The sequence below is a fragment of the Salvelinus alpinus genome, chromosome 12, assembly GCF_045679555.1.
Source record: "Salvelinus alpinus chromosome 12, SLU_Salpinus.1, whole genome shotgun sequence".
Classification (NCBI taxonomy): Eukaryota; Metazoa; Chordata; class Actinopteri; order Salmoniformes; family Salmonidae; genus Salvelinus; species Salvelinus alpinus.
Window position 1 is genome coordinate 43,894,301 of NC_092097.1, and position 72,089 is coordinate 43,966,389.

The following is a 72,089-nucleotide window of genomic DNA, read 5'->3' on the forward strand; positions in this document are numbered from 1 at the left end:
TGTAGAAGTTTGTGAGTGATTTTGGTGACAAGCCGAATTTCTTCAGCCTCCTGAGGTTGAAGAGGCGCTGCTGCGCCTTCTTCACAACGCTGTCTGTGTGGGAGGACCAATTCAGTTTGTCCGTGATGTGTACACCGAGAAACTTAAAACTTACTACCCACTCCACTACTGTCCCGTCGATGTGGATAGGGGGGTGCTCCCTCTGCTGTTTCCTGAAGTCCACAATCATCTCCTTTGTTTTGTTGACGTTGAGTGTGAGGTTATTTTCCTGACACCACACTCCGAGGGCCCTCACCTCCTCCCTGTAGGCCGTCTCGTCGTTGTTGGTAATCAAGCCTACCACTGTAGTGTCGTCCGCAAACTTGATGATTGAGTTGGAGGCGTGCACGGCCACGCAGTCGTGGGTGAACAGAGAGTACAGGAGAGGGCTCAGAACGCACCCTTGTGGGGCCCCAGTGTTGAGGATCAGCGGGGTGGAGATGTTGTTACCTACCCTCACCACCTGGGGGCGGCCCGTCAGGAAGTCCAGTACCCAGTTGCACAGGGCGGGGTCGAGACCCAGAGTCTCGAGCTTGATGACGAGTTTGGATGGTACTATGGTGTTAAATGCTGAGCTGTAGTCGATGAACAGCATTCTCACATAGGTATTCGTCTTGTCCAGATGGGTTAGGGCAGTGTGCAGTGTGGTTGCGATTGCGTCGTCTCTGGACCTATTGAGTCGGTAAGCAAATTGGAGTGGGTCTAGGGTGTCAGGTAGGGTGGAGGTGATATGGTCCTTGACTAGTCTCTCAAAGCACTTCATGATGACGGAAGTGAGTGCTACGGGGCGGTAGTCGTTTAGCTCAGTTACCTTAGCTTTCTTGGGAACAGGAACAATGGTGGCCCTCTTGAAGCATGTGGGAACAGCAGACTGGGAAAAGGATTGATTGAATATGTCCGTAAACACACCAGCCAGCTGGTCTGCGCATGCTCTGAGGACGCGGCTGGGAATGCCGTCTGGGCCTGCAGCCTTGCAAGGGTTAACACGTTTAAATGTTTTACTCACCTCGGCTGCAGTGAAGGAGAGCCTGCAGGTTTTGGTAGCGGGCCGTGTCAGTGGCACTGTATTGTCCTCAAAGCGAGCAAAAAAGTTATTTAGTCTGTCTGGGAGCAAGACATCCTGGTCCGCGACGGGGCTGGTTTTCTTTTTGTAATCCGTGATTGACTGTAGACCCTGCCACATACCTCTTGTGTCTGAGCTGTTGAATTGCGACTCTACTTTGTCTCTATACTGGCACTTAGCTTGTTTGATTGCCTTGCGGAGGGAATAGCTACACTGTTTGTATTCGGTCATGTTATGGTGTGAGGAGGTGGCCCTGCCTCAGACACCTAGATGAACAGCAGTTGAAGATCTTCAGAGACATGGTGGTCAGACAGAGGTACGTGCTGAATTTATTATAATTTTTTTAAATGTAACTAGACAAATCAGTTAAGAACAAATTATTATTTACAATGACGGCGTACCCTGGCGACGCTGGGCCAACCTTGCGCCGCCCTATGAGACTCCCAATCACAGCCAGATGTGATACAGCCTGGATTTGAACAAGGGACTGTAGTTTGAAACTGAGATGCATTGTCTTAGACCACTGCACCACTCGGGAGCCCACGGGTGAACCAGGGAGCCACATCAATCCATGCTTTTGCCTGGCAGGTGTGCCAAAGTATATAATAGAATATTCATCATTGACAACTTAATAGATTTAATACAATATGTTTAAGTGTGTTTAATGTGCATAATATGATTCAGTGTCTTTGAAATCAATGACAAGATATGCATTTGGACATATTGACTATTCTGAATATCACTATTTTGTTCTGTTCTATTCTGTCTTAGCCACGAGGGGATGTTGATCGAGAAGAAACAGTAACTACTGCTGGCTGCGGTGCAGAGGCACTTTTTGGCCAGACACTTCAGCCTGGGGATCCTGAAGGAGATGAGGCTGTCCAAGCTCAAGGTGCTGTCTCAGAATGACTTCAGGTCCCTGCTGGCTCTAGTGAACCAGATCCAGGCAACAGTCAGCCCAACAAAGACCAAAGCTCAGAATCAGGTCCAGTAACACTTCCACTTACAATTACAACAATAATAAACTATACTGAACAAAAATATAAATAAAAATGTAAATTGTTGGTTCCATTTTCCATATGCGTATTTCTCTCAAAGTTTCTGCACAAATTTGTCTACATCCCTTTTAGTGAGTATTTCTCCTTTGCCAAGATAATCCATCCACCTGACAGGTCTGGCATATCAAGAAGCTGATTAAACAGCATGATCATTACACAGGTGCTAGGGACAATAAAATGGCCACTCTAAAATGTGCAGTTTTGTTACACAACACAATGCCAATGCCACAGATGTCTCAAGTTTTGAGGGAATGTGCAATTGGCATGCTGACTGTAGGAATGTCAACCTGAGCTGTTGCCAGAGAATTGAATGTTCATTTCCCTACCATAAGCTGCCTCCAACGTTGTTTTAGAGAATTTGGCAGGTTGTCCAACCATCCTCACATCCACAGACCACTTGTAACCACACCATCCCAGGACCTCCACATCTGGCTTCTTCACCTGCGGGATCGTCTGAGACAAGCCACCCTGCCAGCTGATGAAACTGAGGAGTATTTCTGTCTGCATTAAAAACGTACTGATTGGCTGGGCCTGGTTCCCCAGTGAGTTGGCTCCACAGGCCCACCCATGGCTGCGCCCCTGCCTAGTCATGTGATATCCATAGATTAGGGCCTTTTGCATTTATTTCAATTGACTGATTTCCTTATAAGAACTGTAACTTAGTAAAATCGTTGAAATTATTCCATCTTGCGTTTACATTTTTGTTCCGTTTATTTCTTACAACAATACGGCCTACAAAAGCATAAGGAGATGAAGACATTAGTCCATCCTAGCGCAAACATGTCTAATTGTCTAGCCCTTGATTAGTTGAATCAGGTGTGTTAGTGGACACTCTAAGACCCCCCCCCCTAGGAATTAATTGACAAACTGCTTTAGAGGCATTCACTGAGTATACAAAACATTAAGAACACCTGCTCTTTCCATGACATAGATTGACCAGGTGAATCCAGGTGAAAGCTATGACTCTATATTGATATCACTTGTTAAATCCACTTCAATCAGTGTAAATGAAGGGAAGGAGACATGTTAAATAAGGTTTTTTATGCCTTGAGACAATTGAAACATGGATTGTGTATGTGTCCTGTTCAGGGCGTGAATGGGCAAGACAAAATATTTAAGTGCTTTTGAACAGGGTATGGTAGTAGGTGCCAGGCGCACCAATTTGTGTCAAGAACTGCAACACTGCTCGGTTTTTCACGCTCAACTGTTTCCTGTGTGTATCAAGAATGGTCCAACACCCAAAGGACATCCAGCCAAGTAGACACAACTGTGCGAAGCATTGGCATTACCATGGACCAGCATCCTACTGGAATGCTTTCGACACCTTGTAGACACCATGCCTCGACTAACTGAGTCTCTTCTGAGGGCAAAAGGGGGGGTGCAACTCAATATTAGGAAGATGTTTCTAATGTTCGCTATACTCCATCCAACTATGGCTCTGTTTGAGACTGTCAAGATGTCCCTGTCACCTTGTCACTGTGGTCTGTCACTCACCTCCCTATGTCTCCATCTCCCTCCAACCAGATCTCAGTGCCAGAATCGCCAAGGCGCACCTGGGACCGGAGACGCAGCTGATTGGCCACAGTTTCCAGTAGGAAACTAGAGACGGGGGCGGAGCTCCTGCAGGCCAACGCCCAGCTGCTGGTGGGACACGCCCTCAGCCAGAGCCTCTGGCAGCAGATGGATCAGGCCCCTCCCAGGTCTGCGCCCCAACCTGACCACAGCAGGAAGGTACCAGATCCTCTGGCCTCATCCAGAAACAACCCCTCGGCCACTGTTTACTAAACTCGGTCCTGGGGACCCCAAGGTGTGCACGTTTAGTTTTTTGCCCTAGCACTACATAACTGATTCAAATAATCAAAGTTTGATGATGAGATGATGATGTGCGTCTATATCTCGCTGGGTTTTTGTAGAAGCACTTTGTGACATCTGCTGATGTAAAAAGGGCTTTATAAAATACATTTGATAGATTAATTTAGTTAATTATTTGAATCAGCTGTGTAGTATTAGGGCAAAAAACTAAATGCATACCCCTTAGGGTCCCTAGAGCCGAGTTTGGGAAATGCTGCCCTAGTCCCTACCCCCTAGGCCAGACATGGGAAAACTACGGCCCATGTGATCATTTTGGATTAAAGTTGAATGACTAAAACCAGATAGAAATGAGAAGGGACCTATATGTGTTTTAATAACCACCCATTTTGTCATAGATGGGATATGTGATCTATTCTCACTGTTTATGCTTTGTGTATGTGTAGAGCCATCTGACTGTGGTAGCCTCGGAGTGTATATGTGACCAGGGATTCGCTTAGTGCTCTGGTCACCAGTTACTACTCTCAGATCCAAGACATCACCAAGGGCCTTCAGCAGCAGCACTCTAACAGGGCCAAAGATGAGATCTAGATTATATTATAAACTGGGTGGTTCAAGCCCTGAAGGCTGATTGGCTGATAGCCATGGTATGTCAGACCGTAAACCACTGTATTTTTACTGCTCTAATTACGTTGGTAACCAGTTTATAATAGCAATAATGCACTTCGGGGGTTTGTGGTATTTACACGGCTAAGGGCTACACACAATACCCCATAATGACAAAGTAAAAACAGTTATTTTGAATTTTTTGCAAATTTATAAAAAAATAAAATAATAATATTACATTTACATAAGTATTCTGACCCTTTACCCAGTACTTTGTTGAAGCACCTTTGGCAGCGATTACAGCCTCGAGTCTTCTTGGGCTTGACGGCTGTATTTGGGGAGTTTCTCCCAATCTTCTCTGCAGATCCTCTCAAGCTCTGTCAGGTTGGATGGGGAGTGTCCCTGCACAGCTATTTTCAGGTCTCTCCGGGGATGTTTGATCGGGTTCAAGTCCAGGCTCTGGCTGGGCCACTCAAGGACATTCAAAGACTTGTCCCGAAGCCACTCCTGCGTTGTCTTGGCTGTGGGCTTAGGGTCGTTGTCCAGTAGAAAGGAGAACTTTCGCCCCAGTCTGAGGTCGCTCAGGAGCAGATTTTCATCAACGATCTCTCTGTACTTTGCTCCATTCATCTTTGTCTCGATCCTGACTAGTCTCCCAGTCTCTGCCGCTGAAAAACATCCCCACAGCATGATGCTGCCACCACCATACTTCACCTTAGGAATTGTGCCAGATTTCCTCCAGACCTGACACTTGGCATTCAGGCCAAAGAGATCAATCTTGGTTTCATCAGACCAGAGAATCTTGTTTCTCAAGGTCTGAGTGACTTTAGGTGCCTTTTGGCAAAATCCAGGCAGGCTGTCATGTACCTTTTACTGAGGAGTGTCTCCTGTCTGGCCACTCTACCATAAAGGCCTGATTGGTGGAGTGCTGCAGAGATGGTTGTCCTTCTGGAAGGTTCTCCCATCTCCACAGAGGAACTCTGGAGCTCTGTCAGAGTGACCATCGGGTTCTTGGTCACCTCTCTGACAACCCCCTTCTCCACCAACAGCTCAGTTTGGCCGGGGCGGCCAGCTCTAGGAAGAGTCTTGGTGGTTGCAAACTTCTTCCATTTAAGAATGATGGAGGACACTGTGTTCTTGGGGACCTTCAATGATGCAGGCATTTTTTGGTCCCTTCCCCAGATCTGTGCCTTGACACAATCCTGTCTCAGAGCTCTACGGACATTCCCTTCGACCTCATGGCTTGGTTTTTGCTCTGACATGCACTGTCAACTGTGGGACCTTATATAGACAGGTGTGTGCCTTTCCAAATCATGTCCAATCAGTTGATTTTACCACAGGTGGACTTCAAGTTGTTGAAACATCTCAAGGATGATCAATGGAAACAGGATGTTCCTGAGCTCAATTTCGAAGTCTCATAGCAAAGGGTCTGAATACTTACAGTATGTAAATCAGGTATTTCTGTTTAGATTTTTTTTATAAATTTGCAAACATTTCTAAAAACCTGTTTTCGCTTTGTCATTAAGGGGTATTATGTGTAGATTCCTGAGGATTTTTTTTTATTTAATCCATTTTAGACTAAGGCTGTAATGTAACAAAATGTGGAAAAAGTCAAGGTGTCTGAATACTTTCCGAATGCACTGTATACCACACCCTGTCGGATCTTATTGCTTAATTCTACTCTACTCTATTTGAGTTGAATGGGGGCGTTTCATGCAGACAGAATAAGCGCACTGTCTGTAAGGGCTAAATCTTAACTAGAGATACTATGGCCTTTTCTCAATTGCATAATCCTTGCGTCCTTTCTCCTTGTTGCCTTCTCAAAACTCAATGGATGAAAAGCCAGAGGTCCCTCCCCTCTGACCGTCTCTTACAATCGGTTTTGAGAAGGAGACGAGGAGAGAGGAAGCAAGGAGTTTGCAATTGAGAAAAGGCTACTGTATGTGTAACTCAAAATTTCATGTAACTCACGCCTCTTCGATTGATTGAATTTGGGCCTAAATTAATACGGCTGTCACTGTCACAGAGGGGTGGGAACGACGAGAGGACAGCTCTCAGATTAACAAGGCCCTGCTGAAGGAGCTGGTCAACAGGGGGAGAAAGCCCATGTTCATTGAGTTTCACCAGAGGTACTGTTTCTCTACTAATCAATTGCTGTTAACATATTTTTCTCTTATGTCTTGGCATGCCAACAAACAAATACGAGCTGGCTACATTTTAAGCATGTGCTGATTAAATACTGTATGTACAGACCTGGATTCAAATAGTATTTGTTAAATACTCTGAGTGTTTGTTTGATTGAGCCTGCCTGGGGTGGGCAGGGTTTGTACTTTTCGGAGTATTCCCATTGGTTCCATTGCAGCCAGGCAACCTCAATCAAGTGCAGCTAAAGTTCACATAAAAAAGCTAAATAAAACAAATATTACTTGAATCCAGGTCTGATACTATGAATATATTATAGAGAGAAAGGCTCACTCTTTTTCATTGTACACTACAAGCAATACTTATATAGAGTTGAACTGCAGAAGAAGAGGATGTTGGAACAGTATGACTTGGAGCTGGAAGTTGCGTGTGGAACTTTGAGAGTAGGAAGTTATCCCAGCAAAAAAACATGGAGAAATTCAAAGGACAGTTACAGGTAAGAACCACTCTATACAACCTGAATGACATTGTGGTTCTTGATTATGATCATTTAGATGTGAAAGCAGAGAATGTTCATAAGAGTTGGCAAACATTTTATTTGAAGAATGATATATAGTTTACTAATGGTTAACAAACTACTTATGAAAAAAAAGTAAATTAGCAGCCTTAACAACATTTGCATAATGCATTTTTGTGTTTGCTCCATCAGGAGGCAGAAGAGGCCTTCATAGCTAAACTGTCTGCCTTAGCCCGGATCCCACTATCCTGCAAAGAGCTTGACACTGAGGATGACATCATAGGCAAGGACTTACAGCATGCTATACTACAATATACTACACTATACTACACTACACTGCACTATAAAAGTAGAACCTACCACACAGTTTTCTTCTTTATTTTATGATACTGTTTGAGAGTACTAATTGCATTATCAATGTCACATTTTCACAGAGGAGGAGAGTCCGACATTGTATCCAACATCCTGGAAGAGGCGGGAGCGTGAAACTCTGCTCACCAATCCAACACTAGACAATTGGAACACAACAATGTTTAATTAATACCTGAAAGTGTAGCTCTGTGATGGGGGGGTGGTACTGGGCATTTTAGCTGTTTTCACATGTAATATAACCCTTTTTAAACCTCTTTATGTAAATTCTAGTTTTTTTATATATACAACAATCAAAATGACTAATCTCTAACATCCCAAATGTAATGCTGCCATTTTCTGGTGCATGTAAATAAAACTGAAAAAAAGAACTGTATATTACTTGATCTGTATCACTGCATATACACTGAACACAAATATAAATGCCAAATGTAAAGTGTTGGTCCAATGTTTCATGAGCTGAAATAAAAAATCCCAGATATATTCCATATGCACAAAAAGCTTATTTCTCTCAAATGTGTGCACAAATGTATTTACACCCGTTAGTGAGCATTTTTCCTTTGCAAAGATAATCCATCCGTCTGACAGGTGTGGCATATCAATAAGCTGATTAAACAGCATGATCACTAGACAGGTGCACCTTGTGCTGGGGGCAATAAAAGGCCACTCTAAAAGGTGCAGTTTTGTCACACAACACAATGCCACAAAAGTTTTGAAGGAGCTTGCAACTGGCATGCTGACTGCAGAAATGTCCACCAGAGCTGTTGCCAGAGAATTGGATGTTAATTTCTCTACCATAAGCCACCTCCAACTTCGTTTTAGAGAATTTGGCAGTATGTCCAACGGGCCTCACAACCTTAGACCACATATAACCATGCCAGCCCAGGACCTCCACATCCGGCTTCTTCACCTGTGGGATCAATCTGAGACCAGTGGGCAAATTCTCCCTTTCAATGACCAATGGCACACTGGAGAATTGTGCACTTCAATGAAGAATCCTATTTTCAACTGTACCAGGCAGATGGCAGATAGCGTGTATGGTGTCGTGTGGGCGAGCGGTTTGCTGATGTCAACGTTGTGAACAGAGTGGCCCATGATGGCGGTAGGGTTATGGTATGGGCATGCATAAACTACGGACAACGAACCCAAGTCCATTTTATTGATGGCAATTTGAAAGCACAGAGATACCGTGACGAGATCCTGACGCACATTGTCGTGCCATTCATCACCTCATGTTTCAGCGTGTTAATGCACGGCCCCATGTCGCAAGGATCTGTATACAATTTCTGGAAGCGGAAAATGTTCCAGTGTTTCCATGGTATGCATACTCACCAGACATGTCACCCATTGAGCATGTTTGGGATGCTCTGGATCGACGAGTACGACAGAGTTCTCCAGGTCCCGCCAATATCCAGCAACTTCGTACAGCCATTGAAGAGGAGTGGAACAACATTTCACAGGACACAATCAACATCCTTATCTATGCGATGGAGATATGTCATGCTGCATGAGGCAAATGGTGGTCACACCAGATACTGACTGGTTTTCTGATTTTTTGAATTTGTGCAGATGGTTAGTCTCTTTATAGTGGTCTAGGGGTTAGTAAGACTGAAATATACACTTTTTCATAATCAACCAACCTATTTAATAATCAACCATCAAGTGCTTACTTTGACATAGGTGACCAAAATACAATGAGAGCAGTCAACTGCAATCTAAAGTGACTTCACAGTTACTTCACACGAATTAACTCTGTGCATGCGCTATAGTCACAGCACCACTAAGGGATCCAGAGTGTCAAAGTCACGAGGACAGACGTCTAATAGTAGTATGTCTATGCATTTCACTGGTTACATTTCTTCAGCCCCATCCCAAAACAATCAAATTACAGACTGCCCCTTTAAGTTTAGTTCTGTACTATTGAGGGTGTTGTAACATTATTACCCAGTATCTACACTGAAGACAAAATCACTTGAATAAATAGGTCTACTGGAAAACATAATAAAGCATCACGATTGCATGGGGATTGTCACTACTATCATAGGTTACAAAGCTCAGCAGTAGTGTTGCTTTCAAAAAGCCTGAACCCAGGATAAAGGGACTGAGTGAATGTGGTCTGGACTCTGGAGGAGGGTCATTGTTTCAGAGACACTGTAGAAGGACAGAGTAGGACAGGGTTGACTGGCCTCTAGTCACTAGTAGGCTCAGTCACTGGTATACTTTTATTTACAAAGCCATTTTGGGTTTACTACCTTTTTATTTGGGCATTTTTATTGTTCAGAAATGTGGTGGGTACACTCTTCGTTCGCTAGACTTTATCCTGCTAACTGTTCCAAATGTCCGAACTGAATTTGGTAAAAGGGCTTTTATTTTACTCTGCGCCATCGTCTTGGAACGCCTTACAAAATACTTTTAAACTGGAAGAACTTGTCTCGATTGGTATTTTTAAATCACTGATGAATGATCTTGAGACTGATTCCCTGACCTGTCAATGTTTTTAATTTGCTGTTTTTGATTTTGTTATACTCTTGTGAATTATATGGTTTTTACTAGATTACTTGTAGTTTTTCATGTTGTTTGTCTGTAATTTTTGTAATGACTTGGTGCTGCCTATCTTGGCCAGGAGCTTCTGGAAAAATAGATTTTAAATCTCAATGAGCCCTTCCTGGTTAAATAAAGGTTTAATAATAATAATAAAAAATACCTGCCTTGTAATTCAGGTACACTCCTACTCTGGAGAACTGAGGGCCTGAGTTTTTAGTCACAACATTATTGTGTCTGAAACTATAACTACCACTAGAGTAATATAAGGATCCAGGATTTGTCATTGTTTCCAAATTTACTGTCATCACCTGCTATTCTGATGATGTCTTTAGATAAGACGGCTGTATAAACCTGCCTTTCACTCCTCTTCACCTCCCAGTAACACCCTCTCTGCACAGAATCTGGAAAAAGCTGGTGAATTTGTCTGGATGGAAAGGATGGAGTTGGTTTAATTCTGTATTTGTCAACTTTCTGTTCCCCTCAGACAAAGTGAGGTATGTGTGTGCTGTGTTTGGGTCCAATGTGAGCTGACATGAATCTAGAAAAAGAGCAGAGACCAATGAGGGGAGTTAGAACAATAAGTTAAGTCAGATACTGTATCTACCCTCTTTGATTATAGCAGAGCAGAGATCAAATCAGAGCGATACCAAGAGTCAGATACTGTGTCTAACTAGTATTTGGCTATGTATTTCTATCTTATGGTTTATGAGGAGTGTTAATAAAAAGAGACTAAGTTACTTCAGGATAAAGACACTCACGTTATAAAAACTGTTCTCTGGTCTTTGGCTTTGGAGGCAGTAGAACATCCACTGTTTTCACTGCAGACACACAAACACATTCACAGAGAGAATGTTATGATCATATTACACACACGTAAAGCAATGGCTATAAGACCTCATTGGTCTAAAGTGTTTCACAATTTGTTTTAGTATTAAATTCAACCCACCTCTATAGAACATATCCTTTAAGGAATCCTTGTAGTTTATTTTTCATTTCAGCAACAGCCTCAGTCACATCTTCAATGTGAAAGAGGATGGACAACGATGCTGGGTAAGTCTGAAGATATACTGGGGCTGGAGAGAGACTGATAACTCTAGAGAGAGAGAGGGAGACAAAAACTGTCAATCTGGCAGCTGCTGGTCTCCTGCCATTGCCCTTGAGAGCGTTTCTCACATAATGGACAGTAAAGTATCTATTCTATTCTTTCCATATCACCTGTATCAAGGCATTCTAGTTACCTGGAGGAAATGGATGTGATCCTCTGTGTTTGAGAGCTGCTCCAGTTCAGTGCCTTTCCTCCTCAGCTATCTCCTGCTACAGTTGCCCAAGGAGTACTTCAGGTTGACTCACTTGAGCCTTCTCTTGGACTCTGATCAGCTCCTTCACCTCAAAGCACCTTCTTTCAATGGAGTGGATCAGATCAGTGAATATCCTCTCACTGTCCTCCACTGCTGCCTGTGCAGAGCGCTGTTAGGACAAAGAGAGAGAGAAGACAAGACCACTGTTAACTGGGGGCCAATATGACCCTGTTCCCCACATTGGGGCTCAGCGGGATTGGAGAGTGGCCTCTCTCATCGGCTGACTGGAGGAGAGAAGTGGAATTGTCTCCTCTGATCAATAATACTCACCTTGAGAGATTCCACAGCCTGTTGGAGCTCCTTCAGCACATTCACTCTCTCCTGGACTCTGCTGGACCTTCTGATGACTCATGTCCAGTTACCTCTGTGGACAGCAGTCGTCATTGAGATGTCACGATATTTGCTCAATAGTTCAATAGTAAAGTGATTCAACACGATATTTGCTCAATAGTTCAATAGTATAGTAAAGTGATTTAAGGCCCATAGAGGGTAGGGATTCAAATGTTATGGAAGTCCCTTCAAACAATTATATTATCTATGTTAATAGTTGAAAGATTATTTCTTTTACAGTACATGTATCCGGGAGCTTAGACTGACTTTTGGATACGATTATGGTGTCTGACTAGAGCATGGGGATATTCTGAGAATCTAGATTCATCAATATACTCCTGGTTTATGATCATATTTTCATCTTTGGACCTCAATTTATTTCATGTGAATAACTACACTACATGACCAAAGGTATGTGGACACCTGCTCGTCAAACATCTCATTTTAAAATCATGGGCATTCATATGGAGTTGGTCTTTCTTTGCTGCTATAACAGCCTTCACTCTTCTGGGAAGGCTTTCCACTAGATGTTGGAACATTGCTGCGGGGACTTGCTTTCATTCAGCCACAAGAGCATTGGTGAGGTCAGGCACTGATGTTGGTTGATTAGGCCTGGTTCGAAGTCTGCGTTCCAATTCATCCCAAAGGTGTTCGATGGGGTTGAGGTCAGAGATCTTTGCAGGCCATTCAAGTTCTTCCACACCGATCTCGACAAACAATTTCTGTATGGACAGCTTTGTGCACGGGAGCATTGTCATGCTGAAACAGGAAAGGGCCTTCCCCAAACTGTTGCCACAAAGTTGGAAGCACAGAATCATCTAGTATGTAATTGTATGCTGTAGCGTTAAGATATCCCTTCACTGGAACTAAAGGGCCTAGCCCGAACCATGAAAAACAGCCCCAGACCATTATTCCTCCTCCACCAAACTTTATAGTTGGCACTATGGATTGGGGCAGGTAGAGTTCTCCTGGCATCTGGCAAACCCAGATTAGTCTGTTGGACAGCCAGATGATGAAGCGTGATTCATCACTCCAGAGAACACGTTTCCACTGCTCCATAGTCCAATGGCGGCGAGCTTTACACCACTCCAGTCAACGCTTGGCATTGCGCATGGTGATCTTAGGCTTGTGTGCGGCTGCTCGGCCATGGAAACCCATTCCATGAAGCTCCCAACGAACAGTTCTTGTGCTGACGTTGCTTCCAGAAGCAATTTGGAACTCGGTAGTGAGTGTTGCAACCGAGGACATACCATATTTACACCCTACGCGCTTCAGCACTCAGCGGTCCTGTTCTGTGAGATTGTGTGGCCTACCTCTTCGCGGATGAGCCTTTGTTGTTGCTCCTAGAAGTTTCCACTTCACAATAACAGCAGTTACAGTTTTTTGCCTTACAGAAATTTGCCAAACTGTTTGGTTGGAAAGGTGACATCCTTTGACGGTGCCACGTTCAAAGTCACCTTACCTGTTTCTCAGTCCTCTCTGCTGCAGCTGACACTGCATCATGGCCTTTATGTTCATCCATTGTACAAATATAACAAACCCACTGCTGATCGGTACGGCAGTAAATATCCAGCAGTTTGTCATGACGAGAGAAGATCTTCCCCTGTAGATGTGCGGTGGCTTTGACCAGATTGTGTTTCTTTAGTCCAGGAATATCATAGTGAGGCTGGAGGTGAGTCTCACAGCAGTCACCAGACATACCAGACAGGACATGAGGGCTTTCTGCTTTCTGGTCCCAGTGCAGAAATCACATGCCACATCTCAGGTCCATCATAGTACAGAGCAGGAGCAGCCTGGAGTCCTGTCTTCTTCAGTTTTTCCACCACCTCAGCCAAAATGTTATTTTTCCTCAGAGCAGGCCTTGGAGTGAAGGTCTGTGTGCAATGGGGACTGTGTGCAATTGTCATCATCCTGATCACAGCAGCCTTCAATACAGCTCCTACAGTAACTGTGTCCACAGTGAATAGTAACCGGCTCATTCGGTAGATCCAGACAGACAGAACAACAGAACTGGTCCTGGTCCAGCTGAACTCTCTGTTGTGCCATTTTGACTGTTGTTGTTCACTCTCACACAGACAGACAACTCAGAGACTCAGATCAGTTTTGTTTTCTCAGAAACTGAAGAATGTTTGTAGGAGGTACTTCTTGTCTTCTTCTTCTTGTAACTTTCCGATGCATTGCTGCCTTTCACAGGTTGGCGTAGGTATTATACATTTATATATCTCATATTCCAGCCTCACACCAGTAAGTGCAGGCCAGTGGTATAGAGAAAAGCCAAAAGCTGTCAAGCTATTTCGCACTGCCGGTCATATTGAACCCAAGAGAGTTTCAAGTGAAATTAAAGCCAGCTCACAGTATAATTCCCTCCTATTCTCTTTATACCACCTGCATTATAGCAGGACATGCTGTTCAGACTCCACCTCCCAACATTTCTCACACTTCCCATCTGTATGTTTCCCTACTAAAGCTAACCCACCTCCCAATCCACAATGACCTAACCTCAGACTTGTTACTCCCCAGGTACCTACTGACCTTCCTCACAGAGTTCTGGATAAAGAAAAACAATCCTCCGTTCTCATTTCTCTCCCACTCACGTTGCCACTTCTGAGTCATCCCCTCTGCTATGATACGCCTACATTCCATCCTCCTTAACGGGACCACCACATCTACCTCCTCCCTCTTCAGAGCTGCTTTAGCTTCCTTATCTGCTGCTTCATTTCCCCTAACCCCTACATGGGCTGGGACTCACAGAAAACATACCTTATACACCCTTTCTGCCCCACCCCATAAAGTGCCATCAGTAGCTCGATTAACAAATCTTTGGACGTGCCCTAGACTTCCATTCGCTCAGTACAACCAGGAGAGTGGCAGAATCTGAACACAAAATGACCCTGTCAGGCCCCACTTCTTCCACCCACTACAGAGCCCACATTAGTGATAGCATTTAATCAGAAAAGACTGAAAGTCCATCATACAGCTGCTTGCCCTGGTGTATCTGAAACTGGGAAACATGTATCCCAAACCCTGCTTTCTCACTACCCGGGACCCCACGCCCACTGTAAATGAGCCTCAACCACCCTGGAAGAATCTCCAAAGTCCTCAGCCTGCATTTCATCCAAAGTTTTCATGTCAACAGCCATCATGTCAACATCCCCCTCTTCCAGACCCCCCATTCCTGCATTTGGGTCACATACTAGAGGGACTTCCTGGTTCTGAGAGAGATCGAGATAGAGAGAGATTTTGTGGAGTGGCCCATTTTTCTAACTCTAACTCTGTATTGCCCGCTATGCACCACCACACCATCCTTGCAAGGAAATCTGGGCAAACTGTAAAGGCACTTAGCTGATTCTGGTGGATGAATTGCCATGTCGGCTCACAATGTTTAACTCACTAGGACTGACGTCTAATAAAGCAGTTGGTGGCTGACCTGACCAGAGTATCTACATGTAAAACTACTAGAAAACTCAAGGGTAAGAGAACTGTAAATTAAAGTCATCCATTACAATACAGTAATTTCCTTGTAGCAGTGGTTAGAGATAGTTTATAGTTATTTACTATTGAGGGAGTTGCAACATTATTACCCAGTATCTATATGTGAAATTACTCAATAACACCATGGTAAGATATCTGTTGGAGAGAGATCTGTTGGACGGATCTCATTGTGGCCTTGTGTCCCAAAGAGATGAAGAGAGGATTATTAACTATTAAGTTAATTACACAGTATGATGAAGAGAGGATTATTAAATATTAAGTTAATTACACAGTGTGATGAAAGACGATTATTACCTATTAAGTAAATGACACAGTATGATGAAGAGACGATTATTAACTATTAAGGTAATTACACAATTTGATGAATAGATGGTTACACAGTATATTATAATTGTTTTCAAACATTGTACAAACAATTGCCAGAAATTACCTGCTACTATTATGTTATTTCTAGGCAAATACATCATAATTGATTTACTGCAGAATAAAATCTTATATAAAAGCGCTTTCCTATACCATCCACTCATTTTATGGATCGAAAGGGATTCCATCCTCGGTATATAATAGATTTATTCCTATATGGCTGACAGGTGAAACTGACAGAGATGTAGAAGCTGAAAGCTTTCCTCTCCTCTCAGTCTAATGGGGTTTTAAGTATTGGCCTTTATGGATGCTAATGTTTGCTAATGATGACAGATCCAGGAGAACTGGCCGGTGTGTGTGTCTGTGTGTGTGTGTGTGTGTGTGTTAGTGTGTGTGTGTGTTAGTGTGTGATCAGGTCGTCCACGCCTTATGGTTTACTGTCAAGCTAGATGTTGTTGAGGAGTCTGAATTATGAAATCATACATTTTTAATCAGTTTTCTCCTTTACACACTCAAACACACTTTTGTCATCTCACAGCCTAAAAGAAACACTCCCACACTCCATCACACACAGAGATATACTGTGCCAACCTGTATTTTAGGCTGGTGTATGATTAATATGATTAGCCTACATGTAGCCTCTAGTTTGTGTTGACATTTCAGGTGTCATAAAGCTATTCTATTCGGGGAGATCATACTTAGTTTAATGGTTGCTTTTTTGAGGCTCCTTTGGGGACTTAGGGACTAGTGAGAGGATGACCTGGTTTCTAATTTTCAACTCTCAGCCTGGTCTGTAGCTACCCGTTTTAACAGAGCTCATCCAGGCAGATGAGAATTAACTGTGCAGTGGATTGGATCTTTCTTTCCAAAGGAATATCGTCCTTTCATTAATCTGCAGACAATATGCTTCCTGAGGTCATTTTGCGATTCTCAAAGCCAGTGCTGTTATTCTAACGGAGGTGCTGCTGTTGAAATTCAACTATTCTGTGCCCAGAGATATCAGGTAGGCTAGCTAAGTCTCCGACTTTGTGTGACTATTATTTAAAACCTGACTGTTGATAAAATATTGTTTCTAAATAGGCTATCCTACTTTAAAGGCTTTTCAACCTTTTCACCAAGCACAAGTGAAGATGATTTCATGTTCTCATGTGATGGATTATTAATTGACACAGACTGGATTGACTCCATGACTGTGTTTGATTCTGCTCTCCCAATTGTTAAACTTTTAGTGCTTCTGAGATGGCTTAAAAACTACTACATTATCAGATTAATGTATGTCATATGTGCTATTTTATTTGTTTAAGATGCCTTTTAAAACGCTGCTATTTAAGTTTGGCTTTTCATTTAGCCTACTTTTTTTTCTGGTTCATTTCGAGTTAACCGGTGTACAGTATATTATAGGCTATGCAGCATTTCCTCGTCATTTCATCTGGTCAGTTATTTTAAGGCTCAAATTCAGGTCACTTGCTGTAAAGTGTGACTCTCAGTGAGATAGATCATTTTACATCACTGAAGTAAAACAGCAGGGTCCACATATTTTTGGTTTGAATTGCAAGAGGGTGCATGCTTCATTAATTAGCTATAGATTGTGATTTCTTGTTATTTTGATATATGATAAATAATATTCTACTAATATGTTCTTTAGGCTAGCACACACTTTAAACTCCAGAGGTTTTACTCTGGCTTAGTGGTATTCAAGTGGTAATAAATTAGTGGTAATAAATTAGTGGTATTTATCCTAGGAGTTATTTCCAACCACTTTGATTGTTCTCACATCTCCTGTTGATTTTATTGTTGATATGAAGGTGATATTGGCTCATGGCCAGCCTGCAACAGGAGTACCCCCTGGTCCTGCTGGGTATTCTGGAGGAGCTGGCCGCTATGCGCCACTGGCTCTCCTTTCAGGACCTGTGTCGAATGGTCAGCACCCGCTTCGACCTGCAGCACCTCACAGAGCTTAGGAGCCTGCTGTTCTCCGCAGCCTGCCGCGACCCCTGTTTCCCCGCCACCCTCTTCAGAGACAGGGTCACCCCCAAGGGACTGGGGACATCCCCGATAGGCGTGGCAGCTGACATCGTCACTATATTCAACCTCATTCAAATGACGGGTGTGGCTCCCGATGAGGCCCAGGCTTCTCAGCCAATAAAAGGCAAGCCCGCCCCTCACATCGACCAATCCCCAGAGCCCTCTTTGCAAAGCTCTTTGCCCATCACTGACGAAGTGAGATTCTCCAGATGTGATAGGGTGCGCACACTTTCAGACTCTCAGACCATCTCAGGCCCCATCGACCCAAGCTTGCTCTGGCCCAAATCAAATTACTCGTTCCGCAAGCGCGCCAGTCTCCCTCCCGATCCCCTCTCTCTTGTCTCCTCATCCCCTCCGAGCCGTGCCAGGGCTGTGTCTTTCGACTGGCGCCACAACACCCCACTGTTCGCTGGCAGCGGCAATATCCCAGGCATGCAGAGCATCTACCTCCCCCTGGAGACGGACAGTGAGTCCTCCAAGGATTCCCTGAGCGGAGACTCGGCACCCAGAGATCCCGGATCGGAGCCGGGATCAGAGCCGGGATCACAGCCGGGATCGGAGCGGCATTCCTGCGTGAAGAAGAGAGACATCTTCAAGAAAGACTTCCACAACCAGTCGCAACTGGTTCCCCAGGTGACCATCAGTACTGAGTCTCAGACTCCAAGAGGAGGAGTAGGACGAAGAGGGAGGCAGGAACTTTTTTCCAACCGCAGCTTTGAACTGCTATCCAACCCGTATCCTTCCCCCACTGTTGGTCGGTCTTCGCCGGAGCGCCGGGCCAAGCATGAAAGCTTGGACGACCTTCAGGACTCCACGTACTTTGGCCCAGGGGATACTATTCAAGAATGGTCCCCCCTCCACCTCCAACCCCCCAGGGCCCAGAGGCCAGGGTGGGCCGACAAGAGCCTGAGTCTGGACGACAGGGTGGTGGGCTTAGCGGGGGTGGGTTTGGATGGCTCCGAGGGCTCTCTTCAGGTGAGACTCACTCCCAGCCCCACCACAAACAACATTGCTGGGGGGTTGTCCCCTCCAAAGGGATGGGAGGGGAACACCATTCCCGCACTTGGGGGAGGGGGGTTGACGGCCTGCAGCAGGGGCACCCAGACCGACACCATGCCGGACCCCCGGCGCCTGCGGAGCCTGGTGCACGCCGACCGGCTGTCCTTCATGACCTCGATGGATGACCCCGACATGATGGGCGAGGATGACATCAGCGCCATCTTCCGCTTCCTGGATGACATGAGCATGTGCGGCTCCACGGGGGTCCTTCACCCCCACGACGTGGGCCCCTCGGCAGCCCAGGATACCCCAGAGGCACGGCGTGGCCGCCTTGGCCAGCTCCAGAAGCTCTTTCACTCCCTGGATGGCAGCGACGATGGCGGCCTCAAGGCCAGCGTATGTAAACTGCTCCTGAGAATGGGCCAGATCGAGCGACGCCTGGAGTCGCTGTCCGAGGTCAAGGCCGAGATCTCCCAAGTTCTCTCCTTCCTCCAGCGACTGGATGAGAAGATACAAGAGCAGGCCATTAGAGGGGGAGGAGGGAGTGGAGGTAGGTGGCTGGGACCGCCCAGCGGTGGTGGGTCTTCCCTGGGTAGCCTGAGCCATTCGCTCACTCCTGGGTCTGGTGGCTCCTCGGAACCCCAGCCCCTGTCTGTGTCAGGGCATTCGTTTGGCAGCCTGGACTGGAACAAGTGGGGCAGCAGCCAAGGGAAGACAGAGACAAACGGAGGTCTGAGTGAGACCGAAGGGGGGAAGAAGGGGGTGCACTCTCGGCTGGCCTCCTCCAAGCCTGAGGAGAAAAGTGGCGCAGACTCCAAACGGCCGAGCGTCGTCTCCAACTCGTCTGCGCGGGATTGGACGGTGTCGTTCTCGAAAAGTAAAGATGGCAAGGCCCAGCCCGGGAAAAAACGGCAGGTGATGTACGACCATAGTCAGTGCAACAGTGTATGTCAGTGTGTGTGTGTTGCTATGCACGCATCAATTTGTTTTGAAATGTTTGGATTCGGTTGGGGGTAAGTGAGTATGTGTGTGTTATTGAGTGTGATCATTTTGTTAAGTCGGGTGTTTAACTGTGTGTGCTGTAAAGCAGTCTCAGAGTCTAACCTGTTATCTGCTCTGTATTTTCGTGTGTTGGTGTTTGGGCCTAGCCTGGTAAAGGAGACTGGCTGCTACTTCTCACGTTTCATTTCACATTAAGTTATACAGAATGTGAGCTATTGTAAGATCAGTCGGGTTCAGTTGTGGAAAAAGTACTCAATTGTCATACTTGAGTAAAAGTAGAGATCCCTTAATAGAAAATGACTCAAGTAAAAGTGAGTCACCCAGTAAAATACTACTTCAGTAAAAGTCTAAAAGTATATGGTTTTAAATTGACTTAAAAAAGTAAAAAGTTTACTTTAAATGCTATACCAAAAATTCTGTATATTAAGCAAACCAGATGGCACAATTCTTGTTTTTTTATTTACAGATAGCAATAGGCACACTCCAACACTCAGACATAATTTACAAACGCAGTATTAGTGAGCCTGCCAGATAAGAGGCAGTAGGGGTGACAATGCATAATATTTATAGGTGTATGAATTGGACCATATTGTTGTCCTGCTTGAGCATTCGATATGTAACAAGTACTTTTGGGTGTCAGGGAAAATGTATGGAGTAAAAAGTACATACAGTATATTATTTAGGAATGTAGTGGAGTAAAAGTAAAAGTTGCCAAAAATATAAATAGTAAAGTAAAGATCAGCATTTTTGGGAAAACCCCCAAAAACTACTTAAGTAGTACTTTATAACACTGGTTGGGTTTCACAAGGCTAGTTTGGACCTGTGTGTGTCAGAATAAGGAAATATAAGCTCTGTGGATTTTGGAGTTTTAGGCAGAGATGGGAAAAGACTAATACTCAAACCTAAAGCAGAACTTGAGTCAGACATGTAATTAGCTAGCCTGTTGGTCAGACTGTTTAGGTGGTCAGTTGAATACATAGTCGATTAGTATAACCCATGGCTCTTTTACTTTCAATGCAGGACTGTCTTTCATCGTACACTCTTCGAAAAAAGGGTTCAGCTGTCCCCATAGGAGAACCCTTTTTGGTTCCAAGTAGAATCCTTTTGAGTTCCATGTAGAATCCTTTGTTCAAAGTGTTCTACATGGAGCCAAAAAGGGTTTTAACTGGAACCAAAAGGGTTCTAGCTGGAATCAATAAGGGTTCTTCAAATGGTTCTCCTATGGCGACAGCTGAAGAACTCTTTTAGGTTCTAAATAGCACTTTTTCTAAGACTGTAATCAGTAATTTTCCACTTAGGATAAGAAGTCAAGAGAAGGTCTGCTTGTGTGTATCCAGTTTGATCACGTTTATTCCAATATGACAACTTTTGTTTCTGCCTTTACGTTTGCTCTATTTTTCTCTCTTCCTCCTTCTCATCCATCCGCATTCTATCTTTCACATCTCTGACTCACCCTCCATGCAGATGGACCAATCAAACAACTCCGCCCAGAGTCATAAGCTCCCCCTTCAAAAACACTCCCACCTGGTGGAGCCAGTGTTCAGTTCCTCTCTCTTGCGTCAGAAGGGTGGCGGGTTAACCAATCCTGGGTTGTCCTCTGGGTTGCCCTGTGACCCCAGATTGGCTGGGGGGGGAGGAGGAGCCCCGGTCTGGACCGTGGAGGACAGAGAGGCCAGAATGTCCCCTCTGGAACTGCAGGTACATTAGGACCTTATTGGCCTTTTGGTAACACTTTCCTTTAATTAAACCACAGACCACATTTAATCAGCTTGCCGGCCGTATCTGGCCCATCGGCCCCCAGTTTGAGACCCCTGCTTTCCAAGAGGAAATATTTTATTGTTATTATGAGCACTTAAAATGTCTTATTATAAGCTTAAATGTATTAATATGCTGTTTATTCAACAGACTGAAAACAGATGTTATTCAGTCAGGGTCATTATGAGATGATGCTTATAACTGCATCATAAAGCATTCGGTAAAGTTTCACAGAGCTTTCTCCTAAAATGATATAAACCAGGATTAGTCATTGAATCTTTAGAAAACATATATTCAGAAAATGTATATTCACTGGGATCCAAATGGAACTCCCAGTGAATAATACTTTTAACGAAGAAACTCAAACAGTTATCTATCTGACTGTCTAACATCTGGCATGATAGAGTGGTGGTGACCTTATGTTTTGTTTCGTAGGCCCAGGAGTCTCTAAACCCCAATAATCTGGAGTTTTGGATGGAGGACATCTACACGCCAGGTTACGACACACTACTGAGGCGCAAAGAGGCTGACCAGCGCAGAGCCAAAGCCTGCAAGCTGGGGGCGCTCATCTTCACAGCCATTACCATAGTCCTTGTCATCGTCATCCCCATCGCCACAATGAGCTCCTGAGGCTCTGATTGGATATCAGACAGGAAACCTCCAAACAAAGACTGACTTGATTGGTTGATTAGTGATGACGAGATGCAGGGATTCTGAAGTCTGAATGCAGTGTTTATCTGATGTATAACCATTTTTTCATATAACGATGTAGGGGACTAGTATGCCCTACATATACCATGCTTTGCACCACTTCTCTCAGGAGAGAGTAATAACAAAAGACAAAGCTAAACTAATGCAAACTCTTTGTGAATCCCCATGTTATCACAGTCAGTTATGCCCTTGAGTGCTATTTTGGCCTTATCCTTTTGCCCACAAACCCTACAGGGCGATTTTCTTTCAAGCACAACTGAAGAAATTCTACATTGTAAAAAGCACAGCATTTGTGTGGGTCTACTGTCTGACTTTGAAAGCCTTTGTTTCTCATTAAGCAGTATGGTGCAGTAAGTTATGTTGAATAAAACAACTTTGTTGTCATAGTGGTTTTTCAAGAGTGGGAAATCTGGGATTTCTGCTATTTTTCGCTGGCTAAGGCAATGTATTTGTTTCATGAGATATGCCACCCCTGTTTGCAGGGCCGGTCCTTGCTGTTCTGTGCCCTAGGCAAGACCAAAAAATGACATCCCCCAAAACTAGAATAGTGCCAGTAAGCAAAATCACATTGAAAAGACATCTAAAATATGTATTTTCCAGACATAGAAGTTAGGTTCAATTTAGGTCTGAATGAAAGGTGAAAAGATGTATTTTCCATACGTTTAAAATACATATTTTCCAGGACGTTGAAAAGGCATATTTTCCGGACGTTGAAAAATACATATTTTCCTGACGTTGAAATAAGGTTTATTTTCGGTTCTATTAAAAGTTGAAAATACTTATTTTCCGGATGTTGAAAATACGTATTTTTAGGATATGTTGTTTGTTAACATGACAGTACATTTTTTTTAGGTTATGCTATTTGATCGGAGAAACCTGCATGATGTAAAAAGTGTCTTAGGTTAGGCTATTTGATTGAAGAAACCTGCATGATGTAAAAAGTGTCCTTGTCATTAAATTGTCATATATTTTATCACCATTATCCATTACCGTTGTAGGCTACAGAAAAGGCAACGTGCTCTTTCTACCATATCCGATATCTGCTACACAGGGGTGCAACTTTCACTGAGGACGGGGGGGACATGTCTCCCCCACATTCTGAAATTGCATTTTTGTTCCCCACAGTTTTACCATTGGAATGTGATACAAAACTAGGCAACGGTGTGCTTTAGGACCATGTGGATGCCTCAGAACGGTCGGGTAGGCTGTTTGGAGTGTTTATCCGACTGGATAAAAACATTACAATAATTAGAATTTTGCCCCCCCCACTTCTAAAACCAAAGTTGCGCCCCTGCTACTACATGATTTATGCAGCAATGCGTCTCTCCAACAGAACCCCGGAGAGGCATGCTGGGAATGGACAAGCAAAATATTTTGCGCCGCTGCCTTTGACAAAGTGGCCACTGCTTATCACAGGACGGTATCAATGTTCACCTAAAAAGCCCATATGCTACTGGTTGAAAGAAATTGCCATTGTTTTGGGGCCGGATAATGTGAGGTTTTATGTATTGTTGTTGGAGGTGCATCTTGGTCAGTTTAGCTCAGAAAATGCCGCCCTCATCAATCTGCCGCCATAGGCGGACGCCTAATCCTGCCCAATGAGAGGGCCTGGTCGTGCCTGTTTGTTTAGTTGTTGTTGATGTTTTGGTTCTTTGGGATATGGAAAAAGGAATCCTCTGCCAGGAACCACTTTGTGAATAGGGGATTCACTGTGTAATATAATTTGTGTGATACCACTCTACCATGTTACTGTATGTACACACACACGCATGCACATCACATCACATTAATAAAATCAAGGCCTGTATAATACACACAGCCAAAGTTCCTATGACGTGATTGCCAGGGAACCTCACCCACCCACACACGCAGAATGTTGAGAGCATTGCTTCCTCTTAAGTGGATGTGTGTCGACGAAGTGGTCCCCTCGAGTCTAGTTGCAGATCCATTACCGTTGTTGTGTTGGAGCCACAGGAAAGCTGTTGTGCTCAGCACAACGCTGCCAGTCTGTGGGGATTCAGTAATAGTAATGACTTGAAACTCCACACCCTTGGATCCCTGGTCTTTTCCAGTGACCCACTAAATACAGAAAAGCTAGTTCCCGATTTTAAGGAACAACACAAAAGGGGTTTCCTGCAGTCAACCATCTTTGCTCATACCGGATGCACATCAAAGCGTTATTACGCGCCTTGTACATAACACAGTTTTTGTTTTGCGTTAAACAATAGACTTGATGTTTTGTTACAACGAAAGACAGAACACATTGCCCTTTCCTGCAGTAAAATGACCAAATCGCCTTCTAGAGCCCTCATGGTGGAATGTTATTAATATTTTCAGTGCTTAAAAACCTCTTAAGTATCTGGCCCCTTTTAGTCAATTTTCGCCTAAAACGACATACCCAAATCTAACTGCCTGTAGCTCAGGACCTGAAGCAAGAATATGCAAATTATTGATATCATTTGAAAGGAAACACTTTGAAGTTTGTGGAAATGTAATATTAATGTAGGATAATATAACACATTAGATTTGGTAAAAGATAATACAAAGAAAAAAATATGCATCTTTTTTATTTTTTCCCCCATCATCTTTGAAATGCAAGAGAAAGGCCACAATGTATTATTCCAGTTTAGGCGCCATTTAGATTTTGGCCACTAGATGGCAGCAGTGTACGTGCAACGTTTTAGACTGATCCAATGAACCCTTGTATTTCTGTTCAAAATGTTGGATCAAGTCTGCCCAAATGTGCCAAATTGGTTTATTGATACATTTTCAAGTTCATAACTGTGCACTCTCATCAAACAATAGCTTGGTATTCTTTCACTGTAATAGCTACTGTAAATTGGACAGTGCCGTTAGATTAACACAAATGTAAGCTTTCTGCCCGTATCAGATATGTCTATGTCCTGGGAAATGTTCTTGTTACTTAGAACCTCATACTAATCACATTAGCTGCACGTTAGCTCAGCGTCCCGAGGTTGGGACCGATCCTGTTGTAAATTGGGAGGTGCCAGAACAAAAAGTGAGCGTGAGAGGTGGTTGAACTCGGGAGCTCTGAGATCCCGGAACGCATAAGAAATAAAGCCATGCATATATATCGTCGCATTTGTATAGTGGCATTGAGCAGTAGAGTAGAGGCACTTACAGAAGTTGCACACATGGGGAACATTTTTTAGTAGCCTAGGGTCTGGGAAAAATGCCCTTTTATAAACGCATTTCATGCAATTCTACGTAAATTTAGATGACTGGAGACTTTGGCAGAATATTTTTTCATACCGCACAAATGATCGAAATGACAGGCTACTTTGACACTAACAAACTGAGAATCTGAGATCAATAAAAATGACCTTGTTTTGAATACATCAATAGCCTAGGCCTAGGTGTATGGAGACATATTGGCTACAATATGATAAGGAAACTATAGTCCTTAAAATGCTTTCCAGTTTCACTGACTCACCCAATGATGAGCAGCTCTCTCGCTGGTGATAGCCGATGCGCTGGTGCCAAAAGCCTATCTTACTCTTGTTTTACTTTGTACACCAATATTTGGAAGTTGATCAAATATTTTGGTAGCCTACAGCAGGCTCATGTCTATCAGAGCAGGGAAAGGGAGAGAGAGATCATATAAAGTGATTCTCATTCTAGTTCTGTGAGAGACACATGCGCGCTTCTCACACAGCCACCGCCAGGCGTTGGTCTCAAACATGCTGTAGGTTACAATGTTACGCAAACCATAAGCCCAGGTCGGCCCAACTCTTAGAATATCAGGCCCAGGCTGAAAATCTACTTTTTCACACTGTGTTTTTATGGGGGAAGGAGAATTAACGAAGAGGCAACTCGAATGAACTTTGATCTCTTTTATTAGAATTTATACATGCCATGAGGTACCGGATACAGATAGGTTCCAGAAAAAAACAAAGATGTGCCGACCCTGTTCTGGCAGGATCCAGCTCAAGGTAAGCACTTTCACAATTAAAAACATTGTTATTTTTTAAAATATCAGATTCTGTGTCAAACAGTTTTGTTATACATTATTTCAGTCTTCTGTGATGTATGTCAAGTGTCATATTGGAATGCAAATTCAACATGGAATATATCTACATAGGTTAATTGTTTGTCTTTTACCCTCATTGTTGTTATTCCTGAGTCTGATAGTGAAGGCCTTTTCTCCTGTACCCTCTTTACTGTAAAATACTTGATCTAGCCACACTGTGTTACAGGTAGTTTCATGTTTCACTCTAATCAGTTTAACTCATGTGTGAACACATGCTTGTAGGTGGCGGGAAGCCCTATCAGCATCATACGTGTGGATAGTATGCATTAGAGTTGCAGGATTGGTCTGTGTTAAAGTGCTACAGTGGATGGAGAATTGTGTGTACAAAGAATGCGTACAGATTTAAGTGATGTAGGGCAGAAGGAGTGGTGTGTTTTAATAGAAATCTGTTGGTAAAACTCTTCACTGACATGATAGGTGGTGGCTTATTTCCCAAAATGCCTTCTCTGGGTTGTTTGGTAATGCAAAGTCATTCCATATTCTCTTTCCATATCACAGTCTTTGTAAGACGGATGCCAAGCTTCCTAGAGAGGAAACTCACTAACTTCTCTAGTCAGTCCAAGACAAAGTAGACTGATTTGAGAGGAGAAAGAGAGTTCCGACAGTTAATTGATGCTTGATTAGTGGAATATTTGCAGAGCCACGAAAGGGCCTCTAGCTGTTGTATAAATAATAGATATAGACAAAGAGTCAGTATTATTGACTGACAAGTCCAATGATCTCAAATCAAGACTAATGGACCTACAGTAGTGGAAGAGCAAGAAGACAATTATGAGTGAGCGACTAGCATAGCAGAGTTAATGCTCGTGGTGTGTGTGTACAGGTGTGTGTTTGCCTATTTGCATGTCGTCCTATTTTTTACAAACACATACAATTTTGATCCAAATGTGTTTGTATGTTAGCGTGTGTCCGCAAGTGAGTGAGTGTCTGTCCTCCTCATTATATGGCACAGTAAAGCTGATGCAGGGCCCAGATACGCCAGCATGGTTTGATTAATGATGCTGTGGGGTATGTCCCATGTGTGACAGACAAACTAAAGGAGAACAGGTCTGAGTAAAAGACCTGATAATTCACAGACATTCCACCCTATATCTCTTTAATGTCTTACACCCCAGAGCCTTGGAGAATGTAACATGGAACATTTCTCTCTAATGTATTCTCTATTTTTTTCTACCAACACTGGTTTTTACAAGGCAGTTGTATGTTCTCTATTCCAGGGTTTCCCGAACTCAGTCCTGGGGACCTCCCTGGGTGCACATTTCAGTTTTTTGCTCTAGTACTACACAGCTGATTCAAGTAACCAACTCATCATCAAGCTTTGATGGTTTGAATCAGCTGTGTAGTGCTAGGGCAAAAAACAATACGTGCTCCCAGGGGCCCCCAGGAGCGAGTTTGGGAAAACCTGCCCTATTCGAATGTATTTAGCCTCTTGTTGTAAGCGTATTTACACTCCAACTCTCATGGTGGCGATAATGCCCAAATAGCTGCCATCTGCATAGTCAGCAAACCAACCCGAAGAAACGCCTTCTTTCTCGGCGCCTGGTTTTTGAAAAGCTTGGAAAAGTTGGAACAGACAGGTGTTGTAGCTTGCGTTGCTAGAAACAACGTAGCCCACTTATTGTCACGATATACAATATATGTTGCCTTTGATAGCAGCTGGAAACATCCGCCGTGGGACACTGTTCATGGAAGGACCAAAGTCCGTAAGTTTCTGCTCATGTTTGTTTTCAATATATTTGTATTTTTTTTATTAAAGTTAGCAAACGTTAGCTAGCTATAGTAGCTAATACCCTGCTTGCTTGCTAAAAAGTGGAGGTGAGTCCGTTTCAATCTGTTTAGCTAACTTTGGCAGCTAGGCTAGCTATCTATTATTTATAATCTTGCTAACGTTATAACTACCTACCAAATAAATAAAGTCGGAGAGAAAAAGCTATACTAGAAACAGAGTTTCTAAAACATACTGTATTGTCTTTGCTAGAAAATCTTTGAAGTCCCCTGCTGGGTTTCTGTCACGTGACCGTCCCCCCCATGTCCTTTTGTCACCTTGTATTATCAGGACATGGAATCGACAGTGCTGAACCTGCTCAACCATTTCCAGAATCTTTGTGCATGCTCCAATATTCTCAATGAGGGCCTCGAACCACGTAAGTGACCAGTGGAGCATGCTTTTGGTGGATTGTTGAATCAGTGCCCATGCCATTGCATATCAGGGATGGCAGGTTTTCAGCAGACCAGAAACTCGCAGGTTGTTGTTGGTTGAAAACCCACGTGTAATGACATTGAACGTTTGCTGGAGTGAGTATTCCAGGTGCCCTTGCACAAGACACTTAATGACCCCAAAATTGAAAGGGGGGTGGAGGTAGGTTTGAAAAACGCTAAATCATCTAAAATGGATAACAAAATGACTTATTACGCATTCACTTAGACAAGGTCGAACCCTTGCCCATCTCTGTTGCCACCTACCTGAAAGAATGTTGGCATCAATGCCCCCCCTTCACCCCTCACCAGAAAAACCATAGGGGAGATTGACTTCAAAAGAGTAAACTGATCTGAATGAGATGAAAGCAGATCTTCAACCAATAACCATCCCCTTGGCCTTATTTCTTTGATCAGAGTTCATCCAAATGGCTCTGAACTTCGAGGACTGCAGGAGGAAGTGGCTGCAGTGGGAGGAGGAACTGGGAGCCTGCAAGGAGGTGCTGACCAAAACAGAGACTGAGAGGGGGGCTCTGGAGATAAAGCTGAAGCACGCCCGCAACCAGGTGGACGTGGAGATCAGACGGCGCCAGCGGGCAGAGGCAGAATACGAGAAACTGGTTGGTAAACAGTTTATAAGACTGCTACAGTACAGGTCGCAGGTGATTCTACGTCAGAATTGTACATGTTGTGGTGGCTTCTATTGCGTAATGCTGCTCATTTGTGATGTTTATTGTCAAAAAGAGGACAAAGTTTGAAGAAATCTATGGTTAGATTAATTAGTTACTAGTTATGAGTTGGTAAGAAATTCACAAAATCACACACTATTTGGGTGGCTATGACATTGTGGGGTAATTTCCTGATCTCTGTGTAGGAGCGTCAGATCCAGCTGATCCGGGATATGCTGGTGGCGGAGAGCTCCAGCAGCAGCCTCCACCTGAGTGAGGAGCAGCGCTCTGCCCTGGCCTTCCTCAACGCCCACTCCCAGGCTGCGCAGGCTGCCAAGAACAACCCCAACCTCAACAACAGCCACAGGCACTGTACATCCCTTTACTAGGCCCTCATCAGCCGTGTCTGGCCTGCATTCATTGGAGCACCCAACGGAAAATGTTTTGAAATGCAAAACAAAAATATATGTTTCTTTTAGGACGTAATTAGATATGCTTACCCTGTTTCGGAACGTTTGATTCAGTTTTGTGTTTAGTGAATATGACCCAGATTGTTCAGGTTCAAAACAGGGATCGTAACCAAGCCTACCGTCATGTCTTTCAGGTTAACCACCATAGATGAATCTGCTTCCTTGTTGTCAGACATTAGCTATGACAAAACAGATGATTCTCTGGTTAGTATTGCGTTTTACATTTTCACCTTGTCCCCAAGGGGACATTTGTCTTGGACATCATAGTGACACATCGCAAAAATACATGAAAACAATATGCCAAAAATAGAAAAAGTGACAAACAGATATAGCCACACTAATAGTACCTATATAAACATGAACTATTGGGTCGTCATCGCTCTATATTTCCTGTAGGATTGGGACTCTTCTGTGATGAGGACAGTGCGACTGAGAAAACTGCAGAAAAGGGTGAGTGGAGAGTTACTGTTTAGTTTAGAGCTTGACAGATCCTCAATGGAAATGTACGTAAAATGTTTTATCATTTTATATCTAAAGTGTCTAGTCAAGGATAGTGTGGGAATGTAGTGCTACAATGCTCAGTCATTTGGAAGTATTGTTAGCTCAGTCATTCCTATTTGTTTCCACAGCGTTCCTCCAGAACCCTTGCTGAGCCTCCCCAGCAGGTGGTGAAGAAACCCCGCTCCACTGGCCGCACTTCCGAGAGGGTACTACACAATGCATTGCCTGACCACTCACCCTGAATTGAATTCCTCTGCTCTATTGATCGCTACATACATTCAGTCTGAAACTGCAATCCTAGAAGTTGTTTGTGTGACTTCAAAATGAGGGGTATTGCACAAAATAAATGAATAAGTGATTGGATCTTCTCTAACCAATCGAAGTTGATAACGTCATCATGTAGGCTGGCTCCGACCCAAAGAATCGGGTTCTGGGACCAATCAGAACAATCAGAATGTGTTTGCATTCTAGACATGTTTTATTTATTTTTATTTAACCAGGTAAGTTGACTGAACATTCTCATTTACAGCAACGACCTAGGGAATAGTTACAGCGGAGAGGAGGGGGGGGGGATGAATGAGCCAATTGTAAGCTGGGGGTGATTAGGTGGCCATGATGGTATGAAGACCAGATTGGGAATTTAGCCAGGACACCGGGGTTAACACCCCTACTCTTACGATAAGTGCCATGGGATCTTTAGTGACCACAGAGAGTCAGGACACCCGTTTAACGTTCCATCCGAAAGACAGCACCCTACACAGGGCAATGTCCCCAATCACTGTCATGGGGCGTTGGGATATTTCTTTAGACTAGAGGAAAGAGTGCCTCCTACTGGCCCTCCAACACCACTTCCAGCTGCACCTGGTCTCCCATCCAGGGACCGACCAGGACCATCCCTGCTTAGCTTCAGAAGCAAGCCAGCAGTGGGATGCAGGGTTTTCAGCAGGCAAATCCCAACTAATCGTGGAGAAGAACCGTCAGTTTGGCTGGAGCGGTGTGGATGGGTAGCCAGGCAACTCCGTGCAGGCTTCTGAAGTTAACGCCAATGTAGCTAATACTACAGAAAAACTGAATTGCTAACCGTAGTCTCACTTGATTTGGATAGCATTCAGCACACTGGTATTCAATGTGTTGAATTTCAGTCAAAAGACCTATTTCCCGCCGGGTCATGAGAAGTTGCGTGCTCAGTTTGGAACCAGAAAGAGGCTTGTTTACATTGAATTTGACAACATCCAAATTCAGATGCAGCACATGCAAGTTAACAAAAGTAGTCAGATGGTTATCGTCTCCAACATTGCAGATGTCAGAGGATTGATTACCTAGCAACCTAAGCGAGACAAGGTACAATATCACAAATAGAGCTAGATAAAGCCAGAAGAGTAATATACTTTTTGAACATACAGTAGCTATAGCCATTGTGGGTTTTCATGGTCATCACTCACTGCTAAGTTTGTCAAGGTACCAACATCGGTGTAAAGCTATTCTGCTACAGGGTTTTTGATGTTAGCATGCGCGCGCATCACTCGAACGTTTGCGTGTAAACAAAACATTGCTCTGTAGACCTTTATCAGTTGCTTCCAATTGTAAAAAAATACTTATGTTTTGCTTTCTCCTTTTTCAGCATTATTTCATGTGACTCATGTTTTATATATGTATTATTACAGGTGAACGAGTCCATAGTGACCAAGACCACCATCACAGTGCCCGTCAACGGAGGTCCGGTAGAGGCCGTGTCCACCATGGAGACAGTGCCTGGCTACTGGATAGGCAGCAGGAAGAGGACCGGTGAGACGGCACTAACAAGCCTTATTCTTGACAGCCATGTTCAGATGCGCACAATGTATCAAGATTTAAAATTTGAAGAAAATTAAGTAGTTCTTCCAGTTTGAGGGGTAAAAACTTGGCGTTCTCTTGTTTTTCCAGCTGCTCAGGGCTGGGACACTACTTCTATTGACCAATCAGAGACAGCTAACGAGGCTCTCAGCACTCCATGCAGTAAGGCTCCGCCCCCAACCAAAACACCCAGAGCCAAAGTGGGGGCCCGAAAGCACGAGTTCCTTGCCAAAACGGTACACTTTCTGTTATTGCTTTTGTTTGTAATACACTTGTTGTTCTGTGTGAATCTAATTAGCATTAAAAAAATCAAAATCCATCAGTTTAAGCTAGAGATATGTTTTTTGCGTTGGATGCGTCTCAATCCATCACATCTGCCTATGTCGCACTTCCGCATCAGGTGACAGAGCTAGAGCGATGTTTGTCAGACCATGAAAATCGGTCTACTCATGAAAACGTCTTTAGCGTCCGAAAGGTTTGGCCTACAAACCTGTGTCACCAGCCTCTCTCTCCCGTCTGTCACCAGCCTCTGTCTGTCCCGTCCCTCTTCTACCCTCTGTGTGTCCCGTCCCCTCTTCTACCCTCTGTCTGTCCCATTTGTCACTAGCCTCTGTCTGTCCCGTCCCCTCTCCTCACACAGGTGATCAGGTCAGAGTTCTGCGTGCCGTGTGGAAGGAAGACCAAGTTTGGGAAGCTCTACCTGAGGTGCCAGGACTGCAGGCTGGTGGCTCACCCAGAGTGCCGCGACCGCTGCACCCTGCCATGTATTCCTATCTCTACAGGCAGCACCCCCATCAGGACCAGAGAGGTATTACACCTGGGCAGTTAGTTATATATTCTTAGATTGACAACACTTCATATTTGCAATGCTTATACAGCAATAACTAATAATGATTTTGTATTTTTTATGATTCAGGGTCCTGGGTATGGTTAGATGGATTATGACTGATTTGTATCGCACCATATGTGTTTTGAATGCCTTCTCCAAATGTCCCATGTCATGAGTGTTTATCTTGTGTTGCAGCCAAGCTCCCTTGCAGACTACGCTCCCTCCTCCTCTCCCATGATCCCTGCCCTGGTGGTCCACTGTGTCAAGGAGATTGAGCACAGGGGTTTACACGAGGTGAGCAGCCATTTCAGCACTTAAATGTTGCCACTTTAGCACATACAAAATTCACATAATTTTTTTTTTTCGCATATCAGCACTTTTTACAAATGTTTTGTTTTTACCTTGATAATTTCCATTGAACTGATGTCATCATCCCTATCCTGACTGCCAGTTAATATTCCATCCCATTTTTTCTTTCTCTCTCCTTCCCTGTCAGATGGGTCTGTACCGTGTGTCGGGCGAGGGGCGCACAGTGAAGGAGCTGAAGAAGAGCTTCCTGCGGGGGAGGACAGTGCCTGCCCTGGCCAAGGTGGAGGACATCCACTGTGTCACGGGCCTCCTCAAGGACTTCCTGAGAAACCTCCCGGAGCCCCTCCTCACCTTCCGCCTCAACCGCGACTTCATGGAGGCTGCAGGTCCGTCTACAGCTGTTGACTGACGCATTGGTTTCTTCACCTTGTAAATAGTCTATGGAGCTCTTATGTCACTCCTCTTGTCTTGCACACAGAAATCCCGGACAATGGCAATAGCCTGTCAATGATCTACCAGACCATCAGTGAGCTGCCCCATCCTAACAGAGACACTCTGGCCTATCTGTCCATCCACCTGCAGAGGTATGGCAGAGCTTCAATCCACCTCATGGTTACTCCATCAAACCGCCATTTGAGGCACAATCTGTAACTTGCAAAACCAGTCGAAAGTGGTGCCCCTGCCTGCACATGTTTGTAAACTGTAGTGGTGGATGTTGGCAAATGTAACTGTCAATGTTATTTAAATTCTGTAGTAACTGCCCCCCATAATCAAAGACGAGTTTAAAAGCAAGTCCTGATTTCACAAGGCACTGGAGGAGCTTGAACCTGACTTGAATCTCTCTGAAATGGTTTACGATGTTCTTTCAGGGTGGCCCAGTGTGTACTAGACACCAAGATGGACATCACCAATCTGGCAAGAGTGTTTGGACCCACCCTGGTGGGTCATGCCGTCCCAGACCCAGACCCCATGACCATCCTGCACGACACCAACAGACAACCACGGGTATGTAGAGATCTATACAAATATATATTTAGACATACATATGTAAAATAATACTCAGACCCTAAGCTGAATTTAAGTTATTTCTATATTATGTGGACACTTATTTATTGGCTGTCTAGTTGAACAGAATATTGTTATTGTATTACAGTACCTTTTTGAATACCCAATAACAATGATTCTCTCCACACAGAGAAAGGCACTGTTCTTTCTAGAGAAGGCAATTCTTAAGTGGTGAAAACAGTTTTGAGAGATTCCTATTGATGTACACAGGTGATGGAGTGCTTGTTGGACCTTCCTTATGAGTACTGGAGCCAGTTCACAGTGGAGCAGCACACCCATCCAGACGATGTGGTCAAAGACGATGCTAACTGCTACAACACTCCAGACCACAAAGGTAAACAGCTTTGAGAACCCGTCTCTCCTGGCCTATAGACATTCAGTAGTGTTAAGGAAGGTCTAAAATACCAAACATTCAGTATCCTTTACCATTGCTATGTTAATAGTTTAAAAAGGTACTGAATGAAGTAAATGGCATGCTCTTAGTTTCACTTTGGAGCTACAGTACAGTTTCACACTGTGTGTGTGTGTAATGCTTGAATGTGATGTGGAAATACGGGGTGGGCAATTTTCCAAAATGATTTCACAATATTGGCCAGCCTAAAATAATAATTTTCTCCTAAATGTGTTAATTCTCTGACCACACAGTGAGCATGCTGGGACCAGTGACCACTCCAGAACACCAGATGACTAAAACACCCTCCTCCAGCTCCCTGTCCCAGCGCATGAAACAGACTTTCTCCAGCACCACCATGTAAGCACCACACTCTAACCATAGGGCACATCTCAAATGGGTCTAATGTGTTTTAGGGCTGTCCCCAACAAAAAAAAATCTTGGTCGCCCGAGAGTAGTCTGGTCGAAATTTGAAAACGTGTATTTTTCCATATATAAACAAATCCTATGTGTTTTAATCAAATCAACAAATCAACGAAATATGCACTGAGCTTGTCTGATGCTTTAAGTGCACTGTTTGATGAAAACTTAGTCACACTGCACTTCTAGTCCCAATAGTCACACGCATGACTAGAGGGAGTTTGACCGCAATTGATTTGATTGTGCCGGGCTGGACTCACACTTGCAGCTCTGTGTTTAAAAAAAGTGATTGTGTGACTAGCACCCGTTGTCTCTCTCTTAAAGTGCTGCAGCGACCACCACAGAACATCAACAGTGTTTATCACGCTGTCTGTGTTGCTGAAGCTGCAACATAATTACTGCCATTTCTGACTGAAAAGTTATGTTACCGAAATCCCTCATTTGTTTAGGAAAAACATTCCCTCAACACTCTCTTTACGTGACACGTATGCATCGCCTGCACGTGAACAATAGGGCCTGAACTATATCATAATCGCATCAATAAATTGCTTATAACAAATTCTGAACACGTAGCACATGTGACAGCAAAATGGAATGAATTTGACTAGTTGTGGAAAATACTGGACATCAAGAAAAATAAGTAAAGGAGCAAGCACATTATGTGTGCCAAACAGGTTCTGTATAGATTACAAATGGTCAGAAAAATATATTGTAACAATGAATGCATTTTCCAAAATGGAACTATTTATTTATTGTTTGCGCTAATTATTCTTTGGTCGCTTATTTTAACTAAAATGCTTGATTGCATTTCAAATCATGAATGTCTCGTATGCTGTGTGATGACATGAACGAATAAATGATTGATTGATACAGTAGCCTATATAAGTATTGAAATATAGGCCTCAGTAAGTTATGGTATTAAGGCTAAACAGGATGGGATCTTAGGCCTACAGCTCGATGGTGGTTATACAAGGCTGCTATACTAAGCCTATTAATATAACAACATTACTTATTATTCTAATGATGATCATAATAATAACTATAAGAAGGAATTTAGAACAGCGTAAACAGCACTAAATCAATTATAAATGATACCAGAGAGGCTGTTCTAATTGAAAAATATATCATTTAAGCCATTACAGCATAGCAAAGATCAAAACCAGTTTAATTTGGGAAATTGTTTATCTAACATGTTGTGGTTGCGTTGGTGCTCACGGAATCAGTAGGCTATTAAACAAACATTCAGATCCTGCTTTTGTTGCCTGTTTGTCTTATTTCTGTAGATATATTGATGATCTATTAAACCAGGCACATGTATGTTAGGCTATTGATTATAGACCGAATTAAGTTGGTTTCCTCTCGCCTCACTTTTCTTAACAGCCCTTGTCTTAATTGTCTTTCTCATCTCCTAACTCCGCTGCTGTCTCTGCCGCATTGTTCTCAACACCAATATGCTGGTTAACTTTGCTATTATGCACATAGCAACATGGTCTAAGAAAATGCACTGATGTTTCAGAACAAGAAAAATAGAAAGCACATTTGTTATAAAATGTTTTATTAGTTTTGCATCGTTGTTCTTATGTAATATAACCATATACAATTTCAGTAGCACATGTCATAGAGTGATGGACTGTGTCATCCCCACGGCCTCCACAATGGATTAGTCCACTCAGACAGGCGCGAATCAGGCATGTGTCTTGTACACCATCATTTTTTTTTTTTGCTACTGCTCAACTAAGGAAATCTCGGTCGACCAACAGCCTATTGACCAAACAATCGACCAGTCAACTAAATGGAGTCAGCCCTAAATGTGTTTATTGGGTGATAAATCTGCCTGAATGTATTTTTAATATTCTCGTTAGCTTGGATTATATCTGTTCTTAATTTGCTTAATCTGTGGTTATATCAGAGTGATGGCGTTGAATGTTTTTTATTCTTATATACGTTTACAGATTTGGAAGCAAGAGCAAGGCATCCACTAGCTCAAGTCGCCAAGAAGGCTTCTTTGCCTCCCCTCAGCTGAAGTAATGGTCAAACCACGGTATTATGGTGAAAAAGTAACATTATTTTAAACTCTTTTTCTAAAGGTTATGTGGTCAAGGAACAAAACTGTTCATTTTTACATAGCCACTGTACATGGGAAACCACTGCAATGTCACAATGTTTTTTAAACTATTTTATATCTGTCCTAAACTGGGACATGCTTAACACCATGGCCATCCTACAATCTAAGCTTGTTGCCCTCAATCTCACACAAATGATCAATGAACCTACCAGGTACAACCCCAAAGCCGTAAACACGGGCACCCTCATAGATATCATCCTAACCAACTTGCCCTCTAAATACAACTCTGCTGTTTTCAACCAAGATCTCAGCGATCACTGCCTCAGTGCCTCTATCCGTAATGGGTCAGCGGTCAAACGACCTCCACTCATCACTGTCAAACGCTCCCTGAAACACCAGCGAGCAGGCCTTTCTAATCGACCTGGCCCGGGTATCCTGGAAGGATATTGACCTCATCCCGTCAGTAGAGGATGCCTGGTTATTCTTTAAAAATGCCTTCCTCACCATCTTAAATAAGCATGCCCCATTAAAGAAATTTAGAACCAGGAACAGATATAGCCCTTGGTTCTCTCCAGACCTGACTGCCCTTAACCAGCACAAAAACATCCTGTGGCGTTCTGCATTAGCATCAAACAGCCTCCGAGATATGCAGGGAAGTTAGGAACAAATATACACAGGCAGTTAGAAAAGCCAAGGCTAGCTTTTTCAAGCAGAAATTTGCTTCCTACAACACAAACTCAAAAAAGTTCTGGGACACTAAAGTCCATGGAGAATAAGAACACCTCCCAGCTGCCCACTGCACTGAGGATAGGAAACTCTGTCACCACTGATAAATCAACTATAATTGAGAATTTCAATAAGCATTTTTCTACGGCTGGCCTCGCTTTCCACCTGGCTACCCCTACCCCGGTCAACATCACTGCACCCCCCACAGCAACTCGCCCAAGCCTTCCCAGCTTCTCCTTCTCCCAAATCCAGTCAGCTGATGTTCTGAAAGAGCTGCAAAATCTGGACCCCTACAAATCACCCGGGCTAAACAATCTGGACCCTTTCTTTCTAAAATGATGAAATTGTTGCAACCCCTATTACTAGCCTGTTCAACCTCTCTTTCGTGTCGTCTGAGATTCCCAAAGATTGGAAAGCAGCTACGGTCATCCCCCTCTTCAAAGGGGGGGACACTCTTGACCCAAACTGCTACAGACCTATATCTATCCTACCCTGCCTTTTCTAAGGTCTTCGAAAGCCAAGTTAACAGATTACCGACCATTTCGAATCCCACCGTACCTTCTCCACTATGCAATCTGGTTTCAGAGCTGGTCATGGGTGCACCTCAGCCACGCTCAAGGTCCTAAACGATATCTTAACCCCCATCGATAAGAAACAATACTATGCAGCCGTATTCATTGACCTGGCCAAGGCTTTTAACTCTGTCAATCACCACATCCTCATCAGCAGACTCAACAGCCTCGGATTCTCAAATGATTGCCTCACCTGGTTCACCAACTACTTTTCCGATAGAGTTCAGTGTGTCAAATCGGAGGGGCTGTTGTCCGGGCCTCTGGCAGTCTCTATGGGGGTGCCACAGGGTTCAATTATTGGGCCAACTCTTTTCTCTGTATACATCAATGATGTCGCTCTTGCTGCTGGTGAGTCTCTGATCCACCTGTACGCAGACGACACCATTCTGTATACTTCTGGCCCTTCTTTGGACACTGTTAACTACCCTCCAGACGAGCTTCAATGCCATACAACTCTCCTTCCGTAGCCTCCAACTGCTCTTAAATACAAGTAAAACTAAATGCATGCTCTTCAACCGATCGCTGCCTACACCTGCCCGCCTCCAGCATCACTACTCTGGACGGTTCTGTCTTAGAATATGTGGACAACTACAAATACCTAGGTGTCTGGTTAGACTGTAAACTCTCCTTCCAGACTCACATCAAACATCTCCAATCCAAAGTTAAATCTAGAATTGGCTTCCTATTTCGCAACAAAGCATCCTTCACTCATGCTGCCAAACATACCCTCGTAAAACTGACCAACCTACCGATCCTCGTCTTCGGCGATGTCATTTACAAAATAGCCTCCAATAGACTGCATCCAGTTTATTGAGTAGGCTATCACAGTGCCATCCGTTTTGTCACCAAAGCCCCATATACTACCCACCACTGCGACCTGTACGCTCTCGTTGGCTGGCCCTCGCTTCATACTCGTCGCCAAACACACTGGTTCCAGGTCATCTACAAGACCCTGCTAGGTAAAGTCCCGCCTTCTCAGCTCACTGGTCACCATAGCAGCACCCACCCGTAGCACGCTCTCCAGCAGGTGTATTTCACTGGTCACCCCCAGGGCCAATTCCTCCTTTGGCCGCCTCTCCTTCCAGTTCTCTGCTGCCAATGACTGGAACGAACTACAAAAATCTCTGAAACTGGAATCACATCTCCCTCACCAGCTTTAAGCACCAGCTGTCAGAGCAGCTCACAGATCACTGTACCTGTACATAGCCCATCTATAAATAGCCCAAACAATTACCTCATCCCCTACTGTATTTATTTTGCTCCCTTGCACCCCAGTATTTCTACTTTGCGTATTCACCTACTGCAAATCTACAATTCTATTGTTTTTAATTGCTATATTGTATTTACTTCGCCACCGTGGCCTTTTTTGTTGCCTTTACCTTCCTTATCTCACCTCATTTGCTCACATTGTATATAGACTTGTTTTTGTACTGTATTATTGACTATATGTTTGTTTTACTCCATGTGTAACTCTGTGTTGTATGTGTCAAACTGCTTTGCTTTATCTTGGCCATGTGGCAGTTGTAAATGAGAACTTGAGAACTTGCCTACCTGGTTAAATAAATATCAAACGTATTTTCTGTGCAATATTAGATTTTGCTTTAAACACTCATTCTTGTTAACATATACTGTAATATGGGAAGCTACTGCCGTACATTTTATACCAATTTATATCACAAACTTATTTTAAACTTTATTTTCTAACGAACTATGCGATATTTGATTTTGCTTTAAACACTAATGACTTGAAATAGCTTTATTTAACGTTAAACTAAAATCACTGTTACACAAATCACTTAGCCTAAAATATCAACATAAAAAGGATTGAGGTTTGAATCTCTATTTAATGGGATACCTTTGTATATACGATAATTAATCAGTCTGATCTGTCTAATCATGGAAGAAAAAGTAACTGTTTGCCAGTGTGAAGTTGCTGCTACATCAAACCAAGGACCTTTGGTGATCTGACATGGGCTCAAATACTTTTTTCAAATCTTTAAGTACTGTTATCATTTACTTTAGCCTGCCTGGAGTGCCAAATGGACAGGATTTGCAGATTTGCCAGTATTCTATTAGTTCCATTGTGCCAGGCAAGCTCAATCAAGCCTAGCTAAAGTATTTGAAACCAGGTCTGGTATTGACCAGTATACATTACAGTACATAAAGTGTTGTGTAACGCATAAGTTGATTTAGGTCTATAAATGATGCATTTTTAGTGGTACTCTCTTATTCTGTGATTGTAATCACGGAGTTGGAGGGACACTAGCATTGGATTGGAACAGAAAAAAATGAACATTTGTACAGTCCTGTAACCGTTAATGTTATCTGTATTTTGGAATGCAATGATTGTATGTTTTTCTTTATTGATGATTTAAGTAGTTTTTTTTGTGGTAAAATAATCATGCTAACCTTTTATTAGATAATCCCCTCTTATGTGTTATGTAAACTTTCTAACCAAAGATTGCAAAGAACATCAGATGGGAGTATGGTGATCTTCATGGTTAATATTCATGTATAAATAAAAATAACCAATAAACTTTCTAACCAAAGATTGCAAAGAACATCAGAATGTCCCTTGGGCTATTTCTGTAAGTTTTTGAAAAATGTTTGTAATTGTCCTGTTATTGATATACAATTCTCACGAAACAAATTACAACTTGATGGAAGGTGATGTGATTGAAGTGATTTCTCTTTCAGGTGTGTTTAGCTGAGTAGTTTCAAGGGGGTGCAATTGCACCATTTGATACACCATCAAAATGCACTGTTTATACTATCTTTCCCCCTCTAAGAAATGCAATTTGTTGATCATGTGAATATAAAGTTTGTACCTACATTTTTTTTGTATGCTCAGTATCTTGTTCATGAGGACAGGATTAAAGGGATATTTCACTCAATTTTTTCTAAATAGTTTCGGATCTAAAAATAATTGTCTGAAGTTTACTTAATCTCATTCTACCGGTTGTATAGATTCAGGCTTTATCTCAATCCAAAATAAAAGGAAGCGATTGGCGCCCAATTATTTTCCTTTCAACTGTTGTACTGGCTTCTTTTATCCTTAGTAGCACAGATTTTGACTGCAACTATTTTTGAGGAATGTTATTGGCTACTTGCAATTATCGGGATATGCAAAGTCTCATTAGTGTGCACCACATCCCATTTGAAACCAATGTACTTCCGTCTTACCTCATGCGTAATCTATGCATGGCGTAATTCACATCTAGGATGTTTGGAGAGGAGTGATGAGACGGATGGGGGTGGAGAGAGAGTTTGGACCAGCAAATCACTTTACTTCCTCATTTGGTATCAAACACAACAGGCTGCTGCTACAGAGTGCATGCTACTGCAGTGGTGTCCCATTAAAACAGAATGTATTGCTGCCTTAAGAGTAGCACACATGACACATTTTCTCCTCTCTCACTCTCATTTGCACTTCTTATCCCTCGCTGGCTGTTTACGGTTAGAATTTTTTCTCACTGGCTGCTGTCAGACAAGCTCGTCAGAGTGGCTCATTACAGGCCCAAATGGGCGGAGATATCACCATGCCCGCCTTGCCTACCTACCCATCAGCGCCTGCCACCCACGCCTCCTGTCACCTGAGAAAATGCCTCAGACAGTTAATTGAAAAATGTCTGCCAGGCTTGTCAATCCAGAGTCTCTATGTCCATCATGGCTGCAACAGACATATCATACCTGGAAACTTCATAAAGGTGCAAAGTTACCCAGTTTTTCAGATAGAAATATAACATTTAGACTGAGTGAGCCTTTGATTGGTCCTGACACAAGTCTCTTATCTTTTGGTGCATAGAACCATGTTTAATCTAAATGCTACATTTCTATCATTACTGACGATCCCTCTCCTTAATGACTTTACAAAGGTTGGACTATTTGCGCTCTAACAAGGGCTGTTCTGATAAAGGGACAATGCGTGTCCACGTTCTCACTTTACGAGTAATTGCAGCTATATTTGAATAATTCCCTCAACCAGGTTCATTCATTTTAAATATTAATAAACAAGATTTATACCAAGTGTTCAAGGTCAACAAATGTACCACATCCATATTTAGGATGCTTGCTATTTACTCTTCTGTTCCGTATGATGGAACACATACACACACAAGCCGAATGAGACTACTTCTACCACAGTTCTGGCTGTCACACACACACACATGCACCTGTAAACTATGTACTGTATGTGTGTGTTGCATGTGATTTTATCTGAGGTCTTGTACGTGTAAATCGAAAGAGTGAATGTGGATACTATGTATCAAAACTAGATGTTCAGATGACATTGTTCTGTTAATGATTAAACTGGGCTTTTATTACACATGTAAAACCTCACCACTCATCTGTTAATGAGATGACATTAGATGTTGACCACACATTATTGCATCCCAAGATCAACTGTACACTCAACCTAGATTGCAACAGAGCTACTCATCACTGGGAAGGTTCACAAACAACACCTATTCTAAGGATCGCTCCCAGAACAGAAATTAAGATATTTCAGTGATTTGACGTCATGTTCTAGTTGGGATTTCAGACCACAAGGTAAGAACCCAACTAATTGTGAAATTTATTGTCTGATGCTTAAAGTATAGTGAAATGTATGGTTATAGTAAATAAAATGTATTGTCTGGGCCCAGTTTTACAAAAAAATTTAACCTGGATTGTGGGATCCCCTTGTTTGCAATCCACATACATCAGGTGCAATATAAGTATTGGTTATTTTTATTTATACATGAATATTGACCATGAAGATCACCATACTCCCATTGACTTGAAATCCTCAATGAGAGGGGCCAGTCGTTCTCCCCTGATCCAAGTCTATGGAATGCGCCTACACCTTGCCATCTACTGGACAGGTCATGTTGCTACTTCTACACTGTCAGTGAAAAAGAGCTGAGTAAAATACATGAATTAAGGTAAATAAGATTTTTTAAATGATAGAGCCTTCATATAACTTGTAAGTAGTAAGTAAATACATTTATTTGACACTACTCAATATAACAACTGACCACATATGTACAAAACATTAAGAACAGCTGCTCTTTCCATGCTCTTTAGACTGACCAGGTGAATCCAGGTAAAAGCAATGATCCCTTATCACTTGTTAAATCAACTTCAATCAGTGTAGATGAAGGGGAGGAGACAGGTTAAATAAGGATTTTTTTGACAATTGAGACATGGATTGTGTATGTGTGCCATTCAGAGGGTGAATGGGCAAGACACAATTTTTAAGTGCCTTTGAACAGTGTATGGTATTTGTATTTTGTATTTTTATGGATCCCCATTAGCTGCTGGCAAGACAGCAGCTACTCTTCCTGGTATTTGGTGCCAGGCGCACCGGTTTGTGTCATGAACTGCAACACTGCTGGGTTCTTCACGCTCAACAGTTTCCCGTGTGTTATCAAGAATGGTCCACCATTTTTAAACCTCATGTTAGTTACATAGACATTTCTTGGTTGTAGTTAGGGTTGCAAACAGGGATGTAGTGGTATAAAAAAAGATAGGTCAACTATAAACTCCAGTGGGTGATTGAGACAAGACGAACAACCACAGATATAAACCAAAACATGTTACATTTTTAGAACTGCATTGTTTGATTGCATTTTCATGCAGGTCTATTGGGAAGGCCTAATGTCATGTTCTGTTGTAAAAATGACACAAAATGGACTTCATGTTCTTAGTAAACTGAACAAGAGTATGAACACAAAAAGCTTATTTCTCTCAAATTTGGTGCACAAAGTTGTTTACATCTCTGTTAGTGAGTATTTCTCCTTTGCCAAGATAATCCATTAACCTGACAGGTGTGGCATATCAAGAAGCTGATTAAACATAATTATCATTACACAGGTGCACTTTGTGCAGGGGACAATAAAAGGCCACTGTAAAATGTGCAGTTTTGTCACACAACACAATGCCACAGATGTCTCAAGTTTTGAGGGAGAGTGCAATTGGCATGCTGACTGCAGGAATGTCCACCAGAGCTGTTGCCAGAGAATTTAATGTTAATTTCTCCGTCTAATGACGCTTTAGAGAATTTGGCATTACGTCCAACCGGCCTTACAACCGCAGACCACATGTAACCACGCCAGCCCAGGATCTCCACATCCGGCTTCTGCACCCGCGGGATTGTCTGAGACCAGCCACCCGGACAGCTGATGAAACTGAGGAGTATTTATTCTTCACCTGCGTTATCATCTGAGGGGGAGTAGTTACAATCATATCATGCAATTATGTTTCAATTAGTATGCTGTATGCAGGTTTAATGCTAAATTCATAATATGTTAGCCAAACAAAGTATATATCTCTGTGTAGTGTTGGCTGTTCTCAAAAAAAAAATTGAGATCCTGAATATAGTAAATCAAAGCTCTGGTAACATTTATGTCCTCTCCATTGGTTGGTGTTGTATATACGCTTGTCATGAGGAGGCAATGGAAGCTAAAATCTTATCTAAAGAATAAGTTTGAAAGTGTTATTGAGGGAATAGCTAAACAAGGAAACCCAACACTTGTCAATAAGATCTACACAGAGCTCTATATCACAGAGGGTGGAAGTGGAGAGGGCAATAATGAAAATGAGGTGAGACAGCATCCAGCAGAAAAGCAACAAAAGAGATAGCAATCAAATGCAATGACATCTTTAAACCCTTACCTGGACAAGACAAATCTATCAGAAATATGCCGACAATGGCAGTTGCTGGCATTGGAAAAACAGTCTCTGTGCAGAAGTTCATTCTGGACTGGGCTGAAGGAAAAGCAAATCAGGAACTTCAGTTCATATTTCCACTTCCATTTCGGGAGCTGAAGTTGATGAAGGGGAACAAACACAGCTTGATGGAACTTCTTCATAACTTTTTTTTGGAAACCAAAGATTCCGGAATCTCCAAGTATGACAAGTACAAAATTCTGTTTGTCTTTGATGGTCTGGATGAGTGTCGACCTCCTCTGACTTCAAAAACAACGAAAAAGGGTGTGATGTCACAGATTAAACCTCAGTGGATGTGCTATTGACAAACGTCATCAATGGGAATCTTCTCCCCTCTGCTCTCCTCTGAATAACTTCACGATTTGCAGCAGCCAATCAGGTCCCTCCTGAGTGTATTCACCAGGTGACAGAGGTACGAGGATTCAAAGACCCACAGAAGGAGCACTTCAGGTACAGATTCAGTGATGAGAACCTTACCAGCAGAATCATCTCACACGTAAAGACATCAAGGAGTCTCCATATCATGCGCCAGATACCCAGTCTTCTGTTAGATATCAGTTACAGTTCTTGAAGACATTTAGAATTCAGATAGAAGAGGAGAGATTCCCAAGACACTGACTGAGATGTACACATACTTCCTGGTATTTCTGTCCAAATTAATGAATGTGAAGTATCATGGGAAAAATGAGACAGATCCCCACTGGAATAAAGAGAGCATCATGACAATAGAGAAACAGTTTTTTCAACAGCAGGAGAAGGGCAATCTGATATTCTAATAGGAAGAACCTGAAAGAGTGTGGCATTGATATCAGAAAGCGGCAGTGTACTCAGGAGTGTTGATCAAGATCTTCAGAGAGGAGTGTGGTCTGTACCAGGAGAATGTGTACTGCTTTATTCATCTGAGCATCCAGGAGTTTCTTGCTGCTTTATATATGTTCCTATCATTCACCAACAACAATGTGAGTCTAAAGGCTGGACCACAATCAACCTCTACAGTGAAGCTGACACTGTTCTTTCTGAATAGTTGAAAATGAACAATCCGAGTAAATGATGGAAGTGTCTGAAGCTGTTAGGTTATAGTAACAGATTAAAGACCAAAGCTCTCAATCTTAGCTTGGACATTGGAGGAAAGGTTACATCAGATAAGACCATGGTTGCAGACAGTCTGAATAGCTATTTTACAACTATAGCTAATACATTAGTTAGCAAGTTACCTAGTCAATCAGGTTGCTATGGGCAGAGTTATGTCCAGCAGTTTTACTCACAGCAGGGGATTCAAGTAGATTATTTTTTATTTGAAAAGGTGTCTGAGTCAACTGTGCTGGAGAGGCTAAAAGAACTCGACCATTCCAAAGCAACGGGCCTTGACAACATTCCCGCCAGATTTCTAAAGGATGCTGCGGTAATTATCACCCCCTGTGTAATTCACATTGTGAATCTGTCTATTGAACTAGGGTGTTTTCCCAGTGAACTAAAACTTGCAAGGGTCATTCCCTTATACAAAAAAAGGGAATAAGTTAGATCATGGAAACTATCGGCCTGTCTCAATCCTGTGTGCTTTATCGAAGGTAATGGAAAATATTATGTTCAAGCAGATTGATATCCTTGCATTACCTATTCTATGAGCTCCAATCTGGCTTCAGGAAGTCCCATTCCACTGACACCTGCCTACTGCCTATATCTGAATGACCACATAATGAAGGAAGTAGACGGAGGGAAGTTTTGTGGTATGGTTATGTTAGATCTCCAAAAGGCGTTCGATACAGTGGATCATGAGATTCTGTTAAACAAATTAAGAGCCATGGGCTTTAACAACTTAGCAGTAAAATGGGTCAGCTCTTACCCACAAGGAAGAAAACAGATAGTGGATGTGAATGGGACCCTGTCTAAACCCCAAATCTTGACCTGCAGGGTACCCCAAGGGAGTGTGCTGGGTCCACTTTTATTTCAGTTGTATATTTTCTATTGTATAAATTACCTTTTCCTATATGCAGATGATTCTGCACTGTTGGTTTCCCACAAAGACAAAAATGTGGTTGAGAAAGCCCTCAGTGCTGAACTTCTGAATGTCAGTAAATTACTATATGATGATAAGCTGTCACTTCACCTTGGAAAACAGAGTCCATCTTGTTTGGGTCCAAAGTGAAACTGAGGAAAATCCCCAAATTTTAAGGTGGTAGTAGGTGACATAGTAGTCGCAGAAAAATACTCTGTAAAGTATCTTGGATGTGTGCTAGATAACCATCTGACAGGGGAGAGCATGGCACAAAATGTTATCGCCAAAGTGAACCATAAAATTAGGTTCCTGGCTAGAACCTCCAAATATTTTGTGCCATTCCTGGATAGGAATGCAATGGGGACATTGGCAGGGGCTCTTGTTCAGTGCCACTTCAACTATGTATGTTCTTCCTGGTACTATTGTGCCCCCAAGATATAAAAAAAATAATTGCAGACATCTCAGAACAAATTAGTTAGGATTATTATTAAACTTCCAGCACTTATGCATCTTGACAGATTATTTCACTTATAATTCACTGTATCACAATTCTAGTGGGTCAGAAGTTTACATACACTAAGTTGACTGTGCCTTTAAACAGCTTGGAAAATTCCAGAAAATGATGTCATGGCTTTAGAAGCTTCTGATAGGCTAATTGACATAATTTGAGTCAATTGGAGGTGTACCTGTGGATGTATTTCAAGGCCTACCTTCAAACTCAGTGCCTCTTTGCTTGACATCATGGGAAAATCAAAAGAAATCAGCCAAGACCTCAGAAAAAAAACTCTAGACCTCCATAACTCTGGTTCATTCTTGGGAGCAGTTTCCAAACGCCTGAAGGTTCATCTGTACAAACAATAGTATGCAAGTATCAACACCATGGGACCACGCAGCCGTCATACCGCTCAGGAAGGAGACGCGTTCTGTCTCCTAGAGATGAACGTACTTTGGTGCGAAAAGTGCAAATCAATCCCAGAACAACAGCAAAGGACGCTGTAAAGATGCTGGAGGAAACAGGTACAAAAGTGTCTATATCCACAGTAAAACAAGTCCTATATTGACATATTCGGAAAGGCTGCTCAGCAAGGAAGAAGCTACCGCTCCAAAACGACCATTTAAAAAAAAACTGCACATGGGGACAAAGATCGTACTTTTTGGGGAAATGTCCTCTGGTCTGATTAAACAAAAATAGAACTGTTTGGCCATAATGACCATCGTTATATTTGGAGGAAAAAGGGTGAGGCTTACAAGCCGAAGAACACCATCCCAACCGTGAAGCACGGGGGCGGGGGGTGGGGGGGGGGGGGATAGCATCATGTTATGGGGGTGCTTTGCTGCAGGAAGGACTGATGCACTTCACAAAATAAATGGCATCATGAGGGAGGAAAATTATGTGGATATATTGAAGCAACATCTCAAGACATCAGTCAAGAATTTAAAGCTTGGTTGCAAATGGGTCTTCCAAATGGACAATGACCCCAAGCATACTTCTAAAGCTGTGGAAAAATGGATTAACCTCTTTCAGTTAGGGGGCACTATTATTATGTTTGGAAAAATAACGTTCCCAAGGTAAACAGACTATTTCTCAGGCCCAGATGCTAGAATATGCATATAACAGATTAGGATAGAAAACACTCTAACGTTTACAAAACTGTCAAAATATTGTCTGTGAGTATAACAGAACTGATTTTGCAGGCGAAAACCTGAGGAAATCCAACACAGAAGTGCCTTTTATTTGGAAAAATCCCTGTTCCATTGCCTGCCCCTCCTCCATTTAAAGGGGTATCAACCAGATTCCTTTTCCAATGGCTTCCTCAGGCTGTGACCAGGCTTTAGACATAGTTTCAAGCTTTTATTTAGAGAAATGAGCGAGATTTATCAAAACGCGTCAGGTGTCCTTTGATTAGTTCATGCGCCCGAGAGTTGTTGCTCGACATTTTCTTTCTCTGTAGTATTGAATAGTTTACCGTCCGGTTGAAATATTATCGATTATGTATGTTAAAAACGACCTGAGGATTGATTATAAAAAACATTTGACATGTTTCTACGAACATTATGGATACTTTTTGGAATTTTCGTCTGCCCTTCAGGACCGGAACGAGCCTGTGGTTTTCTGAACATAACGCGCAAACCAAATGGCGGTTTTTGGTTATAAAACTAATCTTTATCGAACAAAAAGAACATTTATTGTGTAACTGGGAGTCTCGTGAGTGCAAACATCTAAAGATTATCAAAGGTAAGCGATTCATTTTATTGCTTTTCTGACTTTCGTGACCAAGCTAATTTGCGGCTAGCTGTTCTTACTGTTTTGTCTAGTGATTGATAAACTCACAAATGCTTGGATTGCTTTCGCTGTAAAGCATATTTTCAAAATCTGACACGATAACAACAAGTTAAGCTGTGTTTTGGTATATTTCACTTGTGATTTTATGATTATAAATATTTTTTGTATTTTCTTTTAATTTGGCGCTCTGCAATTCAGCGGTTGTTTACGAAAATGATCCCGCTATCGGGATCCGTGCGTCAATAAGTTTTAAGGACAACAAAGTCAAGGTATTGGAGTGACCATCATGAAGCCCTGAACTCAATCCTATAGAAAATTTGTGGGCAGAACTGAAAAAGCGTGTGCGAGCAAGGAGGCCTACAAACCTGACTCAGTTACACCAGCTCTGTCAGGAGAAATGGGACAAAATTCACCCAACTTCTTGTGGGAAGCGTGTGGAAGGCTACCCAAAACGTTTGACCCAAGTTAAACAATTTAAAGGCAATGCTACCAATTACTAATTGAGTGTATGTAAACTTCTCACCCACTGGGAATGTGATGAAAGAAATAAAAGCTGAAATAAGTCATTCTCTCTACTATTATTCTGACTTTTCACATTCATAAAATAAAGTGGTGATCCTAACTGACCTAAGACAATTTTTACTAGGATTAAATGCAAATTAATTACTTAAAAATCATACAATGTGATTTTCTGGATTTTCAGGAAAACCTGCAAAATCGGCAGTGTATCAAATACTTGTTCTCCCCACTGTCTATATAACAATCAATCCCTAATATATATATATATTAGGGATTGATTGTTTATATTTTAAGGGTATGTGAGACATGGAAGATGTACCTGTTCATAGTTTATTAGGAACAGAAATTGTATTAATTATTGGATGCTGTGAAACAAACAAAAATTGTCTGTCATTGTCTGTTGTCATTACAATCGCCGCCTAACCTGGTTGTATTCCCCCTTCCCCTTTCCATCTTCAAAAAGACTGCAATGGAAATAAGTTGTTAAGCTTTATTGTGTTATCCTTGATGATTTTCTTAAATTGTATGTGGAGGCGTCACCAGCTGGATTTGCAATGGACAAGGCTTTACAGAGTAAGAATGGATAGCTGGAGCTGTTCTTCCTCTTCCCTCTGGGCCTCTCACTGGAGTCCAATCAGACTCTCCTCTGAGGCCTTCTGACACAGACAAGAAGCCTCTCACTGACCAATAAGAGGATAGTCAAGTACATCAAGGAGAAGATCAGAGAAATACCCTCCTCAGAGAGACGCATTAATCTGTTACACTGTCTGAATGAGCTGAATGACTATTCTCTGGTGAAGGAGATTCAACGCTACCTGAGTTCAGGACATATCTCAGAAGCCAACATTTCCCCTGCTCAGCGGTCAGCTCTGGTCTTTGTCTTGCTGACTTCAGAAGAGGAGCTGGATGTGTTTGACCTGAAGAAATACTCCAGATCAGAGGAGGGTCTCTGGGGCTGCTGCCAGTGGTCACAGAGGAAGGCTTTGCTTCTCTACCCTCAGCTCTGAGGTCAAACCCCTCCCACCTGAGAGAGCTGGAACTGAGTCACAATCACCCAGGAGATTCAGGTTTGAAGCTGCTCTCTGGTGGACTGGAAGATCAACAGTGTAGACTGGTGTCACTCAAGTATGTTAAGAGTTTGTGTCAATCAGGATTTATGTTAGACACAGGACCAGTTTGTTGACAGTTTGTGTGTGCACTTGTATGTGAGTGCATAAGTGTGTATAAGTAAAGTGCGATGTCTGTAAGCTCACACTGTATCCAAACACAGCATACAGACAGCTCTCTGTCTGAGGAGAACAGAACAGTGAAATGGTTGAGAGAAGGGTTGCCCTATCCTGATCACCCAGAAATATTTCAGGACATCAATAAGGGATCAAAACGTTCACCTGGATTCACCTGGTCAGTCTATGTCATGGAAAGAGAAGGTGTTCCTAATGTTTTGTATACTCAGTGTATTTCCTCTAGCTATGTCTATGAATATTTACAGGTCTATGAATATTTACAGATCTATGAATATGTATAGGCCTATATGTGTTTCTGTCTGTGAATTCCTGATTGTTCTCCAAATTTAGATGCAGCACACCTTCTACCTCAGGTAAAAATGGACAAACACAAAAGTCTGGAAGTTTGTATATGGTGTATATTGTATCCTCCTTGTTGTAATAACCGTTATCGCTTAGCCTAAAGATGAACAGACTAGCCTTCATCTAAAATGTAATGTAACATGCCATTCACCCTTCCCCGGTTAGAAATGGTTGAATTTGTCAGTGTCATTTAGATTGATGTTTGTGTTTTTGTAATGTAGGCCATACCAGTGTTATTACATACTGGCCATGAACCAATCATCAGTAACCCTTCCTTCTCTCTCTCTCTCTCTCTCTCTCTCTCTCTGGTCTCACTTGGGGGGTGGCGTGGGAAAGAGAGGCAACGCAGGGCAGATCAGACACATTCCATATAGACACCCCTCCATCACTACTGCTGCTGGATAGTTATGTAACTAAACAACACAATCAATTTGGTCAGCACGCATTTGTGTAATTACTAATAATGGCCACTAGGGTATAGTGTTGTACTATGTGAGCCATTATAAAATCAGGTGACAGTTTATTCCTCTGTCATGTCATTGAGCCTAGCATGAACACATAATCTTTTCCTAGAGCACCATCTCATTTGGGATAAGTTCTCGATAGTTGCTGGTGGTTTAGAGGAAATACTATGTTCTTGTCCTGTCAAATGCATAGGTCTGTTTGAATTGAAAAAAGTATTCCCACGGGTAGATGTAGCCTACTACATGAGTTGCTAATTTGCCAACTTTCCTCCAAGATAGAGCTACAGGGTGTGCAGTTTTTTTTCCCCAGCCCTGCTTTAACACCCTTGGTTCTTCCAATCAGCAGCTCCACAGGACCTTTATTCAGTGAATTTGGAGAGTTAAGGTAGGAATGGAACAAAAGTCTGCACACTATTCAAGAGGAGGGTTGGGAAGTAGGCAACCGCTTATGTACTGCATCTCAGAGTCAGATGACATATATTACATTACAGAACTCTTTGTTATTTTGCAAAACAGTAAATGTCATTGCTTTCTCAAAACATATACACAACAATTACACTGTAAAAATTGTGAATACATTCATTTCTGCCTGCAAAAAGATGAACACACAATTTCTGTTGAGTCCAAGCACACAAAACAGAAAGTTAGTCTGTCTTTTTTTAAATCTCAGTAGATCAATACATTTTCATTGCAGTCACTAAATCATGATGATCAAAATTGGAAGTACAACTATGTAAAGGTGCATATTTATGAGCAATTAGTCTCCTTTTATGCACATTTCACTAAACAATTTCATACCCATCAAATTATATATTATTCCTGATTTTTAATTATTTAAAATAAAAATGTAGCACATTGTGTGCAAGATTCATTCATCGGTATCATCACAATCCAATTCCACGTATTCAATACATTGGCTGATTTGCTCATTGTTTTGTAGACTTTCCATTGGTGCACAGAAACACAATCCACGATAGAAATAAGGAAAGGTGAACACAATGGAGGAATACAACTGATATGACTGGATAGGCCTCAATCCACACCAAAGCAAAGCTCTATACTGGAAGGTCACAATGTTTGAGATGTAACGCAACTTCCTTCTCTGCATCTCAACATAGAATCCAAAAAAATGCTTGTACGCGATTGAGAAAAACTGTAAGATCATAACCATAAAAATAGAACATGTTCTATAGATGATACTTCTATGGTTAAGATCCATCTGTCTTGGTCGAAACCCCCAGGGTCAATATTGTGTGAGGTGGATCAGAATTCATACATAAATACATATTCAATCGACATTGAGGTACGCATGTACCTCAATATGCGTGTACTTCATGTGTATGTTCAGGATTGATTTACACGGAAGAACAAATGTAGGAGGCATGGTCTCAGTCACCCTTCATCAAGTCTCACGGTGGGTGGATGATGTCAAATTAAAAAACAGGGAACTTCAGACAAATATGTTTTCATCAACATGATATGACACACAGCACTGAGCACTGAGCAATGCAGTCTTTTTAATGCTATCCCTCTGTGGCACATGCTGTAACATCCTCTGTTCAGGAATAAAGAAATAGAGGAGCTTTTGTCTTAGGGTACTAAAATGTGCAATGTACAGGTGGGCCACAACTTAACGTTTATTCCTTGTTGAACACGAAGCAGCTAGGGATGAAAAGTTCATATGTATATGATGCCATTAGCTGTGTGTCTATGAAGTTATTGTTGCACCAAGGTTTTCTAACGTACCAGGGCCCAATGACATCCAGCAGGTGGATAAACCTTAAGATTGCTTGACAATGATTGGAGAAGGCAGATGGCTGCATAAAAGGTAGTGGAAAAGATGAATCACACACAGATTTCCATTTGCTTTTTACAGTTACTTGATAGTTACTGCAGTCTGCAACATTTTTGCCTATCTTTTTGTGTTAATCTATGCTAATGTTAGCATTGTGTGGCTATATTAAAGTACTAAAAGCCTGGGTTGTGTTCATAAGGCACCAAATGGAAGAAAAGAGACTGAAACAGGATGCGACTAACTGGACTTGTCCAATAAGAAACACACATTTTTGTTTTCCATTGCAAAACATTTTAAAACCTTTTCCAATGGGTTCCCCAATGGACACAACCCAGATCGCACTTGCAGGTATTCTTGTCCCAGAAGAGACTGTCAAAGTAAGAAAAAAATGAGCAAAATATTAAACTTGTTTGTGAAGGGTCACAGAGCATTGTCTGTTGCTCTGGATGAAATCCAAAGGCCAGCAGTACAGATCAATTTACCACAAGATTTGGACAATTTAGTTCAAGACGGTGTAATAAACTGGTCTCCTCTCCAGCATAGGGTAATTTGTAAGTGCAAACCATGAACCGATTGTTCAACAACTTTGGCATATAAATATGAACCCCAGGAATGCCATCACGCATACATGTCTCCTGTTATGAATTTCATACCAATTGAAAACAATGGGCATTTAACAAGCCTCCATTGTGTCTACCCACCTCTGACCATCCTCTTACATTCACGGCTCATGCTGACAACCCCCCTCAACACTACGTAGAGAAAATAGCTTTTGTACACATATTTGGCCATTTTTATTAATGGCACATTGGCCATTTTTATTAATTTCCTGTTAATTTCTTGAGCATACATGTTTTACAGAATGCAAAATAATGTATCATTTTATGTGGATAACGCTGAAAAAATCTGAGTGACAAAGAAAAGGCATTACGGAGATAAGCAAATAGCAGGGTTGAGTAGAAGCAATGGAGAATTTACATCTAAGGAAAAATGCTTTTTTCTTGTTGAATAAAAGGGCTTGTAATGAAATATCCTTTTCAGACAGTATTTCAACTAATTAAACTAGTTCAATCAAGACGTCGGAAAGAGAGAAAGCTCTTTTTACTGACTTGTCAGTTTAGAAGAATGAGCACACTGATGTTTTGTACAAGATTGAGAATGTTCCCTAAACAAAAGTCCCTGTCTCATCTTCACCCATCTAACTTTCTCACTTCAAAGCTCATTCGCTTTCTCACTCTTTCGCAGAAATAAATGAACAATAATACATTTGTAGTCATTCACTGATCTATTCAGAAATGTCCTTTGCTTGTGTCTGTAAAATTAACAACAAAGAATATCATGAGTTTAAGTCCCAATGCACAATGCTAGGTTGTTGTGAAAAGCACATAGGCTCTCTAGTGCCAGGTAGAAATTGCTTGTAAGCAATAGGCACAGATCTAGGATCAGCTTACCCCTCGCCCAACACAAACCTAATACCAGGTTTTTAGGGGCAAAGCAAATTGAACTAACCCTGCCATAATATCAGGGTGCGGTTTGACCTGCACACTATTGCTGGGGGATTTGTTGAACCACAGTCGGAAACATCATTGTGCTGTTGGGTAAAATGTTTATTTTTAGGGACATTTGGTCAGACAGTTGGCAAATATGGGTTGATCTGTGTCTGTCTGAAGGGTGGAATTGATAAGTGTTGGAATAATTATATACACAAATGTATAGTGTAAATGTTTGAGGTCCTCCAATCAGGGGTGAGGGTGGGGATGGGACTATTTACTTTTCGTTTTTTATGTTTATGGTTTGGTGGTGCTGGTAGTTATGGGTAGTTTCATGCTGTGAGTGGTGTGTCTGCTGGTCCTGGTAGTTATGGGTAGTTTCATGCTGTGCGCGGTGTGTCTGCTGGTCCTGGTAGTTATGGGTAGTTTCATGCTGTGAGCGGGGTGTCTGCTGGTCCTGGTAGTTATGGGTAGTTTCATGCTGTGCGCGGTGTGTCTGCTGGTCCTGGTAGTTATGGGTAGTTTCATGCTGTGCGCGGTGTGTCTGCTGGTCCTGGTAGTTATGGGTAGTTTAATGACCAGAGCACCCACTGTGGGAGAGCACCCTTTGACCAGAGCACCCACTGTGGGAGAGCACCCTCTGACCAGAGCACCCACTGTGGGAGAGCACCCTCTGACCAGAGCACCCACTGTGGGAGCGGACATTTGTATTGTCTGTATTGTATTGTTGTTTGTAAGATGAAATATACAGTATATACTGTATATAAAATAAACAAATAAAAATCAACTTGCAGAATACAAAATGGCCACCTTTGGCCTTCAAACAGTACCAACATACGGATACTTCCCCTCACAGGCCATTCTGTTATTAAAGGAGGGGAATTAACCAACCTGCCTCCTCTGATCCCTTTCAGTGAGGTGAGATAGATCGAAGGGGTTTATTCAACAACCATGTTGCTCCCAAACAGAAACCCTGCATACACAATAGTCAGAGAGGTTATTATTACGCAAACTTTAATTGCTTAATTTGAATTATAAAATTAGATTTTTATATTCTCTCCCGTTATCAAAGGCAACCTGCATTGTATTGGGAAATGGCACTCAGCAAATAAAGTGCAGTAGCATTCATGTTGAAGAAAGAAGGGGAGGCTGTTTGGAGTTATGCATCATGTTCTTTGTTTTGTTGGAGACTCAACACTTGAATGACAATGGGTAAAATGATCACGGTTTAAGATTGCAATCCTGAGAAGAAGAAAAAAACGATTCTTGTGGCACTGTTGTATGTGGCCAATGCACATGATAATAATCAAACAGCTATGGTCATGTGAATTGTTGTTTCTTACTCTGACTATTCATATAAACATACTCATTGTCAGCTTGGATCACATTGTTCAATATTCAGTACTGTATCTGGTTAAATTAGTAAAAAAAAAAGGCTTTTGTAATGACAAATTATTCTAGGTTGCATTTAAATATTACATTTGATTGTACCTCAAAAGGGACTCGCATGTACTATTGCTTTGTCTCTGTCTCTCTGTCTCTCTTTCTGTCTATGTCTTTCTGGCCTCGAGGATGATCACAGGAATGCAGTGCGGGTCAATTAGAACCTGATGCAGCTGCCGAAGTTGCGTCATTGTCAGATAGGCCAGTTGCCGCTGCCGAAGTTGCGGCGGCATAGGATGGACCAATAGCAGTGGCGTCGGAAGGATTGGTTGTGGCGGCATAGGATGGGCCAGTTGCAGCTGCTGAAGTTGCATCGTTGGACGGACCCATTGTGGCGATGTCGGACGTCCCAGTTGCAGCTCCAAAGATGCGGCGGCGCCGGACGGAGCAGTTGCAGTGTTGTCGGACGGGCTATTCCTGCAGTCTCCCATAATGGTCGATTATTCTGTCATGGCGGTATAAAGGGTCGGGAGACAGGCACAGGAATGCGTAATAGAGGTTTTAATTTACCCAAATCACAGCGTGCCGTGTAAAGGCACCGGGATGAAGACCAAACAAACAACATACAAGACACAGGGTTGAAACCCAAACAAAAGAGCGAGGAGTACCTTGAATAAATAGCACAAGAGCACAATGATTATCACACGGGACGAGACCCGTAATAATCTGCGCAATCCACAATGGCACGAAAGCCAAAACACACAGCACAGGTACCCACACAACCAACGGACATTGTAACAATAATCGACAGGACAATGGTAAACCAAGGACACACTTATACAATTACTAATGACTGGGAATAAGAGCCAGGTATGTGTAATGAATGTTCCGGAGGGATCCGTGACACACGATGTTGGGAAGAAAATCCAATGAGACATTAATAATCATTGCAAATGAATCCTAGCTTTGCTGTAACAGACAGCTGTGTTTCTGTGACATTGTGTTCTTTGTTATTCTCCTCATACTATGTGATTCTGTCAATCATCATGAAGGTACGTTACTGCCTGTGGTCTTCCACTGATCCCTCACGCTCAAAATAGAAGCTTATTGTTTACCTAATTAATAATTTGGTCCGCTACAGTTATAGTTGTTTTGAAGTGATACATCATATTAATCTTAGGGCTAGGCCCCTTTTTCTCAATTTCGCCTGAATGACGTGCCCAAAGTAAACTGCCTGTTGCTCAGGCCCTGAAGCCAGGATATGCATATAATTGATGCCATTGGAAAGAATACACTTTGAAGTTTGTAGAAATGTTAAAATAATGTCAGAGAATATAACACAATAGATATGGTAGGAGAAAATCCAAAGAAAAACCAACCAGAATTTCATTGTTTTGAGAGCCCATGCTCTTACAATGGAAAGTGTAGGGGCATACTGAATTCTAGCTCCCAGGATGCAATTCCTATGGCTTCCATATGGTGTCAGCAGTCTATGTTCAAGGTTTCAGGCTTGTAACTTCCAAAACAAATAACAAATATGAGTTTTAGTACAGAGACACAGTCTTGGAAATTTGTATATGTGCGCGCGATGAAGACAGAACGCACCTGCTAAAATCGGTTACCTATGGAACATACTTCTTTCCGTAAAAAATATTATAGTTTGATTACATTTTAGGGTATCTGAGGAGTAAATATAAACATATTTTGACTTGTTGAAACAAAGTTTAGGAGTAGATTTTCAGATTCCTTTCTTTGCATGTTGAACGAGTGGATTACTCAAATCGATGGCGCCTACTAAACAGACTTTTTGGGATATAAAGAAGGATTTTATCTAACAAAACGACACTACATGTTATAGCTGGGACCCTTTGGATGACAAATCAGAGGAAGATTTTCAAAAAGTAAGTGAATATTTAATCGCTATTTGTGAATTTATGAAACCTGTCCCGGTGGAAAAATATTCTGATGTGGGGTGCTGTCCTCAAACAATCGCATGACATGCTTTCGCTGTAATGGCTACTGTAAATCGGACAATGTAGTTAGATTAACAAGAATTTAAGCTTTCAATTGATATAAGAAACTTGTATGTACCTAAATGTTTAATATCCATTTTTTTTTTTGCACGCCCTCCAGTTTCACCGGAAGTTGTCCCGCTAGTGGGATGCCTAGCCCAAACAGGTTTAAAAAAGAAGCACTAGAATAAAAAAAGTGAATGAAAAATATAGAACCATTAAAATGTGAAGGAGGTGAGAATGTTGTTGCAAACACATGTGCTTCATTTCTCTCAAATCATTGTGAATCTATAATGTCTGTCGGGTAATATGGACCCCACTGAGACTCCATACATTTATACATTTATTCATGCATCTACTTCATTAAACAGCAAGTCCATAAGTTAACTACAACTTGTTGATTTTCACATTGATTCGTTCCACAACTCATCGTGTACATCAAAATGGTATAACGTGTATGTCAAGAAAAAAAACAAGTATCATTGATCACCATGGAAACACAACATAGAGAACAAAACAATTAGGTTACGGACAGTTTCTGTTTCAGTTTTGCTAGACTTTTAAAACAACACTTTTTTAACCCCTTTAAAGGGGGGGCTGAACATACTGATTTTGGATCGTTTTCCCACATCCTCATAAAGAAACACGTGATTTGCATCAAAGGGGGTTTGGTTTGTGGGTGTGTAGTGTTCGCTATATCATACCCTGGCAGTTAGGCTTGTTTGTTCCTCTTCACTCACTGTAGCTGAGTTAAAGTTGGAAGGACAGTTATGTTTGTGATGCTCACGTTAGCTCACGAATGTGAGGATGTTTGTGTTGGAGAAAAACTACAAGCCGTTCATAAAAAAACACGTCTCGTTCTTTCAACATAAAACTGGCGATGATGTTGTGTAGCTATTTCTCATTCATTGTCTCATATCAATCAAACAAGTTCCCAGGCGTTGCATGCTAATGACTCAATTGGGTAGTTTTGTTGTCTGTAAGGAAATGGACGGGCTGTAGGTTGATAAAGACTTAATCTGTTTCCAAGAGACCAGCTGCTAGAATCAACAAAAAAATTTAAAAAAACACTTCAAACCAGCCCCAATAGACATCTAGGATTAGGTTAGTTTCCTTTATACAGCTACATAAGGCCACAGAAAAAAACTGGATACAGGCCGAAGAGACGCTTATCTCCTCAGAGACAGGTTGTGTGGGGACAAACCTATCTACCGGGTGTAGATAAGGTTAGAGATCCTAGAGTTGAAGCTTGGGGTCTGCAGGGAGATTCTTAACAGTGATATGGCTTGAAATGAACTATTTTATTTTATTAATTTTTATTTAACTATGCAAGTCAGATAAGAACAAATTCTTATTTACAATGATGGCCTACCAAAACCTAACCCGGACGATGCTGGCCCAATTGTGCGCCACCCTATGCAACTCCCAATCCCGGCCGGTTGTGATACAGCCTGGAATTGAACCAGGGTTGGTAGTGATGCCTCTAGCACTGAGATGCAATGCCTTAGACCACTGCGCCACTCAGGAACTATGACACAACACCATGGTCAAGCCACACTGGAAAATTAATTACACTGACTCTTCCTTCCTCGGCTTCAACCAACCAGCACAATCCTTTAATGAGTCGCTTCCACTTGCAATAAACACAGGAAGCGAGTGATGAAGACTACCTCAATGGTAATGTCCCTGTGGCCTCTAGACTTATACACTGAAATACTAGTGACATACACTGAAATATTGGTGCCCCGCACATTGACTCTGTACCCTGTAAATAGCCTCGCTATTGTTATTTTACTGCTGCTCTTCAATTATTTGATACTTTTATTTCTTTTTTTTCTTTTTTTTCTTCTTAAAACTGCATTGTTGCTTAAGGGCTTGTAAATAAGCATTTCACTGTAAGGTTGTTGTGTTTAGCGCATGTGACAAATACAATTTGATTTGATTTGATTTTACTTAAACGCTGAAATATCAGTGACTTATACACTAAAATATCAATCACATACACTGAAATACTAGTGACTTATACACTGAAATACCATTGACTTATACACTAAAATATCAATCACATACACTTAAATATCAGTGACTTATACACTGAAATATCAGTGACATACAGTGGAAGGCTACATACACATGCTACACACCGCAGTTGGAGGTATACATGTCCCACCAGTGTCTCTGAACCATGTTCCAGATCAATTTGACTGCGGAAGAAGAATGTACATCTCCCAAGTCTAATACTATACCAGACACAATATCCAGCATATCACTGACACAAAGAACATCAGACACATCAACAACTGGCCAATGGGAGAGTACGACAAGCTCTGTCTAGCACTGCAGTAATTGCCTGACATACCCTAAAACCTTCAGGTACCGCAGATGATCCCAGAAACACGGACCAACCATGTAACGATACAGTTTTGTTGCATTGAGCCATCACTGAATCTGACATCTCCTTGTAGCCTTTGTGGCGTGCCATCCAACAGCTTGTCACCCGGGAGTGTGATATTAGGTCGTTATTTTATGACTTGGAATGTTCACGCTTGCTTTGTTATAGGCCAAAAGTAGCTCAGGCTGCTCTCACTTTTCAGTTGGTTGCTTGTAGCCCGGCACTGCAACCGGTCCCACAGGGGCTCGTTAGAAAATGAGATGTTTGGGCTTGTTCTCACCACCTCAGCACAAGCTTCTCACACTATATAGCACAGCAGGATGAGAAGAGATTCATGTCAGTGGGCTTACGTCATCTGACTTCAGATCTTTCACAGCGCTGGGTTGAGTGGAGATGCCTCGTGTTCATCTGCCACATTTTGTTTCATAGTATACCAGTGGAATTGTTAATTTCATCATGTTGTATGTATATAAGATGATATTTCAATAGCGAAATATATAGAAACCAGGTCTCACAAAGAAATGATGTATTATCTCTATTCAATAAATATATGTCACTGACTACAGTTTGGGAAATATATCATCTAAACCATCCAAAGGGGTTTGACACACTTGTGTAGAAGTTTAGCCAAAGCTTCAAACTATCTTTGTCAAGGCATATTTGTGACAACAAGCTAACACAGAGAGGAGTTGGTTAATGCAGACAGACGGGACCACTAGGATTAACTCATTTAACTCATACTTTTCCAGTCTAGATTTTTAAGTCGCTTTAAGTCATTTTAAATCACATTAAGTCGTACTAAGTCCTGAGTTATTTTTTCATTGTTTGGCAGAGTTTGGCTTTCTCCCTCCACTTAACTCTCTACAGCGTTATCTGAAAAACTGATCTTTGGGGGATTTTGGCAGGGAACTTGGAGGTAGCTTTGAGGTTTCCCTCATCTTGATAATGGCTTTAACTAGGATAATCAAGCAGCTTGCATTATGGCTAATTGGACACCAAACAGGCCATGCGAGGGAGAGATTAGACTTCTGAGGAGTACGCCAACATTAAAGAGACCATTTTGCTCTCTGTCAGATCATTTGTTCTAAATCTGGATTGGACAGAAAGTGTTTATTCAATTTAACTCACTTTCATTTACTAGAGGAGGATGAGATGTATCAGGGATGCTGGGTTATGTTTATAGCTCTCTAGTAGTGGGTTCTCACATTCACAGCAGGTATTCTCACAATCCATTTGGTTAAAAAAAGCTGAAGGATATGGCTGGAGAAACATAACCACTCTCAAATTCATAGACTGAGCTATGGAAGCAATGACTGACCATCCATGATATCAAAATTATAGTGTTAACCATGTTTTGAGGCTGCATTTACTTTGTTTACAAACATTGAAGTTAAACAAGCTTACATTTTGAGTTCTCATGGGGTACGACAGTTGAACTAAGCCCTTGAGGCATGTATAAGTTATAATCTTCAAGAATCAATGGGTACCTAACATTGATCTATAAATCAAAACATTGATGTAGCAACTGCTGATTGCCCCTTTAAAGAATAGTGCATATTTAAGACAGGTTATTCATGAAACTACTTCAGACCATGATTGTGTTAGCAGCACCCCCACCTAAACCTTGCTTTTCATCTCTATTTGGAATTGAAGTCTCCCCTCAGGAACCTGGACAGCAGATAGCAGAGCCAGAAGATGACTGGCTATCCCCCAGAGCCTGGTTCCTCTCTAGGTTTCTTCCTAGGTTCCTGCCTTTCTAGGGAGTTTTTCCTAGCCACAGTGCTTCTACATCTGCATTGCTTGCGGTTGGGGCTTTAGGCTGGGTTTCTGTATAAGTCCTTTTTACATCAACAAATGTCACAAAGTGCTTATACATACATTTGATTTGATTTGATAGCAGAGGCAACCCTATGTGCATCACCATTGACAGGTGAGGTAGAGGGAGGTAGGGTTAGCACAGCAAACTCTATGCCTATAACCAGGTCTGAAAGAACCAGATAGCCTGTTGGCCAAGAGCAAACATTAGTCTATTTATGTACATATTATAATTCAGTAGCTACTGCACTTTAAACATCTCTGAAAGGGACACTTTTCTAAAACGCAACATCAAAATGCATCAATACTTCTGAAGAAAAGTCCAGGGGTGATTGGCTCTAGAATCTGAGGTTGGCAAGATGTGGCATAAAGTAATTTCATTACATAGCTTTATGTGGAATCCACATGCATGCAGGCACACACACAAACATGCAAACACACAAACACACACACACACACACACACACACACACACACACAAACACACACATTTCCCCAAAATCGATCAAAAAACTGTTTCACGGCTCCTGTCCCTGAGAGGAGAAGTTAGCAGCGCTATAGCTTCTGCTGCCAGCTTGTCGGATTTGAAGTTTATGAAATATATCAAACCAGGGCCGACCCCCTCAGGGAACATGTGCCATCCAAAGCTCCGCATGCATTCGCTGCCGTCGCACAAGCTGTCACAAACACTCTGCTTAATTTGCAAAGCATCACACATAGGGGAAAATAGGAAAGAAGTGTAATTTCCGGCGTGTGTGAATACACATCTAAATCAGCCAGAATGCTGCTGGTGTTACTGTGAGGACAGAGAGTAAGGGCCTTATGTTTTGAATGTATCTATGTATCCAGTATTCACATGTATTGTAGATGACACCACAGGTTTCAAGTAGAAAGAAAAAAAGGCTAGCCAGGCAGACACCAGCAAGCATGCTAGTGTGCGTGTGCGTGTGTGTATGTGTGTGTGTGTGTGTATGTATCTGCGTCTTTTGGCTGTCTTCCATCCTAAAATGATTACCAGATTTACTCTAATAGTCAACATGTTCCAAACCATTTAATCTATGTGTGAATCGATGTTTAACAACATATTTTTTCAATGTTAAAAAAAGGATTGCTCAACAGGAATTATGTATACTGAACGAAAATATAAACGCAACATGCATCAATTTCAATTAATATACTGAGTTACAGTTCATATAAGGAAATCAGTCAATTGAAATAAATTCATTAGGCCCTAATCTATGGATTTCACATGACTGTGCAGGGACGCAGCCATGGGTTGGCCTGAGAGGGCATAGGCCCAACCACTGGGGAGCCAGGCCCAGCCAATCAGAATGAGTTTTTCCCCACAAAGGGCTTTATTACAGACAAAAGACTCCTAAGTTTCATCAGCTGTCCGGGTGGCTGGTCTCAGACGATCCCTTAGGTGAAGAAGCTGGATGTGGAGGTCCTGTGGTGGCGTGGTTACACGTGGTCTGCGGTTGTAAGGCCGGTTGGACGTTCTGCTAAATTCTCTAAAATGACGTTGGAGAAATGAACATTAAATGATCTGGCAACAGCTCTGGTTGACATTCCTTCAGTCAGCATGCCAGTTGCACTATCTCTCAAAACCTGAGACATTTGTGGCATTGTGTTGTGTGACAAAACTGCACATTTTACAGTGGCCTTTTATTGTCCCCAGTACAAGGTGCACCTGTGTAATTATCCTGCTGTTTAATCAGCTTCTTGATATGCCACACCTGTCAGGTGGATGGATTATCTTGACAAAGGAGAAATGCTCACTACAGGGATATAAACAAAGTGATCAGACAGGTGATAGAGCCGTTTTCACAGTCAACACAGTGCTTGGAGAGAACCTGTGTCCTATGTGAGATAGATAGAGAGTGATAGCATGGCCATGGGCGTGTTTGCATGTTTAAGAGAGTGTGTGCGATAGAAGGTGATAGTATGGTTATGGGATTGACTCTTTTGCGATCAGACAGGTGATTGAGCTTGCAATAAAGGCATTTCAGAAAGGCATTTCACTGCATGCGAAATTAAAACTTGAAACTTGAGACTTGAAACTTGATATCACCTCTGTAATGTCAGTCAGGTAACACTGTCATGGCAAACTATGCAAACTATGCTTAGACAACAATTCTCCCTCCCTTCCTCCCTCTGCTTCTCTCTTCTCCATTCTCCCTCTTACCTCCACTCATCTATCCATTTCTCCTTCTCTTTGTCTCCTTCTCTCTGGCTCTTTCTTGCTGTCTCCTTCTCTCTGTCTCCTCCCCCTGACTCCTTCTTTCTGTCTCCTTCTCTCTCTCTCTCTCTCTAAGACATTTTTATATCTGTCTACCGTTGATTGTTAAGTCTCATAGATACACACACCTTTGGGGTTTCAGCTAAACGTTGATTTAGAATCTTTAACCCCCCCCCCCCCATTGCAGAAATGCCAGACCTTAAATGTCAGACCTTAAACAGCTCAGTAAAAATACACTCACAAAAGAAGCCCCTGTGTCCTAAAATGTATAAAGCTTTGTAATGAAGAGGACTTGTGCCTGGAGCCACAGCTCTATATCTCTCTCTCTCTTATTTCATTTTTTAAATATATTCAGATTGGCATTTGGAAAATAGGAGAATCAAATGTCTGGCGTTATATCAAAGGGAATGCTCTTTCATTTATAGACGTACGCATCTGCCTATAAATACAGTGTGTTGGTGAATTTGAATAGTTCCTTGCAATGCGCGGTGCAAAACAAGCAGGCTTAGTGTTGAGTTTAAACCGAGCATGATGAAAAGAACAGGTGTCATGCATGTTTTTGACTCGAGCTAGCCCGTGACATCAAATCTGCGTCTTCCCTCTAAAGATGAATAAATACTATGCCCTAATGCCATATATAATTAATTATATATTTCCATTTTGTAGTAATGTGACACCAGTATGGAGGTATTTAAATACATTTATCAAAAAATGTTTTCAGTTTAGACATATTTCCATATCTAAATATGAGAAGAAGCTATTTGCGGCAGTGCCTCCTCTTCTCCCTCAAGAGGCTGAAAGGATTTGGCATGGCCACTCAGATCCTTAGGAACTTTTATAGCTGGAGAGCATCCTGACTGTTTGTATCACCGTCTGGTATGGCAGCTGCACCGCCCTCAACTGGAAGGCCCTACGGAGGGTAGTGCGGACAGCCCAGCGCATCACTAGGGGTGAGCTCCCAGCCATCCAGGACGTACACAAAAGTATGTGGACACACATTGGCAGTAGAATGGCCTTACTGAAGAGCTCAGTGACTTCCAACATGGCTCCGTCATAGGATGCCACCTTTCCAACAAGTCAGTTCATTACATTTCTGCCCTGCTAGAGCTTCCCCGGTCAACTGTAAGTGCTGTTATTGTGAAGTGGAAACGTCTTGGAGCAACAACAGCTTAGCCGTGAAGTGGTAGGCCACACAAGCTCACAGAATGGGACAGCTGAGTGCTGAAGCGTGTAGTGCGTAAAAATAGTCTGACCTCTGTTTCAACACTCACTACCGAGTTCCAAACTATCGAGTTCCAAACTGCCTCTGGAAGCAACGTCAGCACAATAACTGTTCGTTGGGAGCTTCATGAAATGGGTTTCCATGGCCGAGCAGCTGCACAAAAGCCTAAGATCACCATGTGCAATGCCAAGAGTCGGCTGGAGTGGTGTAAAGCTCGCCGTCATTTGATTCTGGAGCAGTGGAAACTCATTCTCTGGAGTGATGAATCACGCTTCACCATTGTCCGGAGGACAAATCTGGATTTGACGGATGCCAGGAGAATGCTACCTACCCCAATGCATAGTGCCAACTGTAAAGTTTGGTGGAGGAGGAATAATGGTCTGGGGCTGTTTTTCATGGTTCGGGCTATGCCCCTTTGTTCCAGTGAAGTGAACTCTTAAAAGGACAGTATACAATAACATTCTAGACAATACTGTGCTACCAACTTTGTGTCAACAGTTTGGTGATGGGCCTTTCCTGTTCCAGCATGACAAGGCCCCTGTGCTCAAATTGAGGTCCATACAGAAATGGTTTGTTGAGATTGGTGTGAAAGAACTTGACTGGCCTGCACAGAGTCCTGACCTCAATCCCATCAAACACCTTTGGGATGTATTGGAACGGTGACTGCGAGCCAGGCCTGATCGCCCAACATCAGTTCCCGACGTCACTAATGCTCTTGTGGCTGATTGGAAGCAAGTCCCCGCAGCAATGTTCCAACATCTAGTGGAGGCTGTTATAGCAACAAAGGGGGTACCGACTCCATATTAATGCCCTTTGGAACGAGATGTTCGACATGCCAGACATGTCTGAGAAATGCCCTAAAAATGTTCAAAGACTCCAGCCAACTGAGAAATGGACTGTTCTCCATGCTCCCGTCCGCCAGATGGCACCAACATACTCCTAAACAGCTTCTATCCCCTGGCCATAAGGCTGTTAAATGACTAACTACTGCTCCCCTCACACCTACGCTGCTGCTAAAATGATTATTGATTTGATTTATTACTACCACTACCGCTGCTGTTCATGGGATCCTGCACTAAGACATCAAGAAACCGCTGTGGTCGAAACCAGCCTATAGCCCCGAAGTTCATATTAATGCACAACCATTGCTCTCCATGCATCTAAATGTTTCATTACAGGCAGAGCGCAGAACATTTCTCAGCCTGTATGTGGCCGCTCGCCGCCAAGCGCCTTCTTAAGGGAAAAGTAAAGCATGACTAATTGAAATAAATGAGAGAGTGGAGAAAAGAGGAGGAGAGAAAAGGAGAGGAGAAGAGAGGTGATCAAGTACAGGGCCTGCTCCATTCTCTTCATCTAGCCAAAGGGAAGGGCATATTCCTCTCTGTATTCCTCCCCAGCCTTGCTTCGACAGTTGACAGTCCTCCCTACCTCCGTTTCTTTCACTGCCCCTCTCCAATTCCTTTTTTTATTTATATATTAATATACTCATCAGGCTATGAATGAAAAGTGAGAAGTGGTTGACTTGTATTTGTCCGTGCCCTTCCTAGACAATGTGCTGACGAGGATGGGAAGGGGAACTTTTTACATGTTGAAAGTATGTTCTTAATGTTCTTAACTAACGTTTTGTCAGGGCGGTTTTCTAACACATCTTGTGCTATACCACGTCATTCAAAAGACCCTATAAACCAAATATCTTATTCTGCACTATGAGTTGACAGTTCAGAAAGGTGATCTTATGTTAGGTATTTGGAATACACAGAGGAGAACGACTGCCCCCTCTCATTGAAGCCATGAAGTTCAAGGCTGGGGTACTCAGGTTGTTTTTTCCAGAAAGCAGGATATCCCATTATAGTGAAAGGGAAAATGGCAATCTTCGTGGTCAATCCTTGTGTAAAGAAAAGGACAGCACTGAGATAGCCTGCAACGTCACTTCCTAGAGTAGCTCAAACTGCGCATTTGATATTTCCAAAACGACACTTCCTGATCATCATTCTTTTTACAGTCTATGGGTATATCACATTATATACAGTATATCTAGCAGACCAATAGAGGGAAATACGCTTAGCCCGTTGTCTATATCACAGTATGGAGAGATAAAACTGAATTCTGAAGTGAATAAGGAAGCTCAAGCATGCGACAGGTGCATACACACAAGCATACACACATAGACCCCCCCCCCCCAAACACACACACCCACCCTACCAGCAGCCTCAAACCCTTTACATCACTGAACTTTCTTCCAGTCCGACTCTGCAGGTGTGTTACCACAGCAACAAGCTTTTTCATTTGGAGCTGTGCTGATATCCTCATTCAGTATGCAGATACTGCTCCGCTCTCTCGCTTGACAAGTCAATCTCACTTTCATCTAATTTCTTACTTCTGATTGGCTTCTTCTTCACTGCTGAATGACAATGAGGAGTGAACTACATGTACTTATACTCTGTGAGTGTGTATTTGTGTGTGTGTGTGTGTGTGTGTGTGTGTGTGTGTGTGTGTGTGTGTGTGTGTGTGTGTGTGTGTGTGTGTGTGTGTGTGTGTGTGTGTGTGTGTGTGTGTGTGTGTGTGTGTGTGTGTGTGTGTGTGTCACAATAATCTGTGATAGTGTGTTGGTTGTTACACCTGTTGCATGCTTGAATGTCCCAGTTGAGGACTTTTTCAAGGTGAAACAAATGATACAGGTGAATATGATGGCATACAATTTGAAGAGCGGAAGGTGGGGGGATTTCAATGTTATGCTATGGTTTATGGGTCATCAATGTCTGTCTCCATCCCTTAGCGAATGAGGGACATTTGATATAACGAAGTGACTAAATGTGTTTTAACTCTACATAACAGTGCACATGTGTACAGTAGGTGTGTGTATATTGTGTATGATTATACTGTACATGTGTGCTTATTTAAGTGATTCTATACATACAGTATGTGGGGAAAAAAGAGAAGCAGAGAGAAAGAAGCCAATTGAGCGTGTTTGAACACGCACGTGTGCATAGGCTCCACGAGTTTCTTATTAGTCGAAGCTCAGTCTGTTTTGCTTGACTTTCTCAAGATCCCCGGGGGGGCTGGAATTATCGACTGTCCCTCTGTTTCCCTCCAACATGTGTGCTCAGGTTGTCTGCTTCGCTGAGCTCCAAAGGATGGCTAATGCATTCTGGGAAGAGAAAAGAAGGCAAATTGGGGTTGTGATTTACTGGGAAGTTAGCTCTACTTATCTCCCGGCTGATCTGCTGAGTGACATCCACTGTGTTTATAGTGATGGAAATGATGAACGGAGATGTACTGTGTGGAAGAAGACACAGAGAATACCTATTAGTGACCTCACTCACACAAAACACACACACAAGCTATCACACACACACACACACACACACACACACACACACACACACACACACACACACACACACACACACACACACACACACACACACACACACACACACACACACACACACACACACACACACACACACACACACACACACACACACACACACACACACACACACACAAACACTCTCACATACGAACACTCTCACATACGAACACTCTCACATACGAACACTCTCACATTCTTGCTGATGTCCAATGTTATAGAGACATTGAACCACTGGTCACTTCCGGTTTCACACTGTGTATTTAAATACTGTCATAGCTTATTTCTACTACTGCTTATTTCTACTGTATTTTAGTTACACTGTTTATACACACCGCATATTTATTTATATATTGGATTCTTGACATAGCTCACTCTAATACAACTACTGCTTACATATCATTCTTAGTTGATCTTGTGCAAATTCTGCCAGTGTACTGTGCAGTATGTATAGATCACATTTTGATACTGCTACAGTGCTATTTGTGTTACAGTTTTTTCCAACTGCTTACACACAAAATCTTTTCATGTCACACGATTTTTGAAACCTCTCACTCAAAGTGCAAATCTACACACCAAATGACACCATATTTAACAACATCAATGTTGTAAGCCTGTCGACCATACAACGCATCCTCCAACGGCACCAAGTGACGATGAAACAACTTTACAAGGTGCCATTTGAGAGAAACTCTGACAGAGTCAAGAATATGCGACATGACTTTGTAGAGGTATGTATGCAACACTACTTCCAGTACTTCAGACATACCATATTTACTCATCTGTATATCCATCTCTCTGTTACAGAGAGTATTGGAGCTGGATGCCCATGTAATTCGCCATGAATTTATTTATGTGGATGAGGTTGGCTTCAACCTCACCAAAACCAGGCGCAGCGGAAGAAATGTAATAGGACAGAGGGCAATTACCAATGTCCCTGGACAGCGTGGGGGTAATATAATATGTGTGCTGCCATCACTCAAAACGGGGTCCTCCATCACAATGCCACACTGGGTCCGTACAACACCGGCCATATGCTCACTTTTCTGGATGCAATTTACACAATGCTTGTCCCTGATCCAGATCAGGAGCCTGCTAGATTTGTGGTTTTATGGGACAATGTTAGTTTTCACCGGGCTGTTCTGGTCCAAAACTGGTTTGCCACCCATCCACAATTTGTAGTTTTGTACCTACCCCCATATTCACTTTTCTAAATACCATAGAGGAATTCTTCTCAGCCTGGCGCTGGAAAGTGTATGATCGCCAACCCTATGTCCGCATGCCGCTTCTCCAGGCAATGGAGGACGCATGTGGGGACATAGAGGTTGCCTCTGTCCAAGGTTGGATACGCCATGCTAGGAGATACTTCCCTCGATGTTTGGCAAGAGAAAACGTATCTTGTGATGTGGACAAAGTATTGTGGCCAGACCCAGGCCAGAGAAGAGATGAAGCGTAGCTTAGCACTGGTGACTGTCCCCCCCGTACCAATTCCTGGACTGCCCCCCCGGGACCCCACACACACACAATTGTGTTCTTTACTGTATTCTAAAGAATATACTTTTGGTTTACATATGTTTATGGTTTTGTTGTATGCTACTGTATACAACAGTAATGTTTGGCCTAATAAATATTTTCTGTTTCTACATTGCATTGGTGTTTACAGTGTACTTGTTACCCCTCTCAGCAGAGTACTTTCACTGTAGAACATTGTATTGAAATGTAGATATAAGCCTATGAAAGGCCAAAGAGCTTTAGATTTAGAACAACAGTGTTTACATAGTATATCCAAAAATGTACTATTATGAAAGCAGTGTTTGCCATTTGATGCAAATGCTTCATTCTGACATGTGTTTATGGCATTTTGAATGCAGTGTTACATTTTGAAGGAGATGTGAGGCATTTTGCATTTTGTGTGTGCAGTTTTGGGAATTGTGTGTAGAGCTTTGAAAAAAGGAGACAGTTTTGAAAACATGTGTAAGCAGTTGGAAAAAACTGTAATTGGATTTGTCACACAGTTCTTGATTTCTTGCTTTTACTTTGTATTTTAATTGTTTGACATTTGACTGCATTGTTAGGAGCTAGTAACATAAGCATTTCACTGCACCGCTATAACACCTGCTAAACTATGTAGTTGACCAATAAACTTTGATTTGATTTGAGTGCGCTGTAGCTGGTCTGTAGCTGGTCCCTAGCTTATCTCTAGCTGGTCTCTAGCTGGTCTCCAGCTGGACTGTAGCTCATCTCTAGCTCATCTCTAGCTGGTCTGTAGCTGGTCTGTAGCTGGTCTGTAGCTGGTCTCTAGCTGGGCTGTAGCTGGTCTGTAGCTGGTCTGTAGCTGGTCTCTAGTTGGTCTCTAGCTGGACTGTAGCTCATCTCTAGCTCATCTCTAGCTGGTCTGTAGCTGGTCTGTAGCTGGTCTCTAGCTGGGCTGTAGCTGGTCCCTAGCTCATCTCTAGCTGGCCTGTAGCTGGTCTCTAGCTGGTCTCTAGCTGGACTGTAGCTCATCTCTAGCTCATCTCTAGCTGGTCTGTAG

At 42.4% G+C, this 72,089-nt stretch overlaps 2 protein-coding genes and 1 pseudogene across 3 annotated transcripts; 2 read left to right on the forward strand and 1 right to left on the reverse strand.

Annotated features, from left to right (window-relative positions):
- Nucleotides 1-10,346: 10,346 nt before the first annotated feature.
- Nucleotides 10,347-13,881, reverse strand: LOC139536204 (tripartite motif-containing protein 16-like; annotated as a pseudogene).
- A 2,393-nt stretch (nt 13,882-16,274) lies between these two features.
- Nucleotides 16,275-24,000, forward strand: LOC139536207 (major intrinsically disordered Notch2-binding receptor 1-like). Its single transcript, XM_071336528.1, has 4 exons — nt 16,275-16,693; nt 17,496-19,629; nt 21,181-21,414; nt 21,907-24,000. Exons 2-4 carry the CDS (start codon nt 17,509-17,511, stop codon nt 22,099-22,101), a joined length of 2,550 nt encoding a protein of 849 aa, XP_071192629.1. The 5' UTR covers nt 16,275-16,693; nt 17,496-17,508; the 3' UTR covers nt 22,102-24,000.
- Nucleotides 24,001-27,781: 3,781 nt separating this feature from the next.
- Nucleotides 27,782-41,309, forward strand: LOC139536208 (rac GTPase-activating protein 1-like). 2 transcript variants are annotated; one of them, XM_071336529.1, is made up of 17 exons: nt 27,782-27,936; nt 28,290-28,377; nt 28,847-29,049; nt 29,304-29,464; nt 29,702-29,771; nt 29,964-30,017; nt 30,197-30,274; nt 31,733-31,853; nt 31,992-32,137; nt 32,542-32,709; nt 32,926-33,024; nt 33,227-33,425; nt 33,518-33,623; nt 33,909-34,044; nt 34,315-34,438; nt 34,750-34,855; nt 36,868-41,309. In XM_071336529.1, exons 1-17 carry the CDS (start codon nt 27,871-27,873, stop codon nt 36,941-36,943), a joined length of 2,001 nt encoding a protein of 666 aa, XP_071192630.1. In that variant the 5' UTR covers nt 27,782-27,870; the 3' UTR covers nt 36,944-41,309. The 2 variants fall into 2 exon arrangements, with proteins under 2 accessions (XP_071192630.1, XP_071192631.1); XM_071336530.1 differs by having other exon boundaries at nt 27,787-27,932.
- Nucleotides 41,310-72,089: the final 30,780 nt, after the last annotated feature.

Bases quoted from the DNA above. Each gene is read 5' to 3' on its own strand.
- LOC139536207 (XM_071336528.1), top strand. From the start codon at position 17,509: ATGGCCAGCCTGCAACAGGAGTACCCCCTGGTCCTGCTGGGTATTCTG. The intron at 19,630-21,180 runs GTGATGTACGAC...CCCTCCATGCAG, and splicing joins AGCCCGGGAAAAAACGGCAG to ATGGACCAATCAAACAACTC. The intron at 21,415-21,906 runs GTACATTAGGAC...TTTGTTTCGTAG, and splicing joins TGTCCCCTCTGGAACTGCAG to GCCCAGGAGTCTCTAAACCC.
- LOC139536208 (XM_071336529.1), top strand. From the start codon at position 27,871: ATGTTGCCTTTGATAGCAGCTGGAAACATCCGCCGTGGGACACTGTTC. The intron at 27,937-28,289 runs GTAAGTTTCTGC...TTGTATTATCAG, and splicing joins TCATGGAAGGACCAAAGTCC to GACATGGAATCGACAGTGCT. The intron at 34,045-34,314 runs GTATGTAGAGAT...TGATGTACACAG, and splicing joins ACACCAACAGACAACCACGG to GTGATGGAGTGCTTGTTGGA.